Here is a 60,948-nt window from a genome sequence, read left to right on the forward strand (position 1 = left end):
GGAGTGGAGCAGAAGCAAGAGCCAGTCAAAGTGTTCAAAAATCTCACTGGCCACAAGCCAACAGGTAGTAACAGACACCCTGCATGAGCTTCCTTACACAAAGCTCCATCTTTCCCCTGCTCCATCACAATGCAAACTGAAAGTCTCCACCCTGCCCTGCATTCCCTATTACCAGTGCCATATAAAAACGCCATACGAGTGTTGTAACTTTTCAGGGAGAACCATTCCCCTGGCTACTATTGGTAATGATATTGTTAATGTGTTTGTGAGGGTTTGTTCCACTTGAATTTTCTGGCAATATTAAAAATGTATCAAAATATTCACAACTTTGCTAAGAAATAAGCAAACAGAGAAAGCTTTTGCTTCAATGTTGGTGCACATGGTGACAGGAGGTATTCTTGCTCCTGCATGTGTCTTTTATCCAAACTGTTTCTCAAGGCCCCATTCTGTTACACACACTCTAAGGAATGCCCTGGGAGCCACTTTATGCTCATATACAGGATATCTTGTTTATTTTGGTTCTGTCAGCTCATTAATGATATCAGGATCCCTGAAGGCTGCCACAAACCCAAGAAAAAACATTTGATTCTGCATTGCTTACCAGAATCATTCTTTTTTTTTCAAATGAAGTTGAAACTAGGGCATTTTAAGTTAGAAATAAGAGTGTTAATAAAAAGTAAAGATTCAATTTTAGGCTCCCCAATTATGATCTGATATTCATACGTAAAAGCAATTTCAAAAAAGCAATGGAATTGCATTCAAAGCAAAGAGTAAGGTGAGAATTTTAATTCCCAGGCAGGAAAGAGACCTGGTTAGCCTCGGCCCGTCTGGGAACAGTAAAGGGAGGCCCAGCCTGATTTTAACAGCCAGGGCTCATTAACATGCCGCTGGCCAATTTCCTGACCGAAATGATTAGAAAGCAGCAGATAGTTGGGCAGCCCAGAGTCTCTAGAGCCAGGCCTGGGGTAAGTGCATGGGCAGAGGAGGGAATGGGAGATTCAGGGGTGGTCAGTGCCTAGTTCAGTCAAGGGCAGCTTACAGTTCCTGTGACAGGCCTGTGAGATCACTCCCTGGCCCCACAAGGAAAGTTCTTAACTTATTTAAAATTATTTTCTGAGGATTCTACACAGTTGGAAGTTATGTCTTACTCTCCAATATTTATAGAGTAACTAATCTAAGTAATTTTGAGGTACTTAAGCTGGTGATTTGTTTGTTTCTACTGTGCTATGCAGCCAACTCCTCTTTATTCGAAGTTGCTTAATTTGAATTAACCATTCAATGTTTTAGCACAAAATTCCTACTTAATATGTTAATTTGCTGTTGTTTAATTTGCATTGTTTGTTGTTGACAGAAAAAAATGACTGAATTATCAAGATTATACTGAAGTAGAGTAGCTAAAAGTTCAACCTCTCGATTCTCAAAATTTAGTGCCAAATAAATGTTCAACCTGATACATGCTTTTTAGTTTAAGCAGATATAAAGCGAATCATTGGATTATTTCCGACATTGACTAGAGAAGAAGAGTGAATGGTTGGATGTATCCTGGAATGAGTTAATAACTCATGTTATTAAGAACATAAGAAATTAGAGCAGGAGTAGACTGTACAGCCCGTTGAGCCTGCTTTGCCATTCAATAGGATAATGGCTGATCTTTGGCTGAATTCCACTGATCCTAAAAATGATAACATGTCATAGCACCCTACAGTTAATCATTAAGGATATGTACAAATTGAATTGGTGTCTGTATGGAATTGTGTAAGAATAAAATGGAAAGCATCGTATTGTACATTGACAATAACCCATAGTTTAAGGGCTGCAAAATACACTTACATCAGCTGTAATCTATATGTTGGGTAATGAGTCATCACCTCAATCTATCTAGCTGGACAAGAGACAAAAACAATTTAAAGGAAATGGTTTTCTTTCTCTTTCTGACATCTTCATTGAGTTTTTGGACTTAAACTATGCATATAAACAAAATGTATCTTTGACAATTAGTAGACCACAGGAACGGGAATAGGCCATTGAGGCCCTCAAGCCTGTTTCATCATTCAGTTAGATCATGGTGATCTGTATCTTAAACTTGCTGGTTCTGTATGGTTTAAGACCCTTGCCAAACTCTTATCAATCTTAATTTTGAAATTTTCAATTGATGCCAAACATCAACAGCTTTTAGTGGAGAGTGTTCCAGATTTCCAATGAAATCCAGAAACAAAAGAGCCATAAAATTAACCTTTAAGTTATGATGGGTTTACATAAACAGAACTGAGTAAAAGTTATAACTGAACAATATAAGTTAAGGAGCAGGAGTAGGCCATTCGGTCATCTTCTCTGGCATGAGACATTGAATAACAAAAACAAATAGAAATATGAAAAAAATTAAAAGGAACTTTCTAAAATCATTTGAATTTAAGGGATGATCATCCCAGAGCATCTCAGTGTGGTATGACTGGTTTCCTTTAAATTGTTTCTGTTCATTCTCTGCCTACACATTTTGATGTGATGTCTTATTGTCTAATTTGTGGAGTACAGTTACTATAACAATCTTTCAAGATTCTTTAACAATGGATTACTATCAATGTAAAATATAATTCTTTCCCTATGATTCATGCGCAATTCCATGTAACAAGCTGTTCCTCTAATCTCTAAAAAAGGGAAGGATGAGAGGTCTTTACGATTAGGAAAGGCTTTGATAGGATGGTCACAGAGAAGATGTTTACAAATGTGGAGGTGACCAAAACTAGAGACCTTAAATATAAGATAGTTTAATAATCCCAAGGGGAATTCAGGAGAAAGTTCTTTGCACAGAGAATGGTTAGAAAGTGGGACTCGCAATTACAAGGAGAAGCTGAGGCAAATAACGTAGATGCCATTGAAAGGAAAGGAATAGGTTAGATGAAGAGAGGTTGGAGGAGGTTCACGTGGTGCATAAAAATCTGCATGGAGCAGTTGGGCAAAGTGACCAGTTTCTGCGTTGTACATTTTATGTCATTCCATGTAAATCTTTGAATAGATAAAGATACTTTGCTGCAACAGCAGTACTCAGCCAAATACCAAGCCATCCAGTGGGAGCAATTTTGATTTTGTGCTTTCTGTGAAAGGGATGGGAGCTACCGATTTGCTAATAGGGAGCCAAGACCTGAACTGCTTGCTCCTCATATTACCTTCTATCAGCTTTTACTTTCACACTGAATTCAATTCCAAAGCCTGCTTTTCTTATTGTTAATTAATCACTTTTCAGCCAACAGATGGTGTGTTTGATATTCATTAATCACAACAATTAGATATAATAGTGATATTTGCATTAATCAAGCACTTTATCAGGTCAAAAAGTTGAAATGTCTCAAAGCACTTCACGCAATGAATAACTTCTTGGAGTGCTGTATCAGTTACCATCCTTCAAGCATATCAATAATCTCACTTTGTTCATATTATCTGTATAATCCCTTCAATATTTTCAGTATTTTAGACTGGGAGAGTGGTAGAGAGCTCAACAAGAAGTTTCTCCAAAGCATTTACCATTTAGTATGGGAACTGACACACTCCCGTTAGCCCCCCCGACAGTGCAGCACTCCCTCAGTACCGCACTGAAGTGTCAGCCTAGATTTTGTGTTCCTGAATATCTGGGAACGGTTATCTTTATTAAACTAAATAGTAGGTCTGAATAAGGGGACAATAATTCTTTGCCAAATGTATGGCATTTGATATATATTTATGGAGAGGGGAAGTGCATGGATTCCCTTTACATCTCTCCTTTCTAGAATTCAATGTACCACCGCCTTTCAAATATTTCCTGCCTTCTTAAAAGAAAAATTCTTCGATGACACTGGTAAGACCCCATTTATTGTCCATAACTAGTTGCCCTGAGAAGATGGTGGTGGGCCTTCTCTTTAATATTAGGGAATTTCAGAATTATGATTCATGAACATTAATCAGCTGAACTTTCCCCAATGGCGTTCCTAGAGTCCAAATTCTGATCCCACCCACTCTGCCTCTTCTCTGCATCCTCACTATAATAAAAGGATTAGCATTATGCCTTACATGATTTCACAATGGCTTTACAGCCATAGAGGTCCTTTTGCAGTGTAGCTGCTGTTATAATGAAGGAAATAGTGTGGCCAATTTGTGCACAGCAAGATCCCACAAAAAACAATGAGATGATGAGCTGGCTGTGGGCAGTATTTAATAGAAGTGATGGGCGGGGGCTCTCCTGCCAGCTAACCTGCATCACATCTTTTTGGGAAAACCCGCCGAATTAAGTGCTACTCAGGTACGAGGTGCACCTGAGGCCTAGGATCCATTGCTGGATCCCAGGGTACAGGGGAGTGATAGCCGGGAGGTGGGAGGAGGGGTGGGGGTGAGTTGCAGGGTGCAGGTTGTGCAGGGAGGGGGGGAGGCGGGGGTCAGCTTCAAAGTCAGGGAGGTGGTTCTCAACGGGTCCCCCACTTACTGATGGTGGGTCCCTCAGTCAGGCACTGAGTGCTTTGAACAAAGGAACCCCATCCCCCTACTCCACCCCCCGAGCTGGCAGCCGCAATCAACTCCACACAGATTTGCTCGTCGTGCTCCTCACAGGGGGCATTGACTTGCCCACTTAAGGGCCTCAGTTGGTGGCCGTCCACAAGAATTCCTGCCAGGGACTTAATCAGAATGGGGGCAGGAAGCTGGCCTGGTCCTCACCCGCCCCCCCCCCACCAGCTAACTCACCACAGGGGAGGGCATTAAATTCTGTCCCTTCTGTGATGTTGATTGAAGGATAAATATTGGCTAGGACATCAGGGAGAGCTCCCTTACTCTTCTTTGAATAATGCCACGAGAGTTTTTCTGTCCCCCTGAGAAAGCAAAAAGGGTTTCAGTTTGACATCTCATTGAATGCCAGCCCCTTTGACAGTGCAGCACTCCCTCAGTACTGCACTGAAGTGTCAGCCTAGATTTTGTGCTCAAGTCTCTGGAGTAGGACTTGAGCCCACAAGCTTCTGACTAGCGGGTGGGTGAGCTATCCTAGAGCCAAGGCAGCATGTTCAAATGAAGACCTGCTGGATTGTCTCCAATTCCAATTACTTCCACAGAAATTAGTACTGTGAAGCTCTTTCCTTGCACAGTCACCCATTCTTCATGCCATGTACAGATGTTTATAATGTTAAGCTTGACCTAACCCAACTCCTGTTCCTCAATTTGTCTGGTCTTCACTCTTACTATTTTCATTCTTGATGGATTCTTGATGCTTCACTTAAATTTCCCAACTTAAGAAAAAATGATACTATGTTGTAAGACAGAGTTGAATAGGGAGATTGATTATATTCGCTTCATGTGCACATTGTAGTGCTCATAAACAACTGATCTAAGTCCATCCCTACATTTCAAATGCTGGTTCATGTTATTTTTACACATCACAATTATTTTTACCTCATTATAACCCAGTCTAACCCAGGCCCGGACTTCAGTGCATATAAACAGTATTCAAAGTAAACTTTCAGGCAATTAAAAAAATCATATTAAAAGTGTTTCCTTTTAAAATGCAATGAAAAATGTTTTTATTTCAATTTTTGCAGATCTTTTGCCATTCTTTATAAAACTTCAATAGATGTTCATTTTTTTCTTTGTCTGATAATGCTCTGTGAAATGCTTTGGGATGTTTTGCTCTGTTAAAGGTTCCATATAAAGACAAATTACTGATGTTGTAAATACATTGCATCCTTTAGATAGGCCTAAGCAGTACTGAGACTTGTAATAATGGCACAAGGAAAGGTATAGTTAACTGGGAGAAAAAAACTGCAAGTGCTAAAAATCCAAACTTGAAACAGAACATTCCGAAAATACGTGGTAGGTGTGTTAGTATCTGATAATGCAGTGAACACAGGTCAGCTGTTGAAATTGTAGGCATAGCCAGATGTAGCAATGCTCAACGCTGGAAATATTAACAACTTTCATTTTTCACGTGCTGATGGGCCTGCAACGTATTTCCAGCATTTGTTTGATCCATTTAAATTGCTTAGAATTTGTTCATATATATCAAGAAACCAGATATTGCTGAATTGCACATTCAGTGTAAAGAGTGCCAACGAAATAATAATAAGGCCATAATATGTAGGAGCAGAAATTAGGCCATTTGGCCCATCGAGGCTGCTCCGCCATTCAGTCATGGCTGATAAGTTTCTCAATCCTATTCTCCCACCTTCTCCCCATAACCTTTGATCCCCTTACCAATCAAGAATCTATCTATCTCGGTCTTAAACACACTCAATGACCTGGCCTCCACAGCTTTCTGTGGCAATGTATTCCATAGATTCACCACTCTCTGGCTAAAGAAGTTTCTCCTCATCTCTGTTCTAAAAGGTCTTCCCTTTACTCTGAGGCTGTGCTCTCGGGTCCTAGTCTCTCCTACTAATGGAAACATCTTCTCCATGTCCACTCAAAGGCCTTTCAGTATTCTGTAAGTTTCAATCAGATCCCCCCTCATCTTTCTAAACTCCATCGTGTATAGACCCAGATTCTTCAAATGTTCCTCATATGTTAAGCCTTTCATTCCTGAGATCATTCTCGTGAACCTCCTCTGGACCCTCTCCAGGGCCAACACATCCTTCCTGAGATACCGGTCCCAAAATTGCTCACAATATTCTAAATGTGGTCTGACCAGAGCCTTATAAAGCCTCAGCAGCACATCCATGCTATTATATTCTAGTCCTTTCGAAATAAATGCCAACATTGCATTTGCCTTCCTAACTACCGACTCAACCTGCAAGTTAACCTTAAGAGAATCCTGGACTAGGACTCCCAAATCCCTTTGCACTCCAGATTTCTGAATTCTCTCCCCATTTAGAAAATAGTCTATGTCTCTATTCTTCCTACCAAAGTGCATGACCTCACACTTCCCCACCTTATATTCCATCTGCCACTTCTTTGCCAATTCTCCTAACCTGTCTAAATCCTTCTGCAGCCTCCCCACCTCCTCAATATTACCTGTCCCTCCACCTTTCTTTGTATCATCTGCAAACTTAGCCAGGATGCCCTCAGTTCCTTCATCTAGATCATTAATGTATAAAGTGAAAAGCTGTGGTCCCAACACTGACCCCTGCGGAACTCCACTAGTCACCGGCCGCCATCCTGAGAAGGACCCCCTTATCCCCACTCTCTGCCTCCTGCCAGACAGCCAATCTTCTATCCATGCTAGTACCTTGCCTCTAACACCATGGGCTCTTATCTTACTGAGCAGCCTCCTGTGCAGCACCTTGTCAAAGGCCTTCTGGAAGTCCAAGTAGATAACATCCATTGGCTCTCCTTTGTCTAACCTGCTCATTACCTCTGCAAAGAATTCTAACAGATTTGTCAGGCATGACCTCCCCTTGATGAAACCATGCTGACTTTGCCCTATTTTACCATGCACTTCCAAGTATTCTGAAATCTCATCCTTAATAATGGACTCTAAAATCTTACCAACGACCGAGGTCAGGCCAATCGGCCTGTAATTTCCCTTCTTAAACAGGGGGGTTACATTAGCAATTTTCCAGTCCTCTGGGACCCTCCCTGACTCCAGTGATTCCTGAAAGATCTTTGCTAACGCCCCCACTATCTCTTCAGCTATCTCCTTCAGAACTCTGGTGTACCATCTATCTGATCCAGGTGATTTATCCACCTTCAGACCTTTCAGCTTTCCTAGCACCTTCTCTTTGGTAATGGCCACCATACTCACCTCTGCCCCCCGACTCTCTTGAATTTTTGGGATGTTGCTTGTGTCTTCCACCGTGAAGACTGACGCAAAGTACCTATTCAGTTCCTCCGCCATTTCTTTGTTCCCCATTACTACTTCTCCAGCGTCATTTTCCAGCGGCCCAATGTCCACTTTTGCCTCTCTCTTACCCTTTATATATCTAAAAAAACCTCTTGCAATCTTCTTTTATATTACTGGCTAGTTTACCCTCATATTTAATCTTCTCCCTCCTTATTTCTTTTTTAGTTGTCCTCTGTTGGTCTTTGTAGGCTTCCCAATCCCCTGGTTTCCCACTGCTCTTCACCGCATTGTATGCTTTCTCTTTAGCTTTTATGCTGTCCCTGACTTCCCTTGTCAGCCATGGTTGCCTCATCCTCCCTTTAATATGCTTCTTCTTCCTCAGGATGAATTTTCGCTGTGTCTCCCAAATTACTCCCAGAAACCCCTGCCATTACTGTTCCACTGTCTTTCCTGCTAGGCTCATCTCCCAGTCAATTCTGGCCAGCTCCTCCCTCATGCCTCTGTAGTTACCTTTATTCAACTGTAATACTGTTACATCTGATTCCAGCTTTTTCCTCTCAAATTGCAGGGTAAATTCTATCATATTATGGTTACTTCCTCCTAAGGGTTCCTTCACCTTAAGCTCCCTTATCAAATCTGCCTCATTACACATCACTAAATCTAGAATTGCCTGTTCCCTAGCGGGCTCCACCACAAGCTGCTCCAAAAAGCCATCTCGTAGACATTCCACAAATTCCTTTTCTTGCGATCCACTACCAACCTGATTTTCTCAGTCTACCTGCATATTGAAATCCCCATGATCACTGTAACCTTGCCTTTCTTACACACCTTTTCTATCTACTGGTGTATCTTGTACCCCACATCCTGGCTACAGTTCAGAGGCCTGTACATAACTCCCATTATGGTTTTTTTACCTTTGCAGTTCCTCAACTCTACCCACACAGATTCTACATCATCTGACCCTAAGTCGTTTCTTGCTATCGATTTAATTTCATTTCTTACTAACAAAGTAACCCCACCCCCTCTGCCAACCTGCCTATCTTTTCAATAGGATGCATATCCCTGGATATTTAGCTCCCAGTCCTGATCTCCTTGCAGCCATGTCTCCGTGATGCCCACCACATTATAGCTGCCAATTTTAATCTGCGCCACAAGCTCAGTTACCTTATTTCGTATACTGCGTGCATTCAGATACAACAGCTTCAGTCCTGTATTTCCTGTCCCCATTCTCATTGTCGTCCCTTTATCTGATGTGCTTGAAGTTAGATTCCTAGCCCTTTCCAAACACTCTATCCTATTTTGTGTTCTGGAGACTTTAATAGCCTCTCATGGGCTCTCCTTTCTTTTCAGTTTTTTCATAATTTTACATGAAGTTGAATCCACCCCCCCACAACATGCTAACCTGCTGCTTTGTTTCCCATTAGTCATACTTCTTGGAGTTTTACCCTTCCCTTCCTCCCTTCTCCTGTTGACCACCCTATTTACCTGTTTCACTAGAACATTGGTCCCAGATCGGTTCAGGTAGAGACCGTCCCAATGGTACAGATCCCTCCTGTTCCAATACTGATGCCAGTGCCCCACGAAATGGAAGCCCTCTTTCCCGCACCACTCCTTTAGCCACATGTTTACTTCCCTTATTCTCGAGTCCCTATGCCAATTTGCACGTGGCTCGGGTAGTAATCCGAAGATTATAACCCTTGAGGACCTGTTCTTTAATTTAGTTCCTAGTTCCTGATAATCCCCAAACAGGTCCTCATTCCTAGTCTTACCCATGTTATTTGTCCCGACGTGGATCACAACAACTGGATCCTCCTTCTCCCCCTCCAAAATCCTTTCAAGCCGGTCAGAGATGTCCCTCACCCTGGCACTGGGCAGGCAACATACCATGCGGGACTCTCAATCCTGCTAACAAAGGATGCTATCAATTCTCCTAATTATAGAATCTCCTACAACTACCACTTGTCTTTTTGCTCCCCCCTCTTGAATGGCCTCCTGTGCCACGGTGCTGTGGTCAGCTGGCTCATCCTCCCTACAGCCCTGTTCCTCATCCACACAGGGAGCAAGTACCTCGTACCTGTTGGACAAGGTCAAGTGCTGAGGTTTCTCTGTTGCTGAACACAGGATCCCTCTACCTGCCTCACTTGCAGTCACACCCTGCTGACCCCGACCACTGACCGAATTTGAGGTACTTAATCTACCAGGTGTGACCGCCTCCTGAAACAAAGCGTCCAGGTAACTCTCCCCCTCCCGGATGTGCAGCAGCGGATCTTGAATTCATAATATGGTTCCAACATCAACCTGAAACGCGCTTGTGTTTTTATCTTACAGCCTCGGTAACGTTTTTACAAAAGTAGTCAGAAAATCTCAAATTTTGACTGCTGAGAACAGCAGAAATGCGCAAAATGCCATCAGTAGCTGCTGAATTGGTTCTGTGTGGGCAGAAACAAAAACACTCATCATCAAGGTGTTAACTATATTCATATGGCATCTTCTGGCCACTGTACTCATGACATAAAGCAAATAATCCTTCAGATTGAGAATGTAGTGTTGGCCGGGGTGGGGGAGGAGGGGCTTGGTGGGGGTTGTGGGGGGGGGGTGGGTGGTGCACAGGGGCAGGCCAGTGGGTGGGGATTCAGTGCCTGGTGAGTATAAGTGCAGATGTCATGGTTTAACAGAATTATCTGCCATCGAACCTCTGCGAATGTCAAACCGCTTCAAAGTCAAACTAAGATTGAAATCAAACAGGAGGCATTAACTTTCTGTTTCATTATTCGGGCATATCAAGGCTGCACACACATAACCAGCCCGAAGCATGTCCCATCTCTACTTGAAGTTTCTCTACCATACCACTTTAGTCTGACTTCTCTCTCCCTCTTTCATTTTTATCACTCTTTTGTTTATTCTCTCTTTTCTTCTTTCTCTATTCCCCTTCTTCTTCCTCACTCCAGTCTTACACTTTCAAAATCTGAACTTTAATACTAAATACTTCTGAAAATTAACAAACAAGTAAGTGGAACCATTCACTTGATTTTGATGGAGAGAGAGAGGGAGAGCAACAGAAAAATAGAGAGCCATCATTAACCCTTTAATATTCGACTATAGTCTCTATTACTATACAGCAAGTTTCAGATCAGCGACTATGAAACAGTTATAAAATGGTAGTAGTTGATGAGATATTAATAGAAATGAAAGGAACCACATAACCTTCTTGCCATCTGTACCCAGTCTCTGAGTCAACTCCAAATTAAAAATACTTCAGATTGACTCTGCCAATCTGAAGATAACAGTGTAAAGTTAACCTAAACTGGAACAGGACAGATTCATGTCCTCTGAGAGGGAAATAACAGCAGGACATGGGAAGAAAAGCACATTTACAGTTTTCTGCAACTTAATAAACACCTCGATTCTTTTGGGAACCCGCTGTTTCCAATAACTAACACAATTACATATTTTAAAATCAGTGTGATAAGATGCATCAATCCCTTTGCAACAGGCCCATTAAAGCAAAATGCACAACAGATACGTCAGCTTCCGAAAGCGGCAGATAAAAATTTCAGCTGAGCAATTTCAAAGGAACTCAATGTCTTAAAAGGTGTTGAGTGCCTTTTTAGCGACATAACTAGGATCTATTAATGAGAAATTAATTCCATACAATGTATTAAAAAGGAGACTCCCAGGAAGGTCTGTGTCCAACTTTAAATGTGCAGTTCAACACAGTGCAACAGATATATCTAAAAAATAGATGTTTGTTCTGGGAATAATAAGTCCTGATATTATTGTATTATTAGGAATATGTGTAGTATTGTAGTCAAATTAAACATTGTAATGTAACACTGTTATAAACTTACAGTTATGTAGTTTCCATTTAAATAATGATCTGGGTTGATAAAGTAATTAATCAACCTCTGTCATTATCACAAGCCCTAGAATACTCTGATTAATCAACAAGGAGCCGATTAGCACTTAAATTATTAATGGTTGTGAGATATCGAGTGCAAAATTCTGCACATTAGTGTACTGTAATGCTCAAGGTAATAGGCCTTAACACCTTTATTTACTATAAGTAGTTACTTCATAATATTTTCCTCAAAAAACAAACAATAGTTTCACAGTCTTTAGATCTGATGAAGGGTTATGTACTGAAAACTGAATAACCAAGATTTTCTCTTTAGAGATCCTATTGATTTATTTTTGCTTGTTCGTGGGATGTGAGCATTTCTGGCAAGACAAACGTTTATTGTTAATCTCAAATTGCCCTTGAGAATGTGGTGGTCAGACATCTCCTTCAATGCTGCAGTCCATCTGGTGTAGGTACACCCACAATGCAGTATTAAAGGAGATCCAGGATTTTGACGCAGCGACCATAAAGGAATGATGAAATAGTTCCAAGACAGGATGTAACTTGAAGGGGAACTCGCAGGTGGTGTTCCCATGCATCTTTTGACCTTGTTCTTCTAGGTGGTAGGAGTTGTGGGTTTGGAAAGTGCTGTCAAAGGAGTTTTGGTGAGTTGCGGCAGTGCATCTTGTAGATGGTACACACTGTGCACTGGTGGTGGAGAGAATTAATTTTTAAGGTGGCGGATGCGGTGCTGATCAAGCAGGCTGCATTGTCTTGGATTATGTCGAGCTTCTTTAACATTGTTGGAGCTGCACTCATCCAGACAATTGGAGAGAATTCCATCACACTCCTGATTTGTGCCTTGTAGATAGAGGGCAGGCTTTTGAGAGTCAGGAGGTGTTACTTGCCATAGAATTCCCAGCCCCTGACCTGTTGTAGCCACAATATTTATTGTGGCTGGTCCAGTTAAGTTTCTGGTCAATACTATCTCCAGGATATTGATAGTGAAGGATTCAAGAATGGTAATGTTGTTGAACATCAAGGAGACATGGTTAAGATTCTCCCTTTTTGGGTCTGCTGTGCGCTTCCCATATTTGCAGTTTTTTTTTTGTTAATATCTTTACATATACTTTTTTTTGAAAACACCTCCATCAGCCTCCCTCTGTTTCTACAGCCTGGAAGTTTTAAAATCCCACCTAGCAGCTGTTTTGATTCACCCTCTTCCCTGCTACAGAAATATGGGTTTCTCAATGATAAATATGGACGATACTCTGTAGAGAATAAGCTTTTTATTTAATAGCATGCTTTGGCTTTATGATCTATGATCTCATTGTCTAATTTGGCTAATTTTCAAATTTATTTTTATTTTGTTTGAGAGAAGAGGGAAGAAACATTTTTGGTCAAAATGGTGCCACAGAGAAATGGCCCAGATCATCATACATTCCAACCTAGAAAATTAGTAAAAGCTTCAAAACACCCCAAAAAGATGACAGTTTAATAATCTAAAAGTAAATAATTATGTGGGCTTTGCTTCTTAAGTGATAGATTCCTTGTATTGGAAAATTTAAAAGCATGAATGGCAAAAGTGGGAATCTAAACATTGAAGGGTCAAACGGTTTCCTGTGGACTTTGGAAAGATGATACAAAAACAAAAACACCTGGAAAAACTCAGCAGGTCTGGCAGCATCTGCGGAGAGGAGCACAGTTAGCGTTCCGAGTTCGAATGACCCTTCAACAGAACAGAAGAGTCATAGGGACTCGGAACGCTAACTGTGTTCCTCTGCGCAGATGCTGCTAGACCTGCTGAGTTTTTCCAGGTATTTTTATTTTTGTTTTGGATTTCCAGCATCCGCAGTTTTTTGCTTTTATCTTTGGAAAGATGATGTTCACCATAGAGGGAGAAGATTTTCATGTTAAAAATAAACATCTTAACATTGACAAATTAATACATTTTAATTTTAAAAAGGAAAGTGACTTTTAAACAGGTTAACTCATGCATTGCTTTCCTAAAAAATTACGTCAGTAGACATCCTCTGACATCCAGCCCCCAACCCAGTTTACAGAGACATCTCAGCTTATCCAAACCCAGTTCGGTGATATTTAACTCAGCACCCTTTCACAAGGACAGTTACTTCTCCCTGCTCTCCAGCTCTTCCCCTTCTCTATTCTCCCCTCTCATCCATTCCACCCCTTGCCATGTGTACTGACACTTCCCCACCCACTGGTGCACTTGTGAGGTTCAATTTCTGCCCCACTAACTCTGGGTTACCAAGTGCCACCTTTTTTTTGGTCCAGTTAAAATAGGTCTCTGCACAAGCAAGGGGCCCTGATCTGGATCATTGATAAGAATAAACGTGCACCTATAAAATACCTTTCGCAATCTCAGGATGTCACAAAAGCACTTTAGAAGCCAATGAGGCATTTCTGAAGTATGAAGAACTGCTGTAATGTAGGAAAAGCCTGTCTGTGCACAGCAAGATCCCACAAACTGTAATGTGACAATGACCAGGTAAGCTGTTTTAGCTGTTGGCCGAGGGTAAGTGTGAACGAACAAGCAGGATGAACGCTTGACATTCTTCTTTCAAACACAATCGTTTACCACCACTTGATGAGAGGGCAGACAGCACCCACTTGCAGCTTTGCTTGGGATTGTGAAGTCAGGACATACGTTTGAAGTAGGGCCGGTTGTTTCGTTGGCAAATTCGCTTGTCGAATTGCACACAGAAAGCTTCCACAAACAGCATTGAGATAAATGACCAGACAATCCTCGGAGGGAGGGTGGGGTATAAACGTTGGCCGGGACACCATGGCATTGAATAATGCCATGGGATCGTTTACCTCCACCTGCGGGAGCAAACGCCTTACCTGAAAAGCTGGTACTCTCCAACTGTGCAACGCATTCTCTAGCTGTGTCAGCCTAGATTTTATGCTCAAATCGGGTGGGACCTGAGCCCGCAATTGTCAGCCTCAGTCGCGACAGAGTGCTACCACTCAGCTACTAAAGCTAGACTGGAAGGTATCGACATGTAGCCGCGACACCAGGTAGCTTTACCTTGGCAGAGCTCGTTACCTTTAACTGTTTCCATCGACCGTTCCGGTGTTTGAATTCTGTCTAACTTTTGGGGGAAGGGGAACTGGTCTAAACACATTGGTGATACAATCAGCTCATCGAGTAAACGTTTTATATTGAAAATACTGCTATAATAAAACGTAAGCGTTATTAGTTAGGTTGAAGTGATACTATTTTAACTGGGCAACATAAAAACCTTAGCTGACTGTAGAATACATCTGAAGAAAAGGCTTTGCTGCAAAGCAGAATACAGATTTCTTTAGTTAAGTGTAAGTTACTAAAATGGACTTCTAACTGTTCTGGAATTGTGGATTTTTAATACATGAGAAGAAAATATTTGATGTTGAGGGGGGTGGGGGGTGGGGGTATATGGAAGCGAAAATTTAGGCCTGGCCACTTGGAAAGGAGTTTATAGCAGAGGTACCGTAAATATTCAGTCAACTTTCCACATAAATAGGTTTGAGACATTTAGGTGTAGATTAGGTAGGTCTGTGGTTTGAAATAAAAAGCTACACTATCCAATTACATCACATTTGGCACCTATTGTACGGCACCAATTATTTTTGGATGTAATGGAATATGAAATGACACGAATTATCCGGTACTTTTCTCCCCATATTCTCATTTCGACCCCTTGTTTCAGTTCTCATTTTATGTGAGTTTTTTTTTAAAGTCGCTGCCTTGATCACCCAGGGTGTGCGGGAAAACACCCCCGCAGATCGTTCACATGAGCTAAATCAACCATCAACATTAAACTGTTAGCCTAAAACCAAAAGATAAAACCAAATGAGAAACGAGTGTAATGACAATGGACAGTTAATGGGATTATATTCCGTTATAGTGTGTGAAAGGGATATCAGGCAAGCTTTACAGAATTTCTAAAGTCGGAGCCAGTAAGTGGTTGAATTTATTGTGTTGTCCAATGTAAAAAGTTAAAGAGTATGGATCTTAATTATCAGATTATGGAGACAGCGATATTCTACCTGCGGGAGCAAACAGACTTTGATTTGAGTTATAAAAAAAAGGTATTTGATTAAATCTTGCATCCACAATGCGAACCAACTATAACTGGTGGTATTAACGGTTATAGAAAAATCACCCATCTTGATTAAAGTTGTCTTTATGACCGCCCTATAAATAGTCCAAATTGACTCATTAAATCTCCTATAATGTTACCGAGGGGCGAAAACAATTATTTTCATGTATGTACAGCATCATGAATTAAAATATACATTAAAATCTAATCAAAAAGCTATATATATATATTAAAATGCTGCGTTCTAGTTACAGTAAATCATATATGTCCCCATGTCCTACACTGTCGACAGGGCTACTTCATGTGCAAGCTGTAGATTGTAATGTTTTTCTAATTTACACTGGACATTGCTACATTCCTCGTTTAATTCTTGTCCTTTGCTGTTTCAAAATTAACATTACACATTAGTAATATGCTTCACTAATTTCATAAACAAGTTACCACCGGTTCCATTAATAATGGTGTATAAATTTATGTCGGTTTGCTCGAATCAGTGTGAGACTGCTAAATCCTCATCCTAACTACTGTACTTTGGAGGACACTTGAAGCGAGATGCCAATCTGCGTGGTAAAGAATCGTCAATGTTAGAACTGCCTGTGACGTTTAGAAGGGACTCTCTCATTGATAAGTTAATGGCTGTTTAAGTGCTTGTTTTGTTGTGGAGTGCAGGTCTCAAAAGTTTGTCACAATGGGGTAAGCTTGAACACTTCACACTCAATCGAGTTGAGCGGGTTGAGAGGGTGGTGGGGGAGGGGGCGCCGGCTAATGGTTTAATACATGTAGGAGGGCTGTCTAGGTCCCAGTACACATTGAAGTTGCCTGCAATTGATGTCTGGCTGCAAAATGCAGGAAGGTGGAAGGATAATCCTCCGGCTGGGTATGTCCGCGCATTTTCCGCTTCCCATATTGCTATCACCTTTACTTCAGAGACACAAGATAGAGATGCATTCTTCCTTGCTCGCATGTGAAAAATTGTAATGGTTAGCATCTCACCCTAGTTTATCTTGTCAATGTATCTTTAAATAGTTAAGTTTTGAGGGCCCTTGTGAGAACCCATGGCTGTAACCTAACTTCCACTCTTTACAAATATGTCATTTGTCCTTTTGATTTCTACTGATTTAAGATCGGAACCATCACTTCTTATTCACATAGTCCTGCCTCGAGTGTAAGGTGAACATAAATATAACAGCTTAGTGAGCGGCATTGGATTTATTCACTGACACAAAATTGCTGTAAAATTATATGAAGACAAACCCCAAACTGAGTGTGATCCAATTAACTAGTTGTTTAATTTTATCATCGCTTTTATTCCCGCCCCTCTACTCCCCCCCCCCCCCCCCCCCCCCACCCAACCACCACCTTTTCATCGCCTTGTTCTATCCTCCTGGAAAAGATGAGTCTTTCATGTTTTATTTTCATGGTATTTGTTGCACCAGCCTTTTTTTAATAGGAATCTGATTAACTATTTCTACCCGTAAGGGTTACATATATAAGCGAGAGCTGATATCTTCCAAGTTAATTCAACGACATTTTTGAAAGTTGAAAATGTGGAGTTGGTAATCTCATCGATACTTAGATTAATGAGATCAACGTCTTAAAGGCAATTAAAATAACTGTCAAAGCGGAGTGGACAGACAAGCTTTTAACACATTTCGGTATTTGGGAAATAACAAAGGCCACAGATACCAGCAGAATAGCAAAGTGACATGGGCTATATTGGACAAAATGAGCTAAACTAAATGGGTGAGAATGTTGAACAGAATGCCGAGTTGGGAGCAAAATGGGTCACGCAAGATTTCTGGACTGGTGCTGCTCTGAAAGATCGCCTGTCTCGGAAAAGTTAGACCCAGTTTTTAAATTCCTAGTTCCAGCACCGGAGGCCCTTCGGCCCGTCGTAACTATGCCGGCTCCTTGAAAGAGAGCGAGCGGAGTTATTTTCCTTTGGCCAATCTAGCCGCATTTTTTTTGCCCACAAGTGAATGTTCAATTTGCCTTTGAAAAGTACTAGACACAGTAATCAGTTCCCCATTCCTTCCTTTTCTCCTTCCACTATAGACAGCGAAGGCCAATGTTTTATTTAAAAAAAAGATTTATCTGCCTTAAATTCATAACACTGGCTTTTTTTCTCCCTTGTTAATTCCCACCCTCAGCTTTCCTCATCATTCTCTCGTCCCCCTTCTTTGTCCTGGGCGGGGTTTGGACAAATCAGCGCTAACTATGCAAATACAAGTATTACCCTGGACCAATGAGGCGAAGGCTGATATAGACTACTAATAAGAACGGAGCCAATCGGAGTTGAAAGAGCCTGAGGCAGTAGACTGTAATATTTAATAGGAGCTGGTACCTGAGAGGCTGGTACATGAAGGTTGGCACCGGAATGGACATTATTACCTATCAGTAGCTCCAGCAAAGTTTGACCACTTTCAGTTTTTTTTTAAAGAAGTTTACATTTTTTTTTTAATTTTCTCTTTGGACAGTCCATGGGAGGATCATCTCCAAACTCCGGCTCCAATTTCCCCATCAGCATGTTGAACCAGCCAGAGTCTAGCGAAAACTTCAGCAAAGAGGCGGACAGGAATAAATCCATGCAAGACTTCCAGGAGCTGAGATATGGGATGCAGGACAGATTTTACTTAACGGGAGAGCAATGCCAAAGCACCCCGGACGCTGTCCCTCTCCCGTACCCGAGCCAACACATCTCGGCCACTGGCATCGCCGTGGGGAACGCCAGCAGGTATTTGAGCCCTGCCTTGCCGAACTGCCCTTACCCTGCCAACAGACCGCAGGTCCCCGGAGCACCGAGCTACTCGGCCCCGGGAGCCGAGGTCTATTCGGCGGGTGCTGACTCCTTCTCGAGCCCGTATCCTCACTCCTTCCAGCGCACTTCAATCTACAACGTCCCGGGTTTGCAAGTGTCCGGCAAAGTGCAGATCCTACTCTGCAACTATCAGCTCTGGGCTAAATTTCACAAGCACCAGACGGAGATGATCATCACCAAACAGGGCAGGTAAGTCCTCCGTGGGGTGGGGGGGGTTGGGTTTGGAGAAGGGGGTGGTGGGGGGGGGGGAGCGGTGTGGGGTGGGGAGGGTCAGTTATCCATAATTCCCGCTGCCTCCTTGGGAGAAACCCGTGAAGCTCGATGTCAGAATTCACGGTGACCTATAACAGTTCGCTTAAAACCAGCGGGACCGGTAACGCCAAATTAGAGAGAAAGAGAGAGAGAGAAGTGGACAGATCAGAAATTTCAACGGGGAAAGGTGGAGAATTCAATGCGGCTGCATTGTAGGACACATTTGCTGCAACTCTTGCTGGTATTTGTCCCGCCCGCTCAGCTCTCATTCCATTTTATGTTCGATGGGCGTGAGGTTAGCTGGGGGCTAAAACCAAAATCTCTGGGTTTCAGGATTACAGTGTGCGTGTGGTTTCCAAACTCGAAAACACACCATTTCTTTCGCTTTTCTACTAAAGGTTATAGATTCTGTGGTGCATCGTAAGATCTGGAGCCCCCAAAAAGATGTTTTAAAAATAATATCCTTGATCTGGTACCCCCCTCCCCCACCCGTCAGAATACAGGGGCCAACTGCTTGTTTGTTTCCGCCTCGATTTTGGATTTGGGGGGTGGGAGGGGTGGGATGGTGGTGTGTGGGGGTGTACGATAAATATACACCCTTTGAAACATGTTTCATTATCTTCCTTGCCCCGTTATCTATACGTATAGGGTTCCCTTAACACCATATGAATCCACACGGCCAAATTTGTTGAACCGACGAGAATTGAAAAGTTTTAACTCGGCGCTGTTTAGTTGTCCAAATAATCGATAATCGACACCCCTCTCGCGCCTTGGCCTCGATCATCTTCAAGACTGACTGTCTCTGTTCTCCCTCGGTGTTGTTATATTGCTGGCCCGTCTGCCCAGCTCTAAGCTGCAACAGTCAACGAACGTCCCCGCCGCTTCTAACACATTTTATTTTTTGGCAGAAACCAATTGACCTCCGCCCCCCCCACCGCCCCTTTTGGTGAAGTTAAAATTCAGGATTCTAGAATTCCGTCGAGACTTGTTCCAAAACTGTAAAAGCTCCCAGATGATCCAAGCGGCGAGGTGCTGAGCACCCACTCAGCTGAATAAAGGAGCATTTCAAATTGACACATGATCTAATAATGTACGGCGCGGATTCAGTGCAGATAACGATTTCGCTGTGCCCCCCCCAAAAAAGTTAAGGGGATCATTTGATAAATTAGTAAATGGCCATTGAAACTGGCGCCTTCCTTCATCAATACCTGCAATATCTATCTACACTTTTTTAAAACGTTGTGTGACTGAAGGGGTTAATGTTTGGTGGTTGGGGGGGGCGGGGGGGGGGGGGGGGGGAGTGGGTTATGGTTGAAGATAAGTTCTATCCCTCCCTGAAGTTAAAATTCACAGGCTTGAATGATGATTTTGGAAAATGCAGCAACTCCCCTCGAATCTGAAACATTTTTTTTTTAAAAAAAGGAACCGTTCCAGAGCGCAGGTGGCTGTTTATCCGCTTTTGTTTTGTACAGCGATCTGCTCGATAAACTGTAGTTTTAATCTGGGTGGATGGAGAGCCGAAGTCGCACCTGTCACTCACGATTTCAGAGACACCCAATTTCCTGTAATCGAGGATGATCCCTCCTTGGACGCAATTTTTCAGAACTTTTTTTTGGTCTTGGAGTATTCGCCTCCGGACCTTGCGATGTTGTAGCATGATTAGTAAAAAGGCTGGGGCGGCTTAAATGAACGGCCGCACACCCCAGTGGTGCGAGGGGGGTGGGGTTTGCTAAAAGCCTCTGCTATTGTGTTTAAAGACTGACTAAGACTTGAGGTTTGTAAATTTAATCAACTCCTTTACTACCCCGGACCTGCTTGCGCGTGTGTGCGCACATGTTCCAATACCACAGCCAATCTGTTAGTGAATGTGGTCGAATTGGGGTTTGAAATCGACTGCCGTGTGAACGTTCGACTTGTTGGCACCCACCGAACTTATAAAGTCATTTTAACCCATTAAGTCCTGAACAGAAAACACTTAAGACCACCCATCCCTTTTCTTTAAGATGTGACTTAGTGCATGGGAATTGTTAGATGATAAAGGCGGCTGGTCTATCTCGGCGCCTCCTGTATCCCTCTTCCCCGCCGCATGATGAAACCGACCCAGACATGAGACCAGATAAACTCCAGTGGTGCAGAACTTTGTGGACCAGAAGTCGGGAATTCATTGACCTTTTCCCTCCCAAGTGGCGTTTACCTGACCCGCATGCTTCATCCGACAATCCAGAACCACAAACATTCTTAATTTACATTTCATTTTTTATCCAATTTCACCCACCCCCCGGCCCCCGTTTTCCCATCTCTTGTTGAGGCCTTTGCTGACTTGGTGTTCACGGGCATATCGTCCGGGACACCTTGACCAAGTGAGCATTCACCCTGCCTGAGTTATGGACAGGTTATTAGATTGCAATGGGAAGGGGAGGGGTCATCTCTGGTCTTGTCACCAAAATATCTTCCCAACAGAAGTCGGTTAATCGGGATGGGGAGCTCTTCACCTCCCTAAGCAGCGTCCAACTGTAGCTGCTGGACTGGGTTAACTCCGATAATTTCAGCAGAGAGAAGGACCTTGGACCTCACTGGCCTGTCTCAGGTCAACTGCTGACCAGCTGAGTCCTATTCCTAGTACAGAATTTGCCCGCAATTTTGTAAGAAACTTAAAACAGTGGGTGCATTACTAAATTCGATACAGACATCTCATGACTGCTTTTTTGGCGGGGGCTCAGCAGGGGTGGGGGGAGTTGGGGTGGGGGGGGTGGCGTGATAAAGAAATATTCCTGTACCTTTTAGCACCCATGATGCCAACAGATATAAGTAAGAACTTGCATTCCTATAAACCCCTGCATGAACTCAGGTCGTCAGCAAAGTGCTTTGCAACACGTTCTTGGTTCTTTACTCTTTGCAGTGTGGTAACCGGTGTTGTGTAGGAAATGGGAGTTGAGATAGTGTGCAACAAAAAAGGGGGTAATGCATTTAACAGTTTTGCTCTTTACAGAGAGAAAAAACAATTATTGAACGTTTTATTGGGGGATGCACTGAACATCGGCAGAATGCATAACAAAATACGAACTTCAACACTAACTCCCGATAACATGCAAATCTTCAGTTTCATTTAAGTTAAAAAAAAATCACGTTTGGTTAAATTCTAGTACTTTTGTAGAGTTTAATTACTTGCTGCATTTTTAGAATTATAGTCAACCCATGAATCTCAGTTTGAGGGAAAGTTAAGTTGTTATGACTAACAAATGTTAAAAGAGTATTCTGTCTTTTTGACGAGTTATGGTATCATTTGTATCTTTTGAAGATATTTCTTGTAAAATTGACCACATTTATGATGTTGATATTGACCGGGTGATATGGTGACAATCTGAACAATAATACTCTAACCGGAGACAAGGATGTTGAAGAAAAGTGACTCATCTAGTTATGCTAAAGTCACAGTTTAAACAGCTTGGTGTAGCCCCCCCTCCCTATACGCTATTTTTTTATGGAATATTTTCACTCTCTCTATTCTCTGAACTTATGTTTTTTTTGCTTTACTGCCACTTGTTTCCTTCTCCCGCCCCGTGGCTTCTTCACTGCCTTTGGGCTCTTTATCTCGGTGGCCCATTGCTATTGTTTCTTTTAATCTCTCCATCTGCACTTGTACCTGTGAAATTTCCCCTTTTTGTCTGTGAATCTGTTTTTTTCTCCTTGTTCCCCACCTCTCCCTCTTCCCTTTGTGTCCCTTCTCTTTCTGCTCGTGTTTCCCCAACCCCCACCCCCCATCCCCCGCCACTTTCCTGGCCGAGTTTTTGCTTCTCTGTTTTACACCTTGCAGTCTGTTGCATTCCTCTCTATCCTGGAATTTCCTGAAGAGCCCTATCCGTATTTTGAAGTAGTTTCAGCAGATTGTAGCGGCCTTGTTGTATGTGCCTCTAACCTGCCTGTTGTGCTTTCATCTCCATGTTACGGAAATGAATGTGAAAAACCACAAGTCAAAATTTGTTGCAACTTCGCCCCAGTGCTGAGACTCTTCTCCGCGAACAGCCCCGGCTTTTAATCGTTTTCTGCAGCGCTTTGCAATAACCGCATCTCCCAACAAGCAAAGAGGGCGGGAAACAAGCTGATTGTTACACGGAGGAAGGACTTGGAAAGGCAAGAAGATATTGGGGATGGAATTATTTCTAAAAAGCAAGCCCCCGCGCTGTCTTCGTCAGAATAGTTTAATGTGAAATGAGTAACTAGCAGGTGATTCATCAAACTGAAATCTTTTTTTAAAATAAGTGTAGGAGTTTATTTTAATTCTCTCCTCTTCAAAGAAATGGCCTTCCTCTCCTTTCGCCTCCTTCATTCATAACCGTGCTAGAAGCGGAAAAAATACGCTGCTGTACACAGTATTCCCTTTCAAAATAATCCCCCCCCGCCCCACTCACAAATGACATTTCCTCTAAATTAAAATGAGGCTCCTCCCAAACTTTTAAGCATATTTTTCAGGGGACCAAGTGAAATATTGGCCCTCCCTAGTTCAATTTTTTAAACCGGTTTTTGATTAGAACCTGGACTGTCTGCCCTTAATGAGATTCAAATACTTTTTTCAATTTGGTCTCCAATGCACCAACTCATTTAATTGGTTCTCAGTTCCCATTTTAATGCCCTTAAAGTGACCTAAAGTTCACCTGAACTGACTATTATGAGCATTGTACACTCTGCCGCAATAATCCTTACAAGGCTGATCCCCATTTCTTTCTTTCACCACTAATAGAGCCAAATATATAAACAAACTGACCAAGAAAGATACTTTCTTGCTCCTTCCTTTGTGACAGACCAACCAAAGGTTGCACCATTGAATGGCTAATGTCAATCTAGAGGCTGCCAACCCTTTATAATAGTTGTGCCACAGGTCTGAAAATAGTCATCCATTAGCATTAATCTTTATAAATAAACCTCTGGCTGTCCTGTATGCTTCATAGCTTTCATATTGTTTGCAGTGTTCATGTCACTTCAGTGTATAAAAGCAATATTTTAAAATAAAGAAAACTTCTTAGAAAACACAGCAAACTAAGTTTTCTATTTAGTATAAAAAGCCTGCCCTAATATATATCTCCATCCTGCATGTTCTGGTGTTGGTTCAGGTGGTTGTTGAAGATCCCATGGTACAGCAAGCAGCTTGCCCAGTGTCCTGGCTAGTAACCCTCCCTTGGCCAGTCTTAAAAGGGTTATGCCTAGACAGTGAGTGTCAGCCAATGTTCACACATACGCACTTTACAGCTGTTGTTACTGGATGGTGATCAGAAGCTTCGGCCAATTATGTTTTTGTCATCCCTAGGCTAAAGGTGCTGAGGTCACATGAGGCATTGCAACTGTTCAAATGATCTAACTGAGCACAGGCCAGAGTTGAGTCTGACACAGAGTTTGAAAGTCTGAAATTATATGAGCCACAAGGGAAGCATTGGAACAATAAATGGCAATGAATGCTCAAGGGTTTTAGCAGATCGAATGATCATCTCTAATGGCTCATAATTTTTATCAAAACTGCATCATTTATGTATAGGATTCAATTGCAACTTATGATCATGGTTTAATAATTGCAACAGCAGATGAGTGCAATTTTTATACTATTGTCCACTTGAATTGCAAAAAATATAGTACAAGATTTTGACTGTATGATTATGGGGTTTTACTCAGAGAAATATTTTATGTTACATCAAACTAAAGTGAATTACAGGCCTATGACTGATGGGAGCACGTTGAAGTGAAAAACCTAGAGCAGCAAACAGGATTTTAATAAAAAGAAAGACTTGCATTTATGTAGAATCTTTCATGACTACAGGACATTCCATTGCATTCTATAGCCAATGCACTACCTTTTGAAGTGCAGTCACTGTTGTAATGTAGTAAATGTGACAGCAAATTTGTGCACAAGTAAACAGCAAGGTGGCAATCTGTTTTAGTGATGTTGATTAAGCGATACATATTGGCCAGAACACTGGGAATAACCCTTGCCCCCCCAACTCTTTGAACTATCGTTAAGTGTAGTTTGTCTCCAGTATGTTGGTCCCAATATCTGAAATAATCCTAGGAATAATCTGAAGGGGAATAATCAAAGGAAACGAAGCAACAGGTTTTTGTCCTAGTTTACTGAAAAAACAATTTGATTTGATCTTTTTTTGACTACATGTACTTATCGCTTACCTACATTATTCTGAATGGGTAAAACGTACATTGTGCTTTTAGAAGCATGTTGCCTGCTGGTTATTTGTATCCAGCATTGATTGTCAGCCAATGTATAAACTTTAAACCAGTGCTGCCTTCTAAGATTAAAAAATACTTCCTACCACACCATCGATATCAAGGTCTAGTTATGTGACACACTGAGGTGTATGTGCAGAGTTCAGCAAAATAATCTCTTGAATTTTTGATGAATTCATCACATTGAAATATTATGTGTGGGGGGATGTGGGGGACTATCAAACCAACTTGTCTAATTATTTTTGAAATATCTTTGAGGTTTTCATATGACTTTGATACTACTGGAGGCTTACAGCAAGTTTATCATCATTCTCTGTATTGTTCATCCATGAGTGTTATAGGCATTGTGACGTTTTAATTATTTCTCTCATTTATTCATATTCTTTGTATGTGACAGTGTTAGAATATCTGGCACTTCAATTCTTCGTGGTGGTATTTAGTGTGTATGATATGGCGAGGCTTGTTCCTTCATATTGAATGTGTGTAAGGGGATTACTCCTTGCACACAGAAGCTCCAGATAAATGCACTCCTAATTTGATGGGAAACTTATGCCCTGATTATTCTTAAACAGAACAGATGAATGCAATGAGACATTTTATGCTCAGGTGAAGTATCATAAGTTGACAGGAAATGGATAGCAAGTCAAATAGCATGGAAAACTGTTAATGAGATGGTTGTTTCAAACAGACCTTTCAATTCTCAAATGTTTAGGCTGCCTTTTAGATTCAGTTGACTTCTGTCTTATTTTTCTGCTCTCACTTCAGATTGCCAGGATGCAACATTCTCGTCCTCACCCCTCCTTTTAGCTCTTGTTACCCAGACTAGACTCTTTCATGTGTTGTGAATGAGCGTGTGTGACTGAGATCATATGCTGCTGCACTTTCTTGTAGTCTTGTCTGTTGTTGATTTTACAATGCTCGGTGTTAACAGCGTTTCTCATTTGGCCTGTGTGAAGTTCTTGCCAGCTCGGTAGTAGCACGTGTTGGTGTTGTTCTGGGAGTAGCTGAACTCTGTGTTACCCCAATGCTGTCAGGAGACATGTTTATAAACCTGTTCAATGAGCCACGGCATTGTTGGCCCTGCGGCTAGATGAGATTTAGCTTCTTAGAAGCAACCTTTCCTCCAACTGCATTAAATATGAAATAAAGCCCACTTAGGAGGGCAGGATTTCAAATGGCAATGTCCAACTATTGTATCTTTCAATATTTGATCATGGTGCATCTTAAAAGCCACAATTTTCATGTAGTTCACAGTGTAGGCTGGATCAGCTATATATATATATGCACACATATGTGTATATAGAACGATTGAGATGTGTTCAGATTGCTTTAATCGTGAAAGGGAATTTATAAACCCAACTGAGTTCAGGAATCTAATCTGAGTAATGCTTTGTAAAATTGTTTTGTAGCTGTTTTATGATAAAAGTTGATGTTTATCATTTTCTTCCCCAATAACCTACTAGCACAGCCAACATTAGCAACGGTTCCTTATCTGATCAGTACAAGAAACAGTTCAAAACATAAAATAGTGTTTTATACAATGTATGAAACTGCATGTCATTCTTAACACAGTTGAGTGGGCTTTAGAGAATGCCTAGGAGGTAACAGCCACCCAGAATTGTAATTTCTAAATGTGAGCTTATGCCTCAAGCCTAGGATTGCTTATGTTAACTCTGTGAATGATAAAACAAATTGTACTCTACTCATGTCTTAAATAGCTCTGTTCTTAGCTGTTTCGCTACAAAACTTTCCCTTCCTTTTCTATAGAAGGCACTGATCCATTATATGCTCTCCCAGAATTCTGTTCAAATGATTGTTCTTCATGCAGGAGCCTAAATTATTGGTCGAGCTGCTGACCGGTAAGTTGGGGAGGGAGGTCAGGAATTAAAGATGAGCCTCATCCATGTCCCCACCTGATAGCCACAGTCCAGCGCAACTCACCAGAGCCCTGGTGCATTCTTGCTATCCTGGCCCTTTCATGCCATCCTGCCCAGGTCACAGGTACTGAGGCCAATAGTGGCACCTTAAGATTCAGTTTCTTCTTCAAACCTGAGGGGCTTCAGTCCCACATCGGGGATTGGGAAAGGGAGTGCACATGGACCATTGGCAACAGAAAACACCATGCTTCCGCTGGACAATGGTAAAAGTTATATCCCAATTTCTTTGCTTTATTCTTTAAAGCTGCAGAAAGTTCCCCTGTTGACAAAAGTGGCTAAACAAACAATATCCCACTGCATAAGTAGTAATTCAGAATTCATTGACGCTCTGCCCATAAGCAGGTCCTTGGCTCATTGTCTGTTGATACTTCAACCTGAGCTGCTTTCTTGGCAGTTTTTGTCAGTGGTAGATTGTTATTATCCTCCAGTATCAGACATGGCAAGGAGACAGGTCTTATGTGTACCTCTGCCAAAATGGGAATTGAACTCACACTGTTGCCCCCCCTAGTTCAGAATTGCAGAGCAGTATTAAGATACAAGTCTTACTCTGTGACTTGCTGAAAAAAGCAATGCTCCCAAATGGCCTGAACAGTAAATACTATCCAGAGTGCTAGGGATCCCAGGAAAGACCCAATATTAATTTCCGGTCTGGTTGGATTTGACAGATCGCAGGCAGATGTAAACAGGGGTGCTATAATTGATCTCAGAATCCTAGGCTTAAGGAGGTTAAAATTATGCCAAGGTTTCCACTGCTGATTTGTCTCTAGTGACTACACCACTACCCACCTCCCACCCACCCCAACATGTTGTGAAAGTTAATGTTGGAGATGGGCACTGGATTTGCCTGGTCTTTGGTGGCCACCCACCATCAAATAGTTTGGGACTCAATTTCTGGATTCACACATGAAACATGGCCCCTTGGATATAGGCTAGGGTACTGGAGAGGTGTAAGTACATTTTGGATGCTTTTCCTTGCAGTAGTTGCCTTTGTAAGGATAGAAGGGGGGAAAACTGAGGGTGAGAAGGTTGGAGAAAGGAAGGATAAATGTTATACTGAATGTTAACCAGGTCATCCAACCTCAGCACTTCTTGTCCCTTTACACCTGTATTAACACACAGCACTCTTTAAAACTACAGTCATCAGCAAACTTACCACATCAGAGAAAGTCCTAAATGCTGAGACTGAACAACTTGCATATTCTGCAAAAATAACTTAAAAAGAGGAAGGAGTTACAATGCATAAATTCATCTAGCTAAAGCACTAGCCTTAGTTAGCATATTAGTATTAATAAGCTGCAGGAATCATATCATTTAAACTAGTATTATCTAATAATGCAGCTGTGCACTTCTTAATTCACTTTGTTTGGTTAGCATTATTGCAAAATAGCAGATAAAGGAATGTTACACAACTGGTCAGGTGCAAATATTACAAACTGTAATCCCTGTAAAACAAATTTCTCTTGCCAGACACAACTAACAAACCTTTTGGCATTCTGACGAAATGTCATTGATATGAAGCATTAACTCAGTGGTATTTGCAGAATGGACTGCCACTCGCAAATCAGCCTCTAAAGGCACATCAAACGATGTCCAATCCAGAAGTGATCTACACCCTGGCACAGTCCATCTTCCCCTGAGATGGACGGAGGCCATAAATAGATTTTAAAAAGGTTGCTTAAAATTCTCATCCTTGTTTTTAAATCCCTCTATGACCCCAGCACTCCCTCTCTCTATAACTGCCACAAACTCTACTGAGATCTCTGCACTCCTCCAAAGCTGGTCTCTTGAATGACTCTGATTTTAATTGCTCCGCCATTGAAATCCATGCCTTTAGCTGTCTAGGTCCTAAACTCTGGAATTCCCACCCTACACCCCTTCCTCTCTCTACACCTCTCCTCATCTTTATAATGTTCCTTGGTTTTGGTCACCTCCCCTAATATCTCTTTACCTAGTCCAGTATCAAATTTTGGTTTTAAGACACTCCTATGAAGAGCCTTGGAACATTTTGCTACACTAATGGTGCTATATAAATAAATGCATGTTATTTTTACCCCTTCACCTCATATGTTTGAACAGATAGTTGTTTTACAAGAATTTCACTCATATCATTATGGTTTCTGGTCATTCCAGCAACATTGTAGTAACCCTTTCAACCTAAGTGCCACTCTTGTAGTCTAATGGAATTACTGCCCAATAGTCCAACTCCTCATCAATGTGATGTTACTTTCATATTTACTTTACATGCAAAGAAAATACTGAAAGATGGTTCCACAGATTCTAATTTAGTACTGAAAAGGTTGACCAGCTGGGCTAAGTTAATGGCTGACGCTTCTTGGGGTGGTCCCAATTTGGATGTCTGTTTCAGGACCTCTTTTGTTTTAACTTCTTCATAAAAAATCTGGAGCTAGAAGTCACAGTTACGGAGGCTAGACTTTCAGATGATACACATTTAATAAAGGCGGTAGACTCAAAAATTGAACAGAATAAGCTACAGGAGGACTTAAATATGAATAGGCGTTGCGTAGTCAGGTGGCACATGAAATTTAATGTAGAGCGATGCAAAGTACTTTACATGGGAACAACAAGAATCCAAGGGGCTATCACTTAAATAGAAAGAAGATAAGGTGCATGGAAAATGAACATCATCTCATAGTACTGATTGACAATAAATTGAAGCTGTTGTGCTTGGCAGCAGTGAGTAAAACAAATCAGATGCTGGGATATCTCAAAGGAATATTGAGCCGAAATAGTGAGGTAATCCTGACACATTATAAATCATTGATGCAACTACACTTTTAGTCGACTGAGCATTTCCTTTCCTCATGTCTAAACTAATTAATAGAGATTGACCATTTTGATTAGTCAAAAACTCCATTACTGTTGTATTATGTGACTAAATAAACTAGATGGATTGTGGCCACTTTTCATCCAGCAATTCCTCTGCTACCTGGAGTTGCTTATAGGAGATTTCACTGCACAATGTTACAGTTAGTGGCTACTAAGTCAGATTAACCCAGGAAATAGTCTTGTAAAGGATTCATGAATCATTTTTTAAGAAGTTGGAAATATGCCAAATATCAATCATCAATCAGGAATCCAAAATCAAATCAACCTGGCTCTGACTCAAAATCCAGGAGTTGAAACTTTTTAAACAATGCTGGATCTTTAATTATCTGCACTTTAGTTGAGGTTAAAAAAAAAAGTTGCATTTGGAAAATACTGTGTACAGCAGGTGCTAGGTTTATGAGTCTTTGTAACTTATGGAACGTACTCATTAATCCAGAGTACAATTCCAGCTTCCCTTGAACCTGTCATGAAATGGCCATTCCTCATTTCTAGACTGAAACTAAAGGTTGGGAGATTATTGAAGTGTAATCTTTTAACACATCTTTGGCAAAGCTTTTATTCTTATTAATTCCTTCTTTGCCTCTTGTCAGTTTAGCCTGAAAACCAGGGGTTGAGCCTCGGACTTCTTGGCCAGTGTACCTCTTGTTTCTCACAAGGAGGTAAATTTGCCAGAAGAGCCAGAAGTCTTTGATATTTATATTCACAGAGCAGCAGATAATCATTGATCTAATTTCTCTATTTCCTAATGAATAAATATGCTTTCATCAGCAATTAGCAGGAAACCAATTTTAACTCACTGACATGAGTTTCAAACAGTTTGTTCTTAAATATATAATTTATATATTCAGCAGATTATGAATTATGTGTACGTTACAAATGACCTGAACAATGCAGACACCTAACATTTAACTTTCAGTCTCATTTCTACTTAATCGGCATGTATACGTAAGTTAGTCATAATGCTCACATCAATAAAATATTTTCACCACCTCTCTTCCTTTATGCTAATTTAAATGTCTTTTTCTATATGAATGTAAATTGCAACTCTGCGTATCCACAGCACTTAACCAAAATTCTTATCAATATTCCAAAAGAATTGGATAAACTCACTTCTGTCAGAATCTTTTCTATTTACTTTTCTATTTCACCAAGAACAGTAGGCATTAAAACAAGGGGCTTCTTAAAAGTGAGATTCATCAAAGCAAGAGTCTTCAGTTTTGGCTAACAAATAGATGCTCCCTCCCTTCCCAATGTGACCTCATGCCAGTCAGTACATGTAATGCAGAATTCTCAAATTCTTCAAACCCCACCATGGCCTTGCCCCCACCCGCAACCTTCCCCAACTCTGTAACCCCCTCCACCTCTATATTCCTCCAGTTCTAGCCTCTTGTATATTTCGTCCCATCATTGGCAGCTGTGTTTTCAGGTATCTAGATTTTGGAATTCCCTCTTTAAACCTCTCTGCTTTTTCCTCAAAATGCCTCTTAAAACTCCCTGACCAAGGATTTTGCCAGCCTTTGGCTCAGCATACATCTGGTAAAACAGTTGTGATGCATATTGGGATATTTTTACAACATTAAAAGTGCTATGTAAATGTAAGTTATTGCAGTCCTAGTGAATGGTGAAGCAGGCTTCATATGCGGGCGACACAGAGCTGAGTACATATAGTGTGCTGTGTTTCAGCATATACCCATTTGGCCATTCACCGTAGCAATTTGTAGATGGATCGGAATCAACAGTTTAATTACTGTCCTCCTGATGCCAGGGAAGAAATATTCTCAGATAGAGATGGGTGTTGCTTCCAACACAGATTTAGTGCAATAATGTTGAACGAGTTCGGAATACACAAGATATTTTATTTGCATGTGTTGTAGTAATGGGATCCTTCTTTGGCATCTACTCTATTTTTAAATTGCAGCTCATGAACAATATATAGTCTGGCATACATTCGCACATTCTTCTTAAAGAAGGGATTTGCATTTATATAGCACTGTTTACAAATTCACAAATTTAGGACAACCCAAAATGCTTTATAACTAAGGAAGTACTTTCTGAAATGTAAGCATTGTTCTAGTGTAGGGAAACACAGCAGGTGATTTGTGCACAGCGAAATCCAATAAATAGTGATGAGATAATGACTAGATAACCACTTTTAATGACATTGGTAGAGGCCACTGGGAAGAATTTTTCTGCTGTTCTTCGAAATAATGCTACACAATCTTTCATGTCCACCTGAGAGAGTTGACCAGGTCTCGATTTAACATCTCATCCAAAAGATAGCACACCCAACAGTGCAGCACTTTCTCAGTATATAAAACAAAAAACATAATCCAGAGTTATGGGTGTAAGCCTGGACTACCCAGGTTCAGGTGCCTGTTACTGATATTGGATTGTCAGTTGCAGAAGGGGTGATGTCCACCTTTTTTTTTTGATTATCTTTCTGTAATTTCATGAGGTTCTGTGCATTGTTGGATTGATGTGTCTTTTTTGCAAAGTATCTGGGCATATTGTTAAATGCATTATTTTTGGTATGAATCGCCGCTGTCAGATAGGGAAGGTATATTCAGGGGATAGAATGAGGGGCGTGCAGAGATTAAACGTTATGGAATCTAAGATGTACAGAAATCTGTGCTTTTTTGAATTACCTGGGAGCTTGGGGAACCTATAATTCCCCATTGCTTTCTCCATGGCACTCGGCCAATCACAGTTGACTTGCCAACCAATCAGCATATTTTTCTCCTGCAGTATAACTTGTGATCGTTTGCAATTTGGTATTCTTGTGTTTCTCCTGATGAGTTCAGGATGCAAAGTTTCAGCAACATGTCTTTCTTTTCAGCAATGGGAAGTGAAGATGCCTAGGGTAGAATAATCCTAGCGTTTTTCTTTTGCCAATAGTAATGATTATTTAGTATTTAATCCAATTTAAAATGAGTGTTTAAATATTTAGATGGAATTTATGACTGATGGCTGTTTAGTCAACTGAATCCAAATATCTGAATTATCTACCCATCTGTAGTGGCATTTAATCCATTCAGGACTGCAGTGGCTTTTCAATAGACCAAAAAGCAGCATAAAATCCAATATTCCAGCACCCATTTTAATATAATAATAGAAACAAATGATCCTAGTAGCAGTTGATGTAATATAGTTCTTCATATTAATCCAGTGAACATCCATCAGTCTGTCTTCAACATAGGTTTATTCAGCACACACTTAATTGTCACAGCATTTGCAACATTAACACGCCCAGCATAGGTAGCAACGGTCTAAAATGTTTTGACTTTACTGTATTTCATGCTCAAAAACCATACAAAGTCTTTTTCCAGTGAACTTTTATGTGATTGATTCTGTGTGCTTATGCTTAGAGATGTCACATTGCATTTTCACTATCTTTCTGCATCATTGTGGTCTGATGTGCAACACGTTGACTTAGAAGTGTGGACAGTTCTTTAAACTAAAACAAATTCAGTCTGTGAATTGTGTTTCTGATGGCAGTGTTTTATAGAGTAGTGAGTGTCATATTGGGACTTCTCCTCAAGTAGTCCATTATGTAATATATGTGCGTAAAACGCTGTGCAACAGATTGTCCAAATTACTTTTACACAAATCAATAGACCTGATGTTCTCTCACCTGTGCGTTGCTCTCTGCTGTTCCAATAAACTTGTGTTTGCTTCCCTGGCAAATTAGTTCAAACCAAAAGGTGATGGGGCTGAACGAAGTGGAAATGCCTGTTGCCATAGCCTGAATGTGAAAAATTTCAATCCAACATATTCAACCCTTTTTCTTTATAATGGATAAAAGGGAAAGGGAGTTTCCTAAGTGAGATGCAGCAAGTCATCCGTGTGGTCAAAGAAAGAAAACTTGCATTTCTATAGCACAACATCAGGATGTCCTGAAACACTTTACAGGCAATTAAATACTTTTGAAATGTAGTCACTCTTTTATGATAAGAAATAAGGTGGCCAATTTATGCACAGCAAGTCTCATATACAGCAATGTGATCATAAATGGTCAGCTCATCTGTTTCATTAATGATTTTGGTCAGGGATAAATGTTGGCCAGGACATTAGGCAGAACTCCCCTACTCTTCTTCCAATAGTGGTATTGCATCCCTTACCAGAGGGGGCAAATGGGGCCCCAGGCTCTTCCAAAAGATGACCAAAATTTTGAAGCCGGCAGGCCCAGGAGCGGCCGGTAAATGGCCCGCTGCCCGCTAACGGCTGCCGACTGTGATTTCACGTGGACTGTCCAATTAATGGCCAGCCGGTGCGGAAAACGTGCTGAAATGCTCAGTGCTGTGGAGGTGGGGGGTGGGAGGAGGGCGAGCGCTGAAGTCAGCGTGGGCGTGCGGCAGTGCTCAAACGAAAACTCTCTGAAGGCAGAGACTGCCTCGGGGAGCTGAAGACTGCAACCGTATCAAATAAAGACTTTTTAAGTCGGGCAACAACACAAGCAGTCACCTGAGCATAGACATCATAAAAATCCTGCGCATAGATTTTAATTTTTTTTTACATTTAATGATGGGAAACCTCATCCCGTCCTTGGACGAGGTTCCCTGAAAAATGCAATAGCTGCCTGGCCGATTTGCCCACCTGCCAACTAATGGTGGATGGGCAGCAAAAAAAGTCCCAGTTATAATTGCGCTGGAATATTGGATTTTAATCGGCACTCACCCGACGTCATTGTGCGCTATTTTACACTCGGGCATGTTGGATGCATGCCCACATGCTGGGCAAAAATTTCTGCCCATGGAACCTCTGTGAACTGACACATCATCCTTGATCTTATGCTTAAATTTCTGGAGAGGGATTTGAACCCACAGCCTTCTGGCTCAAGAGGTGGGAGAGGTACTGGCTGAGCCACAGGAATCACTCAAGATTGGCCACTTGGCACCGAATTCTGGATGGTTTTATGTGTCAGCCTCCATGCCTATTGCACTGATGCTGCCTCAACTCCAATTAACATCCCGGTGAGAAAGAAGAACCAGTTTGAATTATTATGGAGTCCATTTTAACTCCGGTGATTGTTATCCCACTATGACACAAATTTCGTAGCCCTTCCCCCGCAACACGTGACATTTTGGATCACTGCGAGGCTCGGTTTCATTTCAAATTGACACTCGTCAGAAATCAGTAATGGAACTCGGCTGTTATATTTTCTTTCTCCGCTCAAGTGGTTTTTACTGAGAACGTTTCACCCATGTGATCCACTCCTCTTTCCTGCACATACCAGACTGAGCATGTCAGAACAATCTTATAATCACTGAACCGTATCCAGTTTCCTCACCCTGTTATTCTGGTTACAAGCTCTTGATTTTACTTGTTCTTTCACTCTTCTTAAATAAATTTACCAAATATTATTTATCCAAAAAAATAAACCCAACACATGTTCCAAGGAGAAAGTTCTAACTGCTGAATTCAGACACAACACTGACACATGATATTTGCACACCTTCACCTCCCCCTCCCCCACCATCCCCAGTTATCCTTATTAGAGAGCGGACAAAATGTTAACTTACAGCCAGACCTGGATGGACTTCAAAAAGCATAATTGGTCCTGTTCTCCAGAATTGCCCTGGCCTTGAAGCCACATCTTTCTCTCCCATCTCCCTTCATGCCCTCTTGGACCTCCTTGCCCATGGGACCCACCTCCTGCTCCTACAGTTCTATTCCCATTAAACTGCTGACCACACAACGTCCCCTTCCTGGCCCCCATGTTAGCCAATATTGTTAACGTTCTATCTTTTCAGGCGTTGTCCCTCTCTCCATTCTGCCACCGTCCCCCCACCTCAAAAAATCAACCTTCGTGCCTAGAATCTTGTCCTTCTCGAATGCTTGCAGCCTCCGACACGTCCTTGTTATCCAGTAGGTGGTATTGCATTCATGTAGTTCCATTCTTATTTGATCGTAGCCAGACCATCACTTATGATGGCGTCTCTTCCTGCTCTTGCACCATTACATCTGCTCTCCTCCAAGGATCTATCCTTGGAGCCCCTCCTATTTCTCACCTCCATGGTAACCTGACTTAATATCTTCTTATGAAGATCAATCTCCAGAGCACTGGGACTGCTTTGTGCAAGCTTGGAGAAAAATCGTGACATTAAAAAAGGTTGTTTTTTTGGTCATTTTCTTTTGAACATTTTTTTCCTAGATATAAAAAATATTGAAAATGGGGGGAAAAGGTTGTTTGGCTGATGGTCAAGTGTCATTGAGTTAGGTAATGAGTCTTTTTGCTTTCTAATTGGCGTAGGAAGGCAGTATGTCACAGGGTTGGCTGACTATTGGCTGGAGTGTGGGGCAGGTCATGTGATGAAACCTCCAGGGATACGTTTAATCACAGTTGGCAACCCTGCCTTGAACACACCATCTTTGCAAACTACCATGCCATTAGCAACCTCCCTTTCTTCTCCAAATTAGTCGTTGAACACAATGCAGCCCCCAATACCCATCTTTCCCAGAAATCCATGTTTGAATCCCTCCAATCCCTGCCAAAGTACTGAAACAGGTCTTTTTTAAATTCACAAATTACATCCTATGCGACTGTGACAAAGGTAAAAACTTTCCCTCCTTGTCCTTCTCGAATGCTTGCAGCCTCCGACACGTCCTTGTTATCCAGTAGGTGGTATTGCATTCATGTGGTTCCATTCTTATTTGATCATAGCCAGACCATCACTTATGATGGCGTCTCTTCCTGCTCTTGCACCATTACATCTGCTCTCCTCCAAGGATCTATCCTTGGAGCCCCTCCTATTTCTCACCTCCATGGTAACCTGACTTAATATCTTCTTATGTAGCTCAGTGTCATATTTTTGTTTTATAATACTCCTGTAAAATGCCTTGGAATTTTTATTATGTTAGCGGCACTGTAAAGGTACAAATTGTTGTTATTGCTGTAACCAAAGAGCAGTTGATGATTTTCTAGTTTTTATAATTTCTTATCCGTCTTATTCTTTTTGTTTTAATTTCATAAAATAATAGGTTGTGTTATATAAAAAAAAACCTTTGACATTCTTTCGTCAATTTGACGATTTCTGGTTGTTCAACTTGCGTGAATGAGTCAATTTGGATGACAGAGAATAAAAAAAAAGTGTAGTCACTATTGTAATGATGGAAATGTGGCAGTAATTTGCACACTGCCAGGTAGGTCCAACAAACAACTATATAAAATTGACCAGGTAATTTTAGTGACACTGGTTGAGGGTTATTTTTTGGGCAGGACGCCAGGTCACTAGATTTCTGATTAAGCATTGTGTCTATACCTGGAAATTAATCAGTGAGCAGTCAAAAGCTAAAAACAGAGACTTTTCTCCCTCTTTGATTCTAGACCAAATGGTAGAAAGTTTGTTACATTGTCGAGCAGTTTATTTTTTCGATTCCAAACGTGCAAAGTATTGACCTTTTTCTTCTCTTTCTTCCAGGCGGATGTTTCCTTTCCTGAGTTTTAACATCACAGGGCTGGATCCTTCTGCTCATTATAATATTTATGTGGATGTTGTCCTGGCAGATCAACATCATTGGAGGTACCAGGGAGGAAAGTGGGTACAGTGTGGCAAAGCAGAAGGCAGTATGCAAGGTTAGTGTGCCAGAGGCTAAAGGAGCGTACGCTCATAGATCGTGTACCAGAATGTTCTGCATTGTGCTTTAAAATCTTTCCACAAGAAAGCACACTGTAATCTGCAATGTACAGCCTCGCTGTGCCTTGGTATTCATGTATCTCAGGAGGTGGCACAAAACGGAGAGTATCACTTCAGCAGCTCATTAAATGCAGCTCCGGATATTTTAATTCCATTGCAGTCAATGGAACTGAATATCAGGCATTGTATATAACAGGCAGCTGATTTGATATCACTTATTTTGAGGCACCACCATGAGAAATTTCTAGACCACTGAATCTACAAGTACTTTTGAAATGTAGTCAATTACTTTATAAAGGCAGCAGATGCCAGATTTGGTATAATTTTGCCTCAGTGGTTTCACTCAATATACTCTAATGTATTAGTGTCTATACACCACAGAGAAAACAAACTCACTATGCTTCAATGTTATGCCAATGGGTAACAGTGAGAATTCAACTTTAGCGCACGATGGGGCATTTGATAATGCAATAATTCATCAGCGAGCACTGGCCAACTTTTAGCAATGCATTCGAAAAGGATGCTTTTTCCAAACAGAGCTTTAAAATATTAATTTATTTCCCATTCGTTACAGCCCTTAACTGGAGGTACAAAACTTTACAATTGGTCCCACTGGAAGCAGACTTTTTTTTAAAGCAAAATGTGAATGCTTTGGGTTGTCCTGAGGATATGAAACCTGCAACGAGTGTTTTAAATCTTGTTTTGAATGTACATAATAGACATGGGGCTCTGTGTTCAGGGGATTTATTTGGGTCATTCAAGACTTTTTTAAAATGAGGTATGGATCCGTGAACTGTTAATAAATTGACATTATTTTACAAACACCAAAAAAAAAATTCTTTCTTTAAATTCATCAAATCGCTGGGGAACCAAAGTAATTCTTCCCCCAAGGGATGAACACTGTACAGATAGGGCAGATAATTTCAAAATCCAGGTAATTGCAGGACCGTAACTCCCATCTGAATATTGCTGAAAAGTGAGACATGTTGCTGTAGCTTTTCATCTTGCAGTCATAGGACAAACACAAGAATTTATACTACAATTTATACTATAAATATAGGCGAAAAGCTTCAGCAATATGTTCCTCTTCAGCAATATTGAAGTTCTGTACCACCAAATGACTGTTTATATAACTCCCATTAATTTTGGATGGGGGTGTGGTGCACTTTTCAATGGAGGGTAAAGGGTGTTGGAAGAGTAAGGAGAGGATCACAGCTGAAAGGATGGTCAAAAAGATGGAGTTATGGAACCTTTAACTGCATAGAGGTGGAGAACCTAAGGGACGGGAAGTTTCAGTGATGGGGCCAAGATGGCCATCAATAATGGAGTGGAGGGAGATGGGGATATCCAAGACTGTACAGGGTTTTAACTCCAGATCATTGTCTAGCATCTCATTGGGTTTGGCTATGATGACTTGTACAACCAAACTGTCAATTGGCAATTGTTCCTGGATTCCATATGAAGGATGTACATTTGACCAAAGCAATGGGAGAGGGGTAGAAAGTTGTCCTGGATTGAACCAAGAAAAGGGAGAAAATAATTTAAAAGAAAACTAGACCACTTTAGAATAAAAGTTACAATTGCATTTTCTGCTCCTTGTCGTGTTACTCTCTGAAGGAGTCAAAAATCAGTGAAATCTGCCTCTCCTTATCCCCCCACCCCCCCACCCCCACATACAGTACATCCACACAATTAGGACCCTCCTCTCTTTTGATGCACAGAACTATATTCTACATTTCACGTTTTACACTCCAAATGCAACTGACTGCATTTTTGTGATAGCCGCTGTGCAGTATATTGTATGTCCTGGTTTTACTTTCCTTCTCAGATTAAAAATTAATTCATGCCAAGCACATCAATAATTTGGATTAGTCCCAGACAGCACAATATCCACTCATGTCAGTTACAATCAAGTTTTGATATATGAGATGTTTGTTGTGATGGTGGGTATTTCTCAATGATTTTCTCCTCTGCCCTGTGCTTTATTGGCGTACCGTTCTACATGCCCAGTCCTTCTGTACCTTACCAAGTAGCCAGTGCTTATGGCTGTGTGAGCCTTGAAAGTACGGCATTCCAGGGTATGTCAGCAGATCCTGATGTTCTCACTTGACATCCAGACACACACATTCTAACAGGGTGATCACTCTACTTGTGTGATCAGGAATCTTAGCCCTTTCACTGTGCTGGCTGAGAGTGTCTAATGCATGATCAGCTGGAGACTGAACCTAGAACTTTTCCTAATTTTTATGAGAGAAAAAAAGCACGTGCATTTATATAATACCTTTCACAACCTGGGGATCTTGGTACAGCAAATAAAGTGTAATCACTTGTAATGTAGGAAACACAGCAGCCAATTTGTGCACAGCAAATTCTCATAAACAGCAAGGTGATCATGAGCAGGTAACCTGTTTTCCAGTGGTGTTGGTTAAGGGGTAAATATTGGCCAGGTTCCCAGGGATTACACCCCTGCGCTTCTTTGAAATGATGTTATTGGATCTTTTACATCCACCTCAGAGCTCAGTTTAACTGACATATCATCCAAAAGACAACAACTCCAAAATGCGCAGCACTCCTGAAGTATTGCACTGGATTGTCAATGCAGGTTTTGGAGTTAATACTCTTGAGACAAGAGTACTACAAACTGTGTCACACCTGACAGTTGCCGAAGATAAATGCACACACCAGAGAGGACAGAAGGTGTAGAGGTGGATTGAATGAGGGAGTCTTGAACATTCTCATCCACTCCATACTGTCCAAGTTTGGGGTGGGAATCTTACTTAACATAGGAAGAGGGTTAGGTCTGATAGCTGACCTGTATCTTAACTTCATCTCCCTGTGTTGGCCCCATAGCCCTTAATGCCCTTAACTGGTAGAAAAACTAGCTGTACATGTCCACTGGTCCCTTAACGTAGTGGGACAGGTAGATAAGGTGGTTAAGAAGGCATATGGGATACTTGCCTTTATTAGCCGAGGCATAGAATATAAGAGCAGGGAGGTTATGCTGGAACTGTATAAAATGCTGGTTAGGCCACAGCTAGAGTATTGCATGCAGTTCTGGAAGGATGTGATTGCACTAGAGAGAGTGCAGAGGAGATTGACCAGGATGTTACCTGGGCTGGAGAGTTATGAGGAGAGATTGAATAGACTGGGGTTATTTTCCCTGGAGCAGAGATTGAGGGGGGACATGATTGAGGTGTATAAAATTATGAGAGGCATAGATAGGGTAGACAGGAAGGAACTTTTCCCCTTGGTGGAGGGAACTAGGGGGCATAGATTTAATATAAGGGACAGAAAGATGGAGGGAACCAGGGGGCATAGATTTAAAGTAAGGGGCAGGAGGTTTAAAGGGGATGCGAGGAAGAATTTTTTCACCCAGAGGGTGGTGGGAATCTGGAACTCACTGCCTGAAAGGGTGGTAGAGGCAGAAACCCTCATAACGTTTAAGAAGTATTTGGATGTGCACTTGCGATGCCATGGCATACAAGGCTATGGGTCTAGTGCTGGAAAATGAGATTAGAATAGTTAGGTACTTGCTTGACTGGTGCAGACTCAATGGGCGGAAGAGCCTTTTTCCTGTGGTGTAGACCTCGATGACAGTGACTCTATTTTGAAAATTTCAATTGACCACCAGTGTTTTTTGAGCTTCTGGAGGGTAAGTTCCAGTTTTCCACCACAACCTTTATGTAGAAGTGCTTTCTGACTTCACCCTTAAATGGCTAAATTCTAATTTCAATTACTCTTCATGGAGATATTAGCCTTTTTATTTTCAATAGTGTAACACCTCCATTAAAGTAGCAGAGAGAGCAATAACAGTGGTTAAAAGATCAAGGGTTGTCTGAATTATGCATACGGCGTTATACAGCCTCTGATTACGGCAGATGACTTAAAGGTGCCATTTCTGTATCAATGCAAAGCAATTTTGGGATCAGAACTGGCTGTAAGTGGCAGTGCAATTCTGAAGTTACCTTCAGAGCTGTTGATTCTAGTTTGGTGGTGCATTTGTACACTTTCACCCCAGCATCATGACACCATTTGCACTGCTGTTGCCAACAATTTGCCACATAAACAAGGGAGTAACAAAACCCAAAATCGAAACCTTTCAATCTAATACCAAGTCAAAAGTGGATTGTTCGCTGGCAGGGACAACCACGTAAACACAGTGATGGCCTTCAAGAAGGCTTTTGATCTGGATGCCTGACCCCTGGGCACCATTGGGCAGGAAGAGGGCAGGCTCTGAGAAAAGTGAGGGTGCGGGTGGGCGGTTCTAGCGAGCTCCCTGAGGGCAGACAGCTGCTGCGGAGCTGCCTCAGGGAGAGCTGCAGACCCGGACAGGTTAAGTGACAAAGAAAAGAACGCACCAAACTGTTTATGCAACACATTCGATTACCTGACAGCAGAACTCAAAAAAAAACTTCAGTCCTGCCCCCAGATATCTTTTTTTATAATTATATTTCACCCCAGGCATTTCATCAGGCCCTTGGACGAGGCTTCCTTAAAAAACGGGCTGCCTCCCTGTCCGTTTTGCCCATGCGATGAGCATGAAATCACACGGGCGGTGTAAAGTAAAATCGTAGACAATAGGGGTTTTTTAATGGCATTAACTGGCCCTTTAATTGTCGGCGGGCTCGGCCCCGAGCTCAATATTGCTCACATGCGCGATGATGTCAGGACGCACACCCGATGTCATTTCGTGCAATTTCACGTGCACTCAGGTCGGGCACGTGCCCACCCAGTCAACATAAAACTCTGGCCATAATTTCGCAGTATGGAAGGAGGCCTTTCAGCCCATCATAACTGTTCTCCAAAAGAGTTTTGCAATGAATATAATTTCCTGTGCTATTTCCCTATAGTCTTCATATATTTTTACCACTTCCCTTTGATCATAGTATAGATTCTACTTGTTTTCAGGTCTGCACAACTTACTGCATAAAAAGATTTTCCTGACTGCTCCTATTGTTTCTTGGTGATCATATATTAAATTTCATGCCCAGTGTCTCGGTTTACTTTTATCAAAACTCCCCATCATTTTGGATGCTTATCGGATCCCTTCTTTATTCTGGTGAAAACAGCCCCAGTTTTAAAGAGCTTTCCTCGTAGTTTAAGCCTCCCACCGCTGGTATCATTCTAATGGTTTTCTTCTGCACTTCCCCATGATGCTGGCAAGGCTCCTAAAAGTGGGGAACCTTAAAAGGAAATTGGATAAATACTCGAAGGCAAAACTTGGTGGGCTCTGGGGAATGGAACTAATTGAACAGCGCGCAACATACAAAATTCTTACAGGGCTCGACCAGGCAGATGCAAGAAGGATGTTTTCCCTGCTGGCTGGGGGTTCTAGAACCAGGGGCCAAAGCTTCAGAAATCAATAGATATCTAGGCAGTAAAGGGGATGCGGGGATAGTGTGGCAAAATGGCATTGAGGCAGAAGATCAGCCACGAGCGAATTGAATGGCGGAGCCGGCGTGAGGGGCTGAATGGCCTACTCCTGCTCCTATTCCCTTTGTCCGTGTCAAAGAGGTGGAACAGGCATGATGGGCTGAATGGCCTCTGCTGTACCATTCTATGATTTGCTGAAAACTGGATTCCAACAATGATTTATGTACCCTGTGCCTCTTGTTAAACACTGGATCACATCGGTGTTTTTTTTTAAAAATAGTTTTTGTTGACTTCTCTCATTTTCAAAGAAGGAAATCTGCTTGCACAGTTTAGCCCTAGCCAAATCTTCCCTACAATATACATGAGCCGCCCCATTCACTTCACTGTTCTGGCATTGAGGTTGGCTGCTGGCAGCAATAGTCATAAAATGCAGCTTAAGATCACATTCCCTCATCTTAATGACTTGTTAATGGCTACATTAACAGGCAGTCTAGAAGGCACCCATTCATCTGTGCATTAACAAAATTAGTTGAACATATTGGCCATTGTTTAAGTGAATAGATATGTCATGGCTTCATTTACAGCTATTAAGGTCCCATTTACAAAGTGACTAGGTACTTTTTGTATGTACCTGTATCAAATCCAACACACATTGTAAACTTGGCATCTGTTACAACATTACAACAGCATCAGTAACTCTGGAGAATTGAAACTGATGGTCTACTCAGGTAATTGGGTAATTTTGCTGCCACTGAATGTGCAAGGCCTTTCCAATTCCTAAACTAAAAGGAATCCTAACAGAAATTGTCACATTGTTGTTAAGATATGCTGGGGAATCGTACTGGTTAACGCAAGATGAATTGTCCAGCAGCAGTGAAATGGTTTTATTCAGAAACAAGTACAATTCCAAACTCCATGCCCAGAAAATTCAAAAGAAAACAAACCAACAAATCAGGAATATTACATTGCCAGGTCTTCAGGAGTTGGAATGCCAGAGCTTGTGGGCCTGGGGGGGCTAGCAGAGTTTCTGTTCTAACACGTAGACACTTGTTAATCTTGTTCCTAATACAGGGCAGAATGACCGAATCTGTTAAAACATAAATAAATGGATCCACCCCAATCTATTGCAGTGTAATGGGGTTCTCCAGTCCCTCAGACATTTAAGACAAGCTGTTTCCATGACTCATGAATTTTCCGACAGTGATCCGTTGTCTCTGCAGCCATTGCACTGTAATATTTTCCAGCCGAATCTTTATATTATAACAATCTAGTATTACAGCAGCTGTTTCCCTACACTTTATGTTTAAGATTCCTAATGCCTTCATCAGTTGACATTCCTGTGATTTAACGCCTTCAGTATTCAGCCAGACTTAGCACGTAGTCTCCTGCTAGCAAGGCTTTAGCAAACTTAAATATCAGGAAAATGCACAAAACCATTTGCTCTCCCCTTTTTTTCCAATCAGAAATGGGATGTCAATTTGGATGTTTTTCACTATCCTTAACCCAGGTACACTGGAGGAAATTGTTACACATTCCTGATTGCTGCCGCAGCCAAGGTCCAACTCAGACCGGGAAAACTTAATTAGCTTTCTGTCTGAATGGATCAGCACCACACTGGGCTGTTAAGCCACTGGGGGAATTTCTATTTATGGCAATATCAATTTCCCAAAAATAAATTATCTTGAATGTTAGTTAGACTAACAAATTCTAAATGTTGGCAATGAAAGACCGGCTTGTGCCTAGGCTTCTGAGGTTTCCATTTAGAGGCACTGGAGTGGCTCTCTGCACCCCGGCTCTGCTTTGTGCTTTCACATAGCAACAACACTGGGATTGAGGATTGTGTTGAAGCCAGTGCAAGACACCACTTATTTATCTCCTGGCCCAAAATATTTTACCAAAAATGTGCAGCTTGTTTTAGTGAATGTTCTCTGTTGGATTACAAACTCAGAAGAAGCAGATGTCAAGCTATCAGCTTTGGTTAAATTGGCAGCACACTTGCCTCTGAATTCAAAGGTTATGGGTTCAGGTCCCACTCCAGGTGCCTAATCCATGCTAATTCTCCTCTTGTGTGCAGTATTAGGGGAGTGTTGCACTGTCAAAGGTTACTGCCTTTCCGGTGAGATGTTAGACTGAAGCCCACCTTTGCCCCCTTGTTGAATGTAAAAGGTCTAAAGGCACTGTTTGAAGAAGAGTGGGAGAGTTTTGCCTGACGTCAATAACTATCCTTCAACCAAAGTCATTTAATAAAAATCAACCCGATCTGGCCATCATCATGTGAGATTTTGCTGTGCACAAATTGGCTGCTGCATTTCCTATATTACAACAGTGACTACACATCACAAGTATTACATTAGCTATGGTCTTGAGGAATTTGCTGTGTAGGTTTTGACAGCTTGCAATCCGCGGAGTTGGCTCCTGGCGCTCGGGTCTTCACCCATCAGCTGCAAAGCAGAAGTAAACTTGTTGGGATTTGAAAATCCTCGAGAGCAGGGAGTCCTTCTTTTAAAAATACTTTAAGCTTGTAGCCAGCTGTAGAAGACCCAGACAGCGGGAGCCAGCCCTGGTCTAAGCAGGGTATCGAGTGACTCAGCCTAAAGGTCAATGGGCCACTTTTATGCAGCTTCTCTAAGAAACCAAGTTCAGCTTTGTGTTAATCAGCGTCTCATTTCTACGTGTCAGCCAACAACTAAAAATTGCAGTAACACGGTACAAAATTTGCCACCAGTTACAATTGCCCATCCTTGTTGCGAGTAAGTGCTTGTTAACTTTTTACTGTGCTAAACCTCTTTCTTAGAAACACTGGTGACTCATTGAAAATTCTGTTAAGTACAGCATTCAGTTCTGTCCACCGTGAGTCATTAGTTCCTTGTGAAGTCAGGTTGAAAATGTACTTAGTTTGCCTGTAGACTGACATTGTGATTCGAACACAATCATCCCATTACAGGCAACCGAACGTATATCCACCCGGATTCGCCAAACACCGGAGCACACTGGATGCGCCAGGAAATCTCCTTTGGTAAACTCAAGCTGACCAACAATAAAGGAGCATCTAACAACGTCACCCAGGTAAACCGAAGGAAATCCACTCTTACAAATAAATGCTTGTAAACACAGGGGCTGATTCCACCCCCCCCGCTCAACCCCGCCACTCCTCCCCCTGTGCACTCTGGCTGCAATAGGATTGCCAACCCTCCAGGGTTGGTCTGGAGTCTCCAGGAATCGAAGATCTGTCTCCAGGACACTGCTGTGTGCAGCCCTTGAGAAAAATCATTGGAGCATTAAAAAAGATTGGGGTCTTTTTTGTCATTTTCTTTGAACATTTCTCTTTACCAAATGTAAAAACTTTTCAAAATGGGGGCAAAGGAAAGACTGTTTGGCTGACAGTCAAGCATCAGCCAATTGGGCAATGAGTCTTTTTGCTTTCCAATTGGTGTAGAAGGGCAGTGCATCACAAGGATATATGTGTTGACCGACTAAGGGTTGGGAGTGTGGGGAAAAGTCATGTGATAAAACCTCCAGGAATACATTTAATCACAGTTGGCAACTCTAGGCTGCAGTGACCTGCACTCACTTGAATTTCTGGATTCAGGTCCATTTAAATGGCGTCAATGTGCCCCTGGAACAGGCTCAAACCTCCAGCAGGGGCCTGGGCCAAGCAGGTTGGGGGCTGCTGCTGCCTTGCCAATTCCAGCAGGCAGCTCCTCAGGGTGGAATGCAGTGGAAAGCAGCCATGGACAAGAAGGGTATGAGCAGCATTTGTGCCGGTGCTCACTGGACCCATGGAGTTGATATAGAAATGAATGCAGAGTGATTTACCAGGCCCCACAGTGAAGCTGTGCCCTACCACGCACAAAGCTGTTCGGGCTTTCTGGAAAAACATGTAAATATTCCAGTGTCAAACTGGCAGGCCCCTTAACAAGTTTATTGGTAGTGATTACTCCCCATCCCACTGCACCCCACCCCCCCACCCCCCCACTGCTTCCTTGGCATTGGGTCCCCAAGATGACCTCCAGGACCATGATCTTTGGGCCCCAACCAGATGGCCCTTTGAAAATCCAGCCCCTTGTCTCTTGTCTATCCCTGGAATTGGGGATGCTGAAATGCCCTTATCGGTCTTAATAAAGGGTTTTGTTTAATAGCTTAACTAAATTGTCAAGTATCATAGTGTAAGACACTTATCAGGGGAGAAACTAAGCATTTCTATCACCTGATTTCTGCTTATGCAATGAGACCAAGCACACTGGGTGCCAAACTGGAAGCAAGCAATAATTAGGTGTGGTCCCACTTTCATTCTCCTTCAACCCCCCCCAACCACCCTAACACACTCCCCGCCCACCCCCCCAGTTCCTACTCCCAGAACGTATCTGTGGGCTGCCTCAGTGTTGCATCAGTCGAAGTTGTCAGCCCTCCCACCGACTGGCACCCCCAGCTCATCAGATGAGGGCTAAGGTCAAATTTTGTACAGACATCAGGTGATCAGAGAACAGCACATGAAGCAATTGCTTCACTGACTTGCCACGCTTCTTTGGGCATAGTTCCACTGGTGCCAGGTGCACCGACATGACCACGCATGAATCTAGTGAGAATCAGCAGAAGTTCACCTTAAGTGGGCATTTGAGCCTTGGTAGGAGCATGCTAAAGTGGTGTTTCATAAAACCAGGTGGCAACGCAATGGCTTTCTGTATTCTCATGGCCTTCTGTGATTCTATTGCAGATGATTGTGTTGCAATCTCTACACAAGTACCAGCCGCGGCTCCACATAGTGGAAGTGAAGGAAGACGGCACTGAAGACCCATACCTCACAACAAAAATGCAAGCCTTCACGTTCCCCGAAACACAATTCATCGCAGTTACTGCCTACCAGAATGCAGATGTGAGTTTCAGTAAAAGTTTCATACATTTTTGTCAGCCAAGATTATTGAGGGGAGTGGGTGGGGTGGGGATGGTGGGTGGGGTGGGTTGGGTTGGTTGAGTGAGAGAATGGAATGTATTGTATCTTCCCAACGACTAATGAGTTGGGATATATTAGGGGTGGGCAATATGGTCTCCTGGAGATTGATTGTTACCTTCGGGAAAAACTTCCTGGATTTTTGCTGAGAATCTTTCAATCTGTCAGGAATGTAACACTGCTGGTGGTTGGTGAAGGTGCGCATAAGGTTGCGCCATCTAATGGTGAAGGTGATCTTAGACAGATCTCATGGTCTTTTCTTGCTCTTTTTTTCATACTTTTTTATCCTGTATCTTTAAACCATGGAGTGGACACATCATTAATGTGCCTTCTCCAAGTCTACAATACGCTCAAAACAGCCTGGAAGTCTTCTTTCCTCTGATATAGATATTATGTTAAATGTATCAGTGATTACGTTGTCGAAGTCCAATAACTTATCTTATTTACTAGCAATTGTGTTGTACAGCAATGATATTGTTAAGACAATTGCTTGTTAAAATAGGTGATGGGTATTGGTTCACCTATAAATGGGTACAGCTGTAACACTCCGGTGTGGAAGAGTTTGGGAAAGCTTGTTATACTGAAGAGCTGTTTTGAGAATAAACGAGCTTGAGATAAAAGACTAGCTCTGGACTCAATCTTCCATGACAAGCACTTATTGTGATTAGCATATTGCAGTGAGGAATCCAATGCAAGAAATACAAGCAGCTTTCTGAGCTTCCTATTGTACTGAGGCAGATCAGCAATTTCCTTTAGAATATAAAATGCCATCTGGTACTTTCATTTGAGTGCAAAGAAGGCCAAAAGGCATATGGAATATAGTTGTTGCTAGCTTAAGACGTTGAAGGGGGTTTCTCCTCCTGTGCTCACTGAGGTGCTCTGGTGGCAGGTGACCTCTGGTCAACTTGACCATTTTTCACACATTAGCCCAGTTAGTGAGAATCAGCAGGTTCAACTGGGAGAAGGGGACTATTGCAGCCAAGTCAATCTGCTCCCAGCTGATAGCCACTCGCAACTGTTTTGCAGGGGTCACTGGAAAGTGAAGGCGAGGGGGAAGCCTGGTGGATTCCCTGGCTCCCAAACAGTCCAATTATGGCATCCTGACTGCTGCTCCAGCTGAAATCAACTAATTCAGGACAATCATGGATTGAATTTGGAGGCTTCTCTCAGTAACTCCTTTCTAATGCACATTAGAGCAAGTCCTTGGGAAGGGAAGAGCACAATAGTTCATAAATAGATCTCTTTTTATTCATTCATGGGATGTGGCTAGGCCAGCATTTATTGCCCATCCTTAATTGCCCTTGAGAAGGTAGTGGTCAGCCGCCTTCTTAAACCGCTGCTGTCCATCTTGCATCGATTGAAAGTTGTCAAGAGTATATTACTGATTCATGTACTTAAGAAGTGGTGAAGAAAATGTGCAAAATTGAGAATTTTTATTGTTGAATTCACAATATGTTACCAGGCATTGGCAGGAACTTGAGAATACATTACATGAAAACTGGCTTATGGATCTCTCTTGCAATGCTGTGCAATATAGCAATTACCACTGGTGAAATTAGAAAGGAAATCTCTAGTATACATGTACATTGTTCTTTGATTTTACAAGAGGTATTAACTCATTGAATGTTTGTTTGTAATGAACTCCAATGAGAATAAGGCCAAATTGAGTCTGAATGGGTTAAAGAGATGCTTAAAATTTACTTAACCCTAGGAGTGGAAATGCAAGGAATGAGAATAGTTTTAAAAATCTCATCCACTAAACAGAAAACATGGAGCTGGCTTATTTAAAAAGATATTCAACCAGTAAAACTGCTGTAGGTAGGCAATGTATGGAGGTGTATAGGGAAATGTACCTGTGCTTAACTGTTTTGGAATATTTCCTTTCCAGATCACACAACTTAAAATAGACCACAACCCTTTTGCAAAAGGCTTCCGAGACAATTTTGATTCGTAAGTATATTTAGCGTGCAATATCGATACAGTTTTACTGTGCAGAATTGAAGGGAATAGGTATAACCTTGGCACAAGCTGAGAGGGTAGATGGTTAAAATATCACTGGTCACCCGCCCACCATGACAGTTTCCAACCTTAACTGGATTGACTGCAGGCTGTAAGGATATCCACCCAAAGCTGGTCCTTTCTCATACATGTATACCATGTCTCACTGATGCAATTTTAACTTGCCAGGCTAAGGGGGGAAGCCACTGTGCGTTTCCTGCCCAGCCACGCCTAGCAGATAAGATGTCCCCGAAAAATGTACTTCATTTTTCTTCCTTGTTGGCTAGGATGAGCAGGAGCTTCCCCCAGGCTCTGCAGAGAGACCACTGGCCTCCCAACTCAGCTTTGCCTCTCCCTTTCAGCACAGGCACCTCCTCAAACCACACCCCTGCCATATCCCCAATACTGACTTTTACACTGGGCACCAGTCCCTTGGGTTTTCCAGTAGCCTCGGGCTTCCACCCCCACTGGTTTTAGGCAGAAAGCAGTGCTGCACTGCACTGTTTCAATGAAAGTCTACAAGATAAACTGGTTCCCATTGATCTCTCAACTCTCCATCCCATCCCATCTGCTCTGCATGCACTCTGAATCAAAATCGAGGGACATATCATCTCATTGAGATTGGCGACAGCCCTGGGTTAGGGGATGCCAAGTGTGCACAGAGCTAAACCAACGTAACATACCAGTGAAAACTTTTCCACTGCTTGCACAGCGAGGACTGGTTTATCGTTGTGCTGGGTTATGTAGGAAGAAGTCAAGTTAAGTACTGGCATATTGAACCTGAAGTACAGGATCAACTCAATTCCAATTTCCCATCATTGGGCTCACCATCTACCAGTCAACCTCGTTGCAATGAAACCTGGATTATCCCTGTTGCAATAATTCTGGACTACCCTACTCTCCCCCAAAGTAGGATAGTCCAGAATTATTCTCGGAAAGTCCTACTTCTAGTTGAGAATTTTCTAGAATTCTGTAACCATTTCTTTGGGTATAATCCACCAATTTATTTTCAGTGTGTAATGTCTAACCATCTAGTTATCTAATCATTCATTTAGTGGACAGAGTGCATACATTTATAACTCAAGAAATTTGATCAGTACTGTGAGCAATTCTGGGCACTACTTCTAAGGATATGCTAGCTTTAGCAGGAGTGTGATGTAAATTTAGGAGAATGATATCTCTACTCTGAGGGTTAAATTACAAGGCAAGATTACGGTAACTAGGGTTGTATTCCCTGCTATTAAAAGGTTAATGAGGGACTTGATTGAAGCTTGCAAGATATTAAGAGGAATAGATAGGCAAGATAAAGAGGAACTATTTGTACTGATTGGGCAGTCTAGGACTAGGACATAGTTCAAAAATTAGAGCTAGACTTTTTCAGGAACAAAGTAAGGAAACACATCTCCACACAAAAACGATGGTAGTGGTGCAGAACACTCTCCTGAAAATGGCAATTAATACTAGATCAATTGTTAATTTTAAATTTGAGATCAATCGATTTTTGTTATCCAAAGGCATTAAGAGATTTGGGGAAAAGGCACGTCTATTGATTTAGGTTATAGATCAGCCATGATCTCATGAAATAGCAGAACAGCTGAGGGTGCTAAATGGTTTCCTCCTATTTCTATGTTCCTATGAACCCCCCTCTTTAATTGTTTCTTTCAGAATGTACAGCAATTCCGAAGGAGACCGACTAACTCCCTCTCCACCAGACCAGCAAAACTGCCAGCAGTTGGTCCCAGGGACAAGGTACCAGCCTTTCCTACATGATCAGTACATGAATGCCCTGCCACAGGGTAGGTACTATAATGGGGATCGGACTGTGTCCCACACATCCAAACACAGGGAAGATATTACAAACCCTCACCGATGGTTCATGTCGCCAGTACAACAGACCAGCACCAACAGGCTGGATTTCAGTTCCTACGATCCAGAATACACAGGGAATGCATTTATGACTTACAGTATGAAAGGTTTTCCTCCTCTTCAAGCAACTCCCCATGCTCTGGGCTACTACCAGGAGCATCCATTCAGTTCAGGGAATGCATGGGGTGCAAGGGGAGCTTCTCAGTATCACCACAGCAAGCCTGGCTCTGCACTGACCTGGTACAGACCAGTTGCTGATACCAGGCCAACGCTGGTCAACATAGAGGACAAAAGCAAAGAAACAGAGGACTCATCCTGGCTTGAGCCTCATTCTGTAAAGTCAGCAGACTCTTCAGATTCAGGATTGTATGAAGTTGATTGCAAACGGAGGAAAGTGTCTCCTTATACCTCAAGCACCGAGAACTCTCCCCCCAATCAGAATGGTGAGAAGTACGAGAAGGAAAATGGAAGTGATACTGGATACTACAGCTTTTACACCAACTGAATCGCTTCTATGGCAGTATTGGATAATTCCCAGGCTTCACAACATACCATATGATGACATCTGTGCTGCAAATGAACTCTGCATCGAGCCCTAAGACTGGTTGCTACCCCACAGCAGGGGGTGGGGGGGGGGGGGGGGGCGGGGAACACCCTTTTGTAGATCTTTAAGATCTAGAAAGTTATCTTAGCAATGTTGGCCTTCAGAGAGAGAGAGTGTTATAATCCTGTTGGGATTTTCTTTATGAGATTGGCGTTTCCTACACGGGGGGAGCTGTCTGCAATATTTTGAGGTGTATGAAGTGTTTACATTGAGAGTTTGTTGGTCAATATTTGATATAAGTGGGTGTTTGCAGGGAAATAAAAACACTTCATTCAAGCACGATTTTATCAATCCACTGAATTTTCAAGTCCGAATCTTAGGATCGCAACATAGAGGGAGAAATCGAAACTTGTGACAGTTGTATTCCATTTGAACCATTTAAATGGCTGGCAAGAGGCGGAGTCCAAATATGGTTAAAAACAAAAACAGAATTACCTGGAAAAACTCAGCAGGTCTGGTAGCATCAGCGGAGAAGAAAAGAGTTGACGTTTCGAGTCCTCATGACCCTTCAACAGAACTGGATATGGTTGTTTGGCTTTACTGTGTTTCAAGAAGTGTTGTTTAATTTTAAAAGTGTGCTTTTTAAAAAATAAAATTAAAAACCTACATTGCATTTTTAGGCAGCACAAACTAAATAAACATTATTGAGGTTTGCTGGCCCCTCCCCTGTAGAAAAACGCATATTATTGGGGTTGTGATGTAAATGGGCCAGTACCATAACTAAGTTTTTAATTGTTTTTAAATAAAATATCATGTTTCCACTGAACGAGTTAAATGTCCAGAAAAAGTAGCTGTTTAAGGTATTTTGCAATATTGGTTTTTCAATGGTACGTAAAAATTAATCTGGTTACACTCACTTTTTGCCTTGTTTACCTCTTTCCCCCTTATCCTTCAGATTTCTTTCTCTGATCTCTCATCCCCTTAATCACCACCTTCCCAGCACCCCCCACCTCTTTGCTGGGGTGCAGTCCCATGGCTTCAGTGTCTCAGCTAAATCTCCATTCTGCAGGATTGAGCCTGGAAATGAATGGAAATCTGGTTATTGATAATTGTGGTGGGCATCACTGCCAATCCCAGTCTTATCTTCACCCAATGCCAATTATGAAAGAGCATTCTGGATGGCAATCATGAGTGGGAAAACTGACTGATATTTTTCACCCTCCCCACTTGCAGCTGCTGAGATCAATCCTGTAACCCACACCACCATCTTGAGCTGAGATTAGCTACTCAGAATGGAGCAGGAATCAAATCTAGGTTAATTAGCGATTGAGTCTTTAGGAAGGGAAGAGCTGCTCTGTATCAGCAAAAATACCACATGAAGACCACATGTAAATATGTATATCTTATGTAATTATTTGGGACCAATTGTAAATGAATTCATTTATATGAACATGATAGGTCAAACAAGCAACCAATATTGGTACTGAATGCAAATGTGACTTAAAAGTCCAAAATGTACAACGAATGAATAATGTATATATTAAAAGAAAAGATTTCTCCTATTGTGTCAATGTTCAGTGTAGAACCACTCTTCAATATGGAGTTTTATTCTTAATTTATTCAAAAACCATTGTGTACATTACTGCTTTTGTACAGAATGTATATGTTTAATAAATAGAAAAGAAATGCACAATGGTTGTAGCTATTTCATTTTGTAATAAAAAAGGAGAAAACCATCAAGTCCAACTTTCCTTTGTTGAAATTTTTTTTTTTAAATTAAGCTGTTACCCAGGATTTCCTGTGGCATTTGGAGACACCTTTTGAATATAAGTACTGGAGAGTTATACCATATAATGCACAATATAAGGTTCTGTGGTTAAAATGGTACCGTGTGTAATACCACGTGTCCCTTTATGGCTGTAAGGATTAATTGATGTAAAAAGTACATCCTCAGGTCAAATGCTGTAAATGGGCACAACCTGAGGTCAGTCCTCACTAATGCAAACGGGCAAATTCTGAGGCCAGTTGTTGAGAGGTAGTTTGTAGACTGGCAGCCACTAGTAAATGCCCAAGGTCAGAAATTTAAGCAGGACATAACTGACTTTACCTTCTCTTTTCTTTATTGAAGCACAGTAGAAACTTGAAACAATGTCTAGCCTATCTGAACCTTACAGATCAATCAAATGCTTTATGAGATATGGCTTTTCGAAGTGGATATTTATTTTCTCAATCTCCAGGCCGTTGCCTTTGCTGTGAGCACTGTCTCTCACTGGGGACATTCTGTGCCTTCTGGTACTTTCCACATTTCCTAAGTGCCATCTTTACAGGCATGAGCCCATACTGTGATTGATACAAAGCACATTCAATTATCCCAGTTCATGAAGGATCTCAGTTCCCTCAGGACAGAGTCCATAGAGTAATGGTACCTCATTAACTCCCCATATTCCAAGTTCTTTCTCAACAGTTTAACCTGGCACTACCTGCTTCCCTCCAACATTGTCCCAAATGATAACTTTTCCCTTCCCTCAAAAGTTCATGTGGACCCTTCCCCCTCAACCCCCTTCAATGTTAACACTTCCTGCCCACCCTTCAACCGAGAGTTGTCATCCTAATTTCACCCCCTTCCTTTCAGGACTGTCCCTGGTTTTTCTCTCTTGTTTTCTTTATATCACAATCCTCTTCACTGCTGTCAATTCTCCTCCCATGGCATTCCTTTCCTTAATCTGTGCATTCTACCTCCTACTCTCCCTCCCTCTATCTTGCTTAACACTGGCACTTCCCTTCTCTCAACGTGCATTTTGTCCATGCCCCTCTACTTGCTATGCAGTCTGCCCCAATCATATCTACACTTGAATTTTCTCCCCTTTTTACTGCCCTAAAGTATTAGCCAAATCCTCTTAGCAATGGCCCACATCCTCTGCAATGGCAAGACTTCATGTCAACAGTACACTGAGGTGACAATTTGAGCCAGCAGTGCAGAATAGGTCTGCATTGGCCACGAGGCTCAGGAGGAGAGAGAGGAAATGGGCTAGAAGGAGGGACCTCAGTTGCACTGTTCTGTGGGGTTGGGGCATGAAGCAAAACAATAAGGATATCATCAAAAGGTAAATCAATGGGTAAATTTAACCATTTTGTGAACCAGGTCACATTTAAAATTTTGTGTATTCTGAACATTTGAAACGTCAGTCATTGAGGGGGAAAAATAGCAGACAAAATTGTTTTCAACAAGTAGTGGTGTAATTAGAGTTGAGGTTAACATACTCAGTACAAACTGAACCTCGGGTCTTCCTGGTCTGTGCAGTTTTACACTTTTTCATCCCCCATAATCTGATTAATAGGCTCCCGACAGGTCATTTAAAAAGCTACTTAGATGACTGCACGAACATGAAGCCAAACACGTCACTAAATGCAACGTCTCATCACTTTGCACTTATTAGTTTTAACTTGCATCATCTTAACGCCACCTTATCCTGTCCCAACAGTGCTTAGTTTTGTTTTAGTGCTATGTTTCCTATGGTACTTCAGATTAAAATTTCGATGTGTGTATTAATACCAAAACTTCATAAATAAAATTGGAACAGAAGTCTTTCTGAGCCCAGCAGAGAAAAGTGGTTAATGTTCCCCTTCCCATCACCTTACTCTGGAGACTGGAATAGCCATTTCAGGCCAGCAGTGATCCTCCACTACAAATGATTCAGCACCTTTCGCAATAGAAAATCAGTATTGTCGATGTCAGTAACAATGTATTGATTTTGCATTATTGTTTTAATGTGTGTGATTCACTAAGATGGAGAAAAATGATTTCGCTCCTTCTCAGCCTGATGAATCGCACATTTAGGCCATGGAGGGATTTGAAAAGATGATGGATGAATGGGACTTGGTGTGAGTAAGGATATAGGCAGCAGAACTTTAGATGGCCACAAGTTTATGGAGTGTTGGAGAGCAGCCAGGTGTGCATTGGAATACCAAGGTTTCTAACAGTCTCCAGAAAATATCAGGGAAGGGGATGAGTCAGTAGCTAGGGAATGAAGTTTGTAATGGAGACCGAAGATAATAACTTTGGTTCTCCCAATGTTTAATTAGAGGTCATTTTTGCACTTTTAGCGATGGATGTCAGATAAGTCATCTGATAATTTAACGACTGTGGAGGATTTGAGAGAGTTGGTGAGGTAGAGTCGGGTGTCATCAAATCCTTGGGGTATACCAAAGGTAAGTGCTCGAGCAGGAAGAGAAGCCATTGCAGGTGATAATCTGGCTATGATTTGATAGATAAGAATGGAACAAGGTGAGTGTAGTCCCACCCAGCTGGACAACAGTGGAGAGGTGCTGGGGAAGGATGGGGTAGTCAACCGTGGCAAAGGCTGCAGACAGGTCGAGAAGGTATGGTTTACCTTTGTCATGGTCATATAGGATATCATTTGTGACTTTGATAATACCATTTACTGTGCCAAGGGCGGAAACCTGACTGGAGGGATTCAAATATGAAGTTTCAGGGATGGTGAGTACAGATTAGGAACCCACTACATGTTCAAAGACTCTGGAAAAGGGAGCCCGAGATGGGGCAGTAGTTTGAAAAAGCGGTAGTGGTCAAAGGTTGTTTCTTTTTGGAGAGGGGTGATGACGGCAATTTAGGAGAGAGACAGAACGTGAGGAGAGAACTGTTAATACAGGGACCAGGAAGTGAAGCTAGGTGGTCATTAACTTAGTGAAATAGTCAAGGGAGCAGAAGGTGAGTCTCAAGGGCAAGCTGATCTGGGAGAGGGCATGAGGGTTAATGGTAGGGACACTAGAGAAAGTTGCGAGTTCAAGGCTTAGGGCAGTGGGTTGCTTCAGAGAAGGCTTGGATTGGTGGGCGGTGGAAAGGGAGAGAAGCAGCAGAGGCAGCTGATCAGATGGTGTGAATGTTAATGACAAAGAAATTCATGAGCTCCTCACAGCGTTGGAGGTAGAGGAGATGGGGAGAGGTGGGGGGGGCGCATGGTTTGGGTAGGTTCAGGTAATGAGATGGGTTGCAGTACAGGAAAGAAGCTGGGGGTTAACTTTGCATTCCAGATGATTCTGGAATAGTGAGTGGTTTTAGCATATGACAGGAGGACCCTATAATGTTTTTGGTGTTCCAGGCAGATCTGGCAGTGAATGACTAAACCTTTTTCTTATATTCACTCATAGGATACGAACATCATTGGCAGGGCGAGCATTTATTGACCATCCATAATTGCCCTTGAAGGTGGTAGCTGGATTCCATTTACAGTAGATACACTCACTGTGCTATTAGGGAGGGAGTTCCAGATTTTGACCCTGCGACAGCGAAGGAACCGTGATATGGTTCCAAGCCAAGAAGGTGTGCAGCTTGGAGGGGAACTTGTAGGTGGCAATGTTCCCATGCATTCTCCATTGAAGGTAAGGATTGCTATGCAAATCAGCTTACTTGGAGCTTGGGAAGAGGAGCAGGAATGGTCATAGACTAGAATCAATAAAAAAGAGACAGTAATGGAGACAGAGGCTAGAGATACAAAGGGAAAATTCATCAACCAATTTCTACCCTGCCCAGGAGAGCAAGATGGGAGCCAGAAGGGCTGTTGCAGATATGGGAGCAAGAAGGCACACTTAAAATAAAGAAAAATTCTTATTTCTATATCATACCTTTCACAACCTCAGGACATCCCAAAGCTTAGCAACCAATGGAACACTTGCCATGTGGTCACTGTTATAATATATGAAACCTGGCAACCAATTTTCTTGGGTTTAGTACAATTGAGAACCATTCTTCGAGCATGCAAGAGGCAGCTTTAACAAGACAATTGCAGAAAGATCGGAGAACGGCTAATAATGTTAACAAGAAGAGTGAAGCTATGAATGGTTATGTCACAAAGTATAGGTTCTCCAGCTGACCGCAGATTCAAACCACTTTAGACCAGGTCTTGCTGTGTGCCTGAGGTTTGTGTTGCATTTCAAACAGTACCAGAGCCAGCAGTTTAGCTCCAGCTTTCAAACCATGCAAAAACTTTCAATACTGTGCACCTGTGTGTGACGGAGCTGTCCACTGCCAGATCCTGTTGTGAATCAACAATTTTTCAATGGGAATCTAAATGTTGAGATCTGATCAGTCTCAATCAGTACATTTCCTTTATTTTTTCAGAAATACAATACACTAAAGATTATCTTTAAAGGTCATCTTCACAATATTTCAAAAACAGATGAAATTAAGCAAATTGTTCTAGAGAGGATGGCAAAGCTTAATGCATATTGTAATGAGTAAAATGCAACCTTATGCTGTATCAGCAGACTTGTGTGTGGATGAATACTGTGCTAAATACGAGTATGGTGGAAGCAGATTGAATTGTGGCTTTTGAAAGAGAACTGGATGATTTTCTGAAGAGGAAAAATGTGCAGGGCTATGAGGAAAAGGCAGGATAGTAGCACAAAAAAGCATTGCTCTTGCATGGACATGATGGGCTGAATGGACTCCATCTGTGTGGTTCTATGAATCTATGATAAGGAGCTTGAGACACTGGAATTCCCTCACTAAACCTCTTCACCCCCCTCTCCTCTCCTAAACTGTTCCTTAATATCTACTTATTTGACCATGCCTTTGGTCACCTGTGCTACCTTGTCTTTAAATAGCTGTGGAAAATTCTGTCTGATAATATTTCTGTGAAGTACTGGTTTTATTCTGTTAAAGGCACTATATAAATTCAAGTTGTTGCTGTTGAGTTACTGGGATCTTATTAAATGAGCAAATGAGGTTCATCATCTTTTTACTGCAATTCTTAAAAATCAGATCCATAACATGCCGATACTGGCCAGCTTATTTAAAGTTTATTTTTAAGGTTAACCGTATTAGATATTAAAGAGAAAAAAAAAACACAATAGGCATAAATCCTCAAACAGGTGCAACATTTAAATTGCTTTGTGTAAAGTTGCAGCACCATCTACTGTTAAAAATTTAAATGGACTTATCCCACATCCATGACACAAACATCGGCAGAAAAATAAGTTGTGGGGAGGACACAAGGAGTCGGCAATGACACAGAGATAGGTTAAGTGAGTGGGCAAAAATTTGGCAGATGGAATATTGTGAGAGAAAATATAAACTTGTCCATTTTGTTAGGTAGAAAAGCAGCATATTATTTTAAAGGAGAGGAATTGCAGAACTCTGAGGTACAGAGGGATTTGGGTGTCCCAGTACATGAATCACAAAAAGTTAATATGCAAATGCAGCAAGTGATTAGGAAGGGAAATGGAATATAAAAGTAGAGGTGTTTTGCTACAGTTGTGTATTTGGTAAGACCACATCTGGAGTACTGTGTACAGTTTTGGTTCACCTTATTTAAGAAAGGATATAAATGCATTAGAAGCAGTTCAGAGAAGGTTCACGCGACTGATACCTGGGATGGGCATGGATTATCTAATGAGGAAAGGTTGGACAGGCTGGGCCTGTTTAGAAGATTGAGAGGTGATCTTATTGAAACATACAAGATCCTGAAGGGATTAAACAGGATGGATGATGAAAGAATGTTTCCTATTGCAAGATTAGAACAGGAATGAAACCGGGTGGAGGACTTCAAATGTCCATCATCGAGTGCCTCGGTAGCACTACTGCTGACCGAGCTGGCTGAGTCCTAAATGACATAGCTGCTAGGCTGGGTCTGCGGCAGGTGGTGAGGGAACCAACAAGAGGGAAAAACATACTTGACCTCATCCTCACCAACCTGCCTGCAGCAGATGCATCTGTCCATGACGTATCGGTATGAATGACTGCCGCACATTGTGGGGACAAAGTCCTGCCTTCACATTGAGGATACCCTCCATCGTGTTGTGTGGCACAACCAACGTGCTAAATGGGATAGATTTTGAACAGATCTAGTAACTCAAGGCTAAGCATCCATGAGACCCTGTGGGTCATCAACAGCAGCAGCATTGTACTCGAACACAATCTGTAACCTCATGTCCCGGCATATCCCCCACCCAACCATTACTATCAAGCCAGAAGATCAACCCTGGTTCAATGAAATGCAGGAGGGCATGCTAGGAGCAGCACCAGGCATACCTAAAAATGAGGTGTCAACCTGCTGAAACTATAAACACAGGGCTACTTGTGTGCCAGACAGCATAATTAGCAAGTGATAGACAGAGCAAAGCAATTCCGCAAACAACAGATCAGATCTAGGCTGTGTAGATGGCACATCCAGTTGTGAATGGTGGTGGACAATTAAACAACACATTGGAGAAGGAGGCTCCACAAATATCCTCATCCTCAATGATGGAGGAGCCCAGCACAGCAGCGCAAACGATAAGGCTGAAGCATTTGCAACAATCTTCAGCCAGAAGTGCCGAGTGGATGATGCATCTCAGCCTCCTCCGGAGGTCCCCAGCATCACAGATGCCAGTCTTCAGCCAATTCGATTCACTCCACGTGATGTCAAGAAACGACAGAAGACACTGGATACTGCAAAGGCTATCGGCCCTGACAATATTCTGGCCATAGTACTGAAGGCTTGTGCTCCATAAATTGAAACACCCCTAGCCAAGCTGTTCCAGTACAGCTACAACACTGCTATCTACGCAGCTAGGTGGAAAATTGCCCAGGTATGTCCTGTACACAAAAAGCAGGACAATTCCAACCCAGCTCCATCAGTATCTCTCAATCATCAGTAAAATAATAGAAGGGGTCCTCAACAGTGCTATCAAGCAGCACTTGCTTAGCAATAACCTGCTCACTGATGCCCAGTTTGGGTTCCACCAGGGACACTCAGCTCCTGACCTCATTACAGTCTTGGTTCAAACATGGGCAAGAGAGCTGAACTCCTGAGGTGAGGTGCTTTCAACATCA

General features: G+C 41.9%; 1 protein-coding gene across 1 annotated transcript; it reads left to right on the plus strand.

The window, feature by feature from the left end:
• The first annotated feature begins 18,038 nt into the window (after positions 1-18,038).
• On the plus strand, positions 18,039-52,164 carry tbx21 (T-box transcription factor 21). Its single transcript, XM_041173514.1, has 6 exons — positions 18,039-18,680; positions 37,171-37,325; positions 45,704-45,825; positions 47,474-47,632; positions 49,596-49,657; positions 51,371-52,164. The coding sequence occupies exons 1-6, from the start codon at positions 18,154-18,156 to the stop codon at positions 52,074-52,076; spliced, it is 1,731 nt and encodes a 576-aa protein (XP_041029448.1). The 5' UTR covers positions 18,039-18,153; the 3' UTR covers positions 52,077-52,164.
• The last annotated feature ends 8,784 nt before the right edge of the window (positions 52,165-60,948 follow it).

Source organism: Carcharodon carcharias, chromosome 23 (genome assembly GCF_017639515.1).
Source record: "Carcharodon carcharias isolate sCarCar2 chromosome 23, sCarCar2.pri, whole genome shotgun sequence".
Taxonomy (NCBI): Eukaryota; Metazoa; Chordata; class Chondrichthyes; order Lamniformes; family Lamnidae; genus Carcharodon; species Carcharodon carcharias.

What these genes read in the sequence shown, in the direction of transcription:
- tbx21 (XM_041173514.1), top strand. Translation starts at nt 18,154, where the DNA reads ATGGGAGGATCATCTCCAAACTCCGGCTCCAATTTCCCCATCAGCATG. An exon ending in ATCATCACCAAACAGGGCAG is followed by an intron (nt 18,681 to 37,170) that starts GTAAGTCCTCCG and finishes TCTTTCTTCCAG; the next exon opens with GCGGATGTTTCCTTTCCTGA. An exon ending in TTCCGAGACAATTTTGATTC is followed by an intron (nt 49,658 to 51,370) that starts GTAAGTATATTT and finishes TGTTTCTTTCAG; the next exon opens with AATGTACAGCAATTCCGAAG.